Below are 72,089 nucleotides of genomic sequence, written 5' to 3' on the forward strand. Positions count from 1 at the left end.
CATCCTCCGCAGGGTCTGGTAAAACTCGGAACCCCTGCAACTATAGACACGGCTCGGAACGAATCTTCGTCATTCTCTTTCCATCCTCTTTTCACCGCGCGAAACTCCCCATACCCCCGGCCGGCCCCCCAAAGCCCCTCAGGCGTCGCATTCTCGCGGTGTTCTGGGAAGTTGGACTAACGAACAGAGAACCGATACGAGCTTCCCCCAAACGTACGTGTTTATTGCTCGAGCGAACATTTCCTGCCTGTCACCTTATAATGGGCCGCAGAGGGCGCTACGAGCCATCCCAGCCAATCCAGCTCTGAGTGTCACCTTACCCTCTGTAGTGTGCTATGCGAAGCTCAAGGTCATGTGATTCTCTCTCAGCCCTCGATTGGCGAAGACGGTCTCTAGCATCCGCTACGGTCCACTGTGCGGTGGAACGGAGCGTGGTATGAGGATGGGGAAGCGAGGCGCCCGGGGATCCTCTGCCGAGGGGGTGGCACCAGGCACTTGGATGAGAGGGGAAAACAGGAGGGCGCTATCGGAGTGGTTCCGAAAAGACCGGTCGTGGGCCGAGTGCGTTGCGGTTTTCGGGGCGCGGCGAAGACGCGCTGAAATTCACGCGCCTCTGGTTAGCAGTACGGAGTGCTGCATTGTATATACAGGCACACGTGCACCCCTAACATCATCGCTGGAACTCCAGCGGGTCCCCCACTGGGTCTCCCGATCCAGTGACTTTAGCGAAATCAAGGCCACCCCGGGCCTCTTTCGAAGTGCACCCCATCGCTCCTCCCTTCCCCAGCCGACAGTGAAAAGGGGGGGGGGGGGGGCTCGAATATATTTTGGGGCGGGGGTTCGAACCCCGAAACCCTCCCCCTGGGTACGGCCCTGACTATCACCATGGTACCCTCTGTAAGCTGGCAGCAGCGTTATAACGGCAAAGATAAGTTAATTATTTCGAAATTGGGTTCTAGGGGAGTAGGCAAAAAGTATAAAAAAATAAGGGGTCGCATTCTAAATTATGACTGAGCAATACCTCTACAGGCAGTAACAAAGTGCTCAATATGTCCACTTTTTACTAGCAACGTCACTTCTTGCTGTGGTGTACAAGACAGTGCTGCTTCCTGCATACAGATACTGCTGCGCTTGTACAGACATGAATCGCGGGAACGCTCCCGGCCGTGCAATCGTCACACCTCCCTTTTCAGCTCATCATACCGTCGTTGGCAATTTATTTCGGGGCAATTAGGCTGCTCGCAATGTGGTACGAAAGAGTGCCCAAATTAATTTCCGCATCCAGATGACCACCTCGTTAAACCTTTTTGGACTCACTGACTATCTACAACTAAGAGTATTCAACATTAATTCGATTAATGTTTCATAAAACGCCAATCAACTTTTCAGAAAAAAATCCGCAGCTTTTTGCCATAGTGTGTGAAGAACTGACATCGATAGCTCTTCTCTTATTGCGCGTAATTAGTAACACAACCGTTATTTATACGTGCCCGCTCTCGAATCATCCGATAAAAGAGAGCACAGACTCGTGGTCACTGAAGTACATACGAAAGGGAACATACTACACACATCAAGGGGTGTCCAAACAGGACACTACAAAAAGCACGACTCCGACAAATAGTAAAAATTGAAGCGGACGCGCCCGCTTCAATTTTCACGATTTGTCGGAGTCGTGCGTTTTGTAGTGTCCTGTTTGGACACCCCCTCAGTCAACGAACCTGCCTAAGCCAAATTCGAAACAGGAACCGTTCAGCTGTCGTTGTAACTATTACTTTAATGGCCGGATGTTCTGCTCCAGCCCAAGGCAGGCACCGATTCCGCGGCACCACCAGGCGCTCGGGAGCTTCCGCCATCTTTCGGCCGAGGGGTGAACTACGTCACGGAGTTTTCTACCTAGTACCACTGGTATGGTGTACTAGAATACTGGGCAGCGTAGCGAGCGCGGGCGGAAGGGGGTTCTTTCAGCGATGACCGGATCGGTGGCCGCGAGAGGACGCAACGTGTTGTAGGCGTGCTGCCGGAGTGCGGAGCGCAGGCAGGGGTAGCGCTTGGCTGGCTTGGCGTTCCGCACGGGTTCGATTGTTTCGTATTGTTTGGCTAACTCTTTACGGTATTCTTTATTTCTGCTGTTTCACATAATATTTATCGCACTAATTCGTTGGCAAATGCTTTGCCCGAGACCTGCATCTTCGGGCAGGGCGCCACAGTACACATCGCGACACTGCTAGCGCAAACACGACTTTGGCGCTTTTTCGCATTTACTTCGAAAGAGTATTAGCGAGGACGAAATTTTATCACCTGCATTATAGACCCGGATGAGCTTTTTCCACGGCAATTAGAACTTTGCTGAGATCCTTTGGTTTCTCATAGAAAAACCGGCGATCGCTTGTTCGCGCTAACAATGTTGCGTTCTGAATAGGCGGGAAATCCATCCCTCCGGGAAACGTTCGGAAAGTCTCTCATAAAGACGTCCCAAACGTGTGTAATCCCCTAGATAACGTAGGATAAGCATGCCGATGGCATGATACCTAAACAAATGTGTGCTTTTGTGACCATAGAATTTCGCTGTCACTGCAGTTGTGATCAATCAATTCCGTGGTTGAAGCGCACTACCGTAATGAATTGTTTCAACGTTTGGGAAAACAAAATGGGGCTTATAAAACGGATTATATCGTCTACTTCCGTAGGCTGCATGGTAAGCTATAGAGGTGCCACTGTTGTCTTTCGCAACTACTTCCACGGGCTTTCGAAGGAATCTCCAGCACTAGCCTTTATCGTATTTGCTGTTACTACGTAGGGTCTTCGAACAGGACTGTGCGAATAGTTAGAAAAATGTATCCACTCACCAACTCTGGTGGTAACCAGAGTGGATGAATTCTTATTTATCCACTGAGCACCAGCTTTCGATATGTGTGGGCACCAGGGCACACATATAAATTTTTAATTATACACTGGGTGCCAGCGCACAGATGAAATTAATAAGGTGCACCCAGGGATTCCGGAGGCGATGGTACTTGCTTTTCCCAAGATTCGGAATTAAAAACAGCGCGAAAAGACGAAGAGAGACAAAGAAGTGACACGGACGTGGTGCTGACTTACAACTGAGTTTATTGAACGCGAAATCGCAATATATATTTGCGGTGTCACGAACAAAAGAGAAGAAAGAATTCAGCCCATGTGATGCATCACCAATAAAAATAAAACAATGATAAAAAATACATATATATGCAAAAAAAAAAAATGCACCATGACACAGCCCTACAGAGGACGTGCTAAGAAACGAGCAAGTCAGGGAACCAGAAAATTCTGGTTCCCTAATTTCATGTGTACGCAGTCCTTCTGTGGCCCTATCAGGCAAAGAGGTGAATTTTCTGGTTCCCTGACTTGCTCGTTTCTTAGCACGTACTCTGTAGGGCTGTGACATGGCGCATTAAATTGTTTTTGTATATATATATGTATTTTTTATAATTGTTTTATTTTTATTGGTGATGCATCACATGGGCTGAATTCTTTCTTCTCTTTTGTTCGTGACACCGCAAATATATATTGCGATTTGGCGTTCAATAAAATCAGTTGGAAGCCAGCGCTAAGTCCGTGTCACTTCTTTGTCTGGTGCTCGTGTTTTTAATTCCGAAGTATGTACCAACTCGCCCAAGCCTCAACTTTAGCATCGTTCTTTTCCCAAGAGCTCGGGAGAGGGGGGCTCCTGAGCTCCCCCTATGGCGTTTTGTACCTCTACATTCTCCAACGTGAGGTCATGATCTTGATGAGCTTCGACATCTTCAGGATAAATGACTCAGTATCTTGCGCTGGGACACAAGACCTTTCAATTTTCTTGCGGTAAAAAAATAGGCCTCTTAGCACCTCCTCATTGAAGAGACGGAGTGCTGGGCCAACCCTCATCTTTTTAAAGCCGTTAGGAAAACAAAATAATTTTCTGATGTGAGGCCATAACCCTTAACGTCCCATTTTCAGTCACTTCTCCAAGCCTTTCTAATGCAGTCAGCGTGCACAGGACCCTTTGGTGTGTCCAAACCAGTGTCTATAAAACCGATTTAGCAGATACTTTACAGAGCGCGAAAAGTCCAAAAAAAAAAAAGAGCGTAGAGGACGACTGTTATGACTGCCTGCATTACATGAAGCATAGTCTCTCTGCCACTCCTTTTAACGTTGCGGGACCACGACTGACGCCGATCGATCTCGAGAGGGGCACGAAAAAAGGAACGGGCTCGGGACCCAGGAATTGAGGTTAGGGAGGGGGTTAGGGAGGGGGGGAGGGGGGGGGCATTGAAAATATAAGAGTCGTTGTGAATTAAGGGGGTGCCTTCGGAAAAACAAGGGGGGGAGTACACACCCCGTAGGGGGGTGTGGTGAAATCACTGCCCCGGCACAGAACACGTCCCGTCTCTCTTGTCCCGCCGTTTTTCCCTCATTGCACGCGTTGTCTACATCCCACTGAACGGCACCGATCACAATCCACTTCACTCAACGACTAAAAAAAAAAAAACTGCAGCAAATCAAGGCGACAACGCGAACCACGCGATCACAAGTAGTAAGAAAACGCGGCAATCCGAGCGGGAAGGAGTACGCCTGTTACCCGCAGCGCCCCCTGCCGTCCTTGCGCGCCGTCATCGCTGCGCCGACCTCCTGCCTCCGTTGCTTCTCGGCATGGAAGACACACTGCCCAGTTCTAGTATACCATACCACTGGTACAACACCGCCGAGAATGCAGCTGGGAAGTCTCTATAGCTAAGGCCCCTGTATACTATACTTACTGCAAGTCAGAGCGGCTGATGGCCAAAAAGGGAAATTTCGGAAAGGCCATGGTCATCGAGCGATTAGACACGAGCGCTGCGTTACAGTTCGGAACGGCGTTCGAGCTCGAGATCGGGACCAAAGATCTCGGCCGCGGACCGTCCACATAAGATGGCAAACAGAAAGAGAGGAAACGTGGCAGTAGTTACAAGAGAATGTTCTTCTCAGGATCCAGGAAGACGGGACGACTTTGGATACGCTCCGCGGCGAGCATAACGATTGGGCAATGAAGTTTTATTCGACATGTGGTGCCATGTTGTGCGGGATATTAGCCACTCTGAAACTGCCCGCGGTCGCAATCATTGAACTCGATCCCGAGCTCGAATCTCTAACTGCCTTGCCGACCCCTGATACAGTGCTCGTGTACAATAGTTCGGTGACTAGGTTTTCCTCAAAGTTTTTCATTTTGGCTACCAGCCGCGCTGACTAGCAGACGACCGAGCGCCAAACATCTTCGGTCCGCCACGAGCTCAAAAAGGCTCACGTCTCCTCGTTCCACTCCTTCATAGGAAGAAAGGCGTAACCGTCGTCGAGATTGTGTGAGTGGCTGTCAATCGGCAAGGGAGTTTCTGGACTGTACAGAAATAGTGTTTTCGATTTCTTTTTCAGCAAATAGTTTTAGTTTTGTGCATATATCCGTTATTCTGACTGCTCAGTGCCTCCATCGATTTCTTGTACCAACACCGGGCGAACGTCGAAAATATATATAGCAACAAGACGTAGCATCAAACTCGCATCGCGGTAGGAACCAGCTGAAGATAGATACCTGTCTCTCGCCTGTAAATCGCTCATCTGCAATTCAAATGGCATATTCTTATAGCTTCTATGCTAGGTGAGGGCCTATCGGGGCGCGGATGACCGAAAGTTCGAAAGATGTTGAAGCAAAAAAAGAAAAGAAAAAGAAAAACTAATATATATCGTGCCAAAGTTCCTAATACAAATGCCTAGTGATAAAATTTAACCGAAAAAAAAAACATGAATTGCATAGAAAAGTAATAGCAGAGAAAATGCAAGACAGGATCGATGCAATAGGCAGCGGGTTTACGTCCAAGCATCCGCGCAGTAGCGGCTAGAAGCGAGGCGCGAAGGAAGAATAGACAGGTTGCAGAAAACACCAATCTCTGTAGCGTCTGTCGCAGTGTTCCCACGGTGAACTCTATAGAGCGCTGCTGCGCCGTGATAAGACATTCAAAAATGAATGTCCGAAACTTAAGTTGTGTCACTCAACCGCACCAAGCCCCCTGATGTGCCTAGCGCAGGGTTGGTATAGAATTTCTCTTTTGCCACCATACTGCAAGCATCGGACGCCTCATTAAGATACTCGCTACAGTCACGGACAGCTCAAGAAACGCCGAGTATGGCTTAAAATGTTCACGCTTGAAGCTTCGTTCCTCGACTGTCATTAGCGCCTAATGCCACAATATCACCTTACACTGTCAATGATTATAATAGGGGAAACACGTAACGGCCCCCAGGGTAGCTCGAGACCAGTCAGATTTCAAACCACATAGATAGCGTAAACAGACCGGTTCAAGGTCAACTACCCCTTCAGTTCTGATATAGGCATGTCTCGTAATTATGACCACCTCTATTCCCTGAAAAATAAACAAAAAACAAGAAAAACGTTTATATTGCGAGTTGTTTAAAATAACGATAAAAGAAATATGTGCGAACGAGTATTTCACTAATTCGTCCCCGAAAATGTTGTCCGTACAGCGGGGGTACCTATATTAAAGGGAACCATATTAAAGATATATCAGTGTGTATCCTTTCTTTCGTCCTTATTTTTTTGGCGAATGGACCGGACCAGGCGGATTTTTTCGGTCGCTCACCAGTCACCTAGCTGTGTTTGGAGATTTATGTTTGTCCCTTGTCCCTCTTGTTCGCCTTCTCCAGGGATTATTTTCATCATTATTGTTCAGCTCGCTTGCCCCTTTGCATTTAATTGCATTATAAGGATACATCTCTCGCTTACCCTGGAAAGGGTGCTTCTCCTGATACAGCGGTGCGCTGAGGAAAAGCAGCGCTGGCAGGCAACTGCTTGCCCGTGTTTCTCCGATCTAATGATACCTAACCAAGAACCAAAGTACCCAACCAAATTCTAATTGTTTCAAACTCTTTTTTTGATCCAGTCGGTATTTAGACACACCAGACGCATGGCATGCAACGCTGGGACATTCCAGTATTTCATGTCTGTGCGTGGCGTCAGGGCAGGGCTTGTCAGCGTAGCCGCGCGCATTTCTGCAGTGCACGGCAGCTCCGTGGGAAAGCGCACTCAACGTCTGCTAAAGCGGCATGCCACTCAAAAATACATTGTAATCGGTTACTATATAGCCCAATAAACCTTTCACCAAATCATCCAAGCACCAAGAAAAATGCTGGGAGCGGTTACGCACACAAGGCAGGAGCTCACCTTGTCCGAATAAAAGATTCAAAGTAAATAATCAAATGAAGGTGTTGACGAACACATGTCTGAGTACTACTGGGTTTGAGTTATCAATTTATAGTAGCTATTCCTGCAGACGCCATCACGTGCAGCGCGTGAAACTACACTCGCAGCATGATCCTTGGTGCTTGCTCAATATGGAGCGAAATGTCTATTCCAGTCACTGAGTTCAGGCATTTCAACTGAAATTTACACGCAAATGCAAATTAAATTCCAATGCAGGAGGCACCACCACCATAAGTAAATGCAATTTATTAAAATGAGCACAAAGAAACACAGATGTCTGATTTCTCAGAATATGGATTAAAGCACCAATTAAAATTACTACCAACTACTACCATTTCCCATAGGCGAAATAAGTGGACAAACATCACACCACTGAAAGGTAAAGAGACAAAGTACAAAACAATGACTAGTTGAACTAGTGACTCAATATTATTAACAAGGTAAGTAGAATTAATGAGGCTAGACACTTGATGAGACTGCCAAATATCTCCGAGGGCGAAATGTTACGCTCGGTAAGAGGCGCAGTGGAAGCTTGTGCCGAAGACCCAAATATAAAAATATCACAAGCTCATTCATCCAACAGAACATCTGCGGGCATGCATGCACGTGGTCACTACTGTACCATGCACAAAACAGTGACTCAGCGACCAAAATTTAATGAATACGAGGTTCACCACTGATTCAATAACAGTCACACAAACGATCTTCTCCCAAAAAGAAGATAAATTAAGAAAAACTAACATAGAACATGTTCAGAGAACAAATGCAGACATCTCCAGGTTTCCTTCGATTCCTTTTTTCTATCGTTTTTACAGCTTGGATGTCCTCTTCTAAATACTCAAAGTTGTTGCCAGTTTAACCCAGACAAGGAGGTCAGATGTGCGCAGGCATGGTTAGAAATAAGTTGCATGCTAAACATAGCCTAGCTTTGTGAAAAGAAGTGTTCTTATATGCTCTGCCCTTTTATGAACATGCAGCTCCTGTGCGCAAGAGCCCAGAAATTCAGTAGAACTAGATTTCTGTAACACACCCCAGGTTACTAAGAGATTAATACCCGGACCCTGGAGTGCGTTGAATAGATTTTCTAAGCAGGTATACTATCACAGGCTTCGGAAAACAAAGTTAGCAGTCTGCTGGCACATTTATAAGGAAAACAAGGCCCATCAGATTGGAGCATACACTCCACTTTCTGTATCTTCAACATGAATTGGTAGAGTTTGTTTAGGTCAACTAAAATAATCTATTCTAGTAGCCTTCGAAAAACAGCAGATGCTAAATATTTAAAAAATAAAAGCATGAAATTCAACATCCATTGACACCAATAAAACAGAAAACAGTGAAGTGGTTGATATCGCCACCTATACGTGGACCAGTAGTAGCAACAGCCTTCAGTACATCAATGGGAGCCATCTAATGGCACCACTGCCAAAGAAAAAAAGGGGCAAGTTCGAACATGTTTTCACATAGTGAAGAAACTTGTTACTATCAGGTATTCATCAGCTTAGACTTAAAACGATTAATTCTGTCTTTAGAGATCAAAGCATTCAGCTATTTACAAATACAATTAGTCTTGGATGCTGCAGTGTCAATTTGTGCAGCGCTTCATCTGAAAAGACACATCTGGGCTGCGAACATAACCCAGACACAAGGTGTAAGGCAGCAAATGGAGCAGGTTTTATTAATTGCCATCTTGGCATTGATTACCTTCAGATCTGTTTGGACTTGGAAGAAAATGTGTGTAGTGTGTATGTGTTGCGACGCATAACGCATTACGATACCATTATGCAACTTTCATCTGTAATGCTCAGAGAAAAAGGTGGTACATAATGGGTTTACCAAGAGAGTATTTAGGACTTATTTCGTGCAGTGGCTAGGTAGTTCGCAATTCAAGTTTCCTTTTTTTTCAGACAACACACAGTGTAACACACCTGCCATAAAGGTGTCGGGAGGAATGCGAATCCTGAAACACTCCCTCTATGATTGATAAACAAACCTCATGGGAAGCCCCGGAATGACAAATGTTGAGATGAATTTCTCAGGGTCAACAGACAAATTCTCTATGCGAAATGGCACCTGCTGAATTCGGGGTTCAGACAAGGTTCCTTTTTGAGCCCTTCCTACCCCTTACTATTGCTTCTCTGTTTTGTTTGGAGTACCTGAAATTTTCATGTGACTCGGACAGTTTCAGCACAACCTAACCTTCGAGTTTCATAACTTTGTTATAATTCAACATATTTTTTCAAAGCAAGCTTCATTAAAAACGATGCAGCTTTGGCCATTTTGTGGAAGTCTAGAAAGTTCTATTTCAACAGAAGTTTGGACTCCTCGAGCTAATAAAACCTTAATTGGAATGCCTTCTTGACCTCCTTTTATAATGCCCAAAAATAAATGTGTTAAGAATTATAATATTAGATGAAAATTAAATTAAAAAATTGAATTGTGAATAAAGTGAAGTTTGTTGAGTTAAGGTCTGAAGTAGGTATGCTGCACACCTGGCGAAGTTTGAGTTTGACAAGGTTCGACTTCTTCGAAATCAGTGCAAACTCTGAAAACAAAGTTCAACTGAAGCACGACTAGTGTGCACATAAGTAAAAAGTTAGAATGAGGTGATGCCACCTGGAATGGGAGGGGTGCAATATTTTTTGGGTATACTGTTTCACTGCTTCACATTAATAAACCAACAAAAACAATTAAAAGTTTGTATGTTTGTATTTTTGAGCATAAGCATTGGAAACCATTCAATGCTTAAAGCAAACTACTGTATAACTTTCCAAAAATACAAAAGTTTTGAGTAGAAGTAGAGCAACATTTTAAGTTAAAAGTTTGAAGGTTTGTCGAACAAGTCAAACCACAGGTTTGCCAAAACAATTTGCAACATTCCTGGCCTGAAGGGTACAATAAAGGAGGTAGTTTCAAACCGCCAACTCATTCAACTTCCGTACCACAATTTGTGAGACGTGTGGGCATGCACTGTCGTGCAGGAGGATTGGACCCTTTCGGGTGACCAGTGTCGGCTGCATATTGAGTGCACTCCTCTCAGGTGTTCACAGCATGATTCTGCAGCAATTCTTCTCCCAGGCGGCAGGAAGGAAAAATAGATAATTCCAACGATACACCCCCCAAAAGTGATCAGTCCTCTTTATGTTCAATTTGGGCTTAGGGAAGCTCGCCAGGCAAAGAAAGTTTCCCGTTATAATAAATAATTAATTTTTCATCATGACAGAAAATGGCAGAGGAACGAGTTGTAGCTGAGACTTCCAATTGTGTTGGTTGACTGACTGGACTATTATGACACAAAAACACCCAAGGCCGAACCATCTTAGTAGCTTTGTGTTGCACAAATTCCATGACCTCACTATGTGCGATCTGTCTGACTGTGTGGGACCCAAGCTTCTTGATTTTCACCATCAATAATTTATAAACTTTCATCACATTGGTAAAGACATGTTGGTTCAAATGAAGTTTATTTTAATTATGTTAAATTATAACAGTTATGAAACTTTGGAAATTAGTCAAAACTTGAAGGATTACATGACATGACCAGTTCTAGCTCTAATTGAAAGAAATATGCATTACTGTTAAGTGAGCCATCCATATATAACAAGTCAGCTAAGTTGCTACTGTGAGGCATAGAAAAATGCAATTTAATTAAATCAATATTAACTCCACTTTATATCATTAGTACAGTCAGCAGAATTCCAAGAATGAATTACTTGACTTGTGTAAGGTTGCCTGTAATAGACTAGAAACCCACTTCGACCAGTATAATGACTGGTGCAGACACAAAGTTTGCAGAATACTAATTTGTCATCTTTCTCCCCAAAATCAATCACTTCAGAATTCGTTTGTTACAAAGTCAAGCCAATAAAATGATGTTAAATGACACCAGCAAAAACATTGGTAGAGGCAAATATTTCGTGAGACATCTCCATTAGCTCAACTTTATAATAGTTAGAATAAATGCACCGGGCATGTGACATCTCTTAATGAGAGATAGTAGTCTGCAGCCCACTAATACCTCTGTAGTCGGCCTCAAATATTTTGTGCTACGTTGTCAAGGCTAGCATAGTTTCTGCAGTGCGCTCAATGCTACCTGTGCGAGCGGATGCAAATGAGCTGCAAGGCAAAGTCACGTGTTCGTGACTTTGCCTTGCAGCTCATTGGCTACCCTAGTTTCTACAGCTCACTGTGGAAACTAGGGTAGCCAATGACAACATAGTATGACACAGCTACTGCCAAGTATACTGAAAGGTTCACTAGGTAGTATCAGCTCTAAGTATCTATACACCAACTCATAAGTAGCCTCGAACATCAATAAGTCAACGCTGCCTGTAAAGCCAAGCAAATGGCAAAACGAGGCAGGTGTTACAAAGAGTTCAGACAAATAACACGTATGAACACGAAATCGATCCCGGAAAACAAAACGTCAGCTCGTGATCCACGACAATGAGACACAGTTGCCCAAGCTGCTGCCACAATTTCACCCGAGTCGAATGGCAGATTGGCCCGAAAGACTAGGTATTTGCACTCGGGCAACGCAGCACAACCCCAGCCAGAAAACAACGAAGTGTCCACAGTGCCAAGCCGACGACGGACAGACACGAGATGTCAGACCCACCGCCGCAGCTACTTGCAGTTGGGCGGGATGATCTCCTTCCACCATGTGTCGGGGAACATGTACTTCAGCACCTCGATTCCCTCGTGTGGTGCTGCCACCTTCGTTCCGAGGAACGGGACTACGTTCATCGGCACCGCAATCAGCTCGGCCGGAAAGCAGTGGAGGATGTGGCACGCGGTGGGCGGGATCAACCTGTTCTTCCAGCCCACCTTGCGCACCTTCCGAACGACCTTGTCCTCCTCAAACACGTGGAGGTACGCCTCGCAAGCATCGCTTCCGCCCGCAAGTGCCGTCTTGTAGATTCCGTTGGCGGAGTCGTAGTGCGCAAGAACGCCGTTCTGTCGGAACTTGCGAAAGAGCCGACCCTCGTCCACGCCGCTGAGTTCCTCGTTGCGGAGGCAGAGCTCGACACGCTTGGTCCATGGCAGGGGCCCCTCGTGCTTCAGGGAGCCCCAGAGCGCGTAGTAGCAAAGGTAGCCCGTGAGGCCCAGCGAGTCGAGCGAGCTTACCACCCTGGGAAAGAGGGACGTCAGGCATTGGGGCGTCTCGGCGGTACGCCCGCAGCCGCTCGTGTCTTCGGACTTGAGGACGTAGTTGAGGGTGAGGAGGAGTGCGCCAGCCAGGACGACGAAGGCAAGTGCCCTCTTGCGACGGAAGTGGGGGAACTTCATTTCGGTTTATGGAGCTTCAAGTTCCTGTTAAGCAAAAGCAGAGAAAAACATTTTTTTGAGTAGGGCTTTTGAGCCGGGTGCAATGGTGGTGCATCGTAAATGCACGCTGCGTGACACCAAGAAGCAACAAGATGGCTAATTGGGCTAGTCGGTTTGTGCTTGTTTGTATCAAAGGGACTCGGAAAAACGGGACAAGAAAGACAGGACAGCACAAAACATTCTCTGTGCTGTTTTGTCTTATCCCCGTTTTTCTGAGGCACTTTCATCCGAACGAGCGCTGCGAAGGCCTGCTCACACACTTGCGTTTGCTTACGACCTAGTTCTTTGAGATCTCTTAAGACTAGAGTAGTGTAACAGTATATGCTCCTTGCGGAGCAGAGTATTGCAACAGTGCTCCCAGGTCAGCCATGTTGGGTCCAGGGCCGCACAGCGGGGAAACGACCCTTGCTTCTGCAGGAGACCCAGAGGTGCAGATGGCATGGCTGTGAGGTCGTGTGCTGCGGCGTGCGGAGCAAAAAAGATATAATGCGGCGCTGCACCACGTGCGTGCTGCCATCCCGTCATTTGTTTCCCATTTCTATTTATGCCTTCGGTAGATCATAGTAGCCGACAAAAATGGTGTCTTTTCGCAAACCATAGCTGCGTGTTGTTGTCTGGTCCAAGGTGCCCGGATGCGCCGGCCACGTATCACTCCGTGAACGCTGCAGGAACAAGCAACGCGACAGTCCTCTGTGCCGTTTGCTTCTCAGACTTCGGAAACGTGTTTTGAAATGTCGCTCACGTCATAAAATTATACTGTACCCGGTGGCTATACACAATATTTAATGGCCAAGGAACCTTCCAGTTCATTCGATTCTAGTGTAGGATGTATATTTCGCAAATGCAAAGCGAGAAACATGCTCTGCCTGAAATTCGGCACCTGCAAGGTCACTTTTCTGCATGAACGTTGAATTCAGGTCGGCGCAGGTGACCGCTTCTCCACCAATATGAAGTTGGTGGCGAAAGGAATAGAATGTGATAGTCTGGCTCTGCAAGCAGAGCCTATGCTGAGTGCAAGTTTGTCTGTTTCTTGCACAGGCGTTGCAATGATGTTAGAACGCCAAGCTTTTATTGGATGATTAAAAATGAATAGTGGGTAAACCTTAGGGCCTCTAGCATTGAGGTCTACCCCCTATGCTTCCAATCAAAAGCCAATTAAGAATTCGGCGTCGTTTTGACGCCACCACAACCCTCAGCGCAAGAAGCAGACGACTTGCTCTTCAAATACAGTTACCCTAGACGAGAGAACACACTGGCGCCATTTATGAGGTGATCCTGGAACTGCTTTTCACTAGAGTAAAGATTTCGCGATATTTTCGAGATCAAACGCATGTACAATCTCTGAGAAATGGTCGTTCATAACATTGTCAAACGATTTTTGGGCCAAAAAAGAAAGTGTAATGAGTGAAAAAAAAGAAAAGGAAGAAGAAATATACATAAATGCCAAGTGCAGTGATGGAAGCAGCCTTTGACCTTTGACCTTTTGTAGGAGGTTCTGTAGCAGGCAAAATATTGGTTTTGAGCAGCCATTGACGCTTTTGGAGTAGATGCCAACGTCTGTTAGCACATCACACGAGAATGAAAAAGAGATAGCTACAATAGTGATCAAGGGCTTCTCTTTTATACTCGAGCATATTTCTTATTACCGTTTGTCATAAGAATATAGTGAAAAAGGAACAGTCTTCCTAAATAACGCTCTAGTCAGAGTAGGTTTCATTTACAATGGGCATTAAAAAATGCTTGAAAAGTTCATCAGAGTGCAACATTTCATAGGGATAAATCCTCTCTCCCCTTTTCATTTTACACTCGGCAGTTTGTTGACCGTAACTATAATTTCCGTAAAATGCCAGTAAGAAACAGCATGTCCGCTAACACGTCTACCAATAAAATGCGTCCCGCAAGTTTAGTGAACCTACCAAACTCAAGACTAATACCAAAAACTGCAAAAACAACCACAAAAAAAAAAAAAAAATAAATAAAAACCTACACGTGCTTTAAATATCACACTGCTCTTTAGCAGTGTAGGAACCAGAGTTATGTCAAAGTTCGCTGATCTTTCGATCGGCAGCTGCACGGGAACTAGTGACTAACGTATTTATTCAAATACGTATAGACCCGTGTTTTCTCTCTCTCTGCTCAGTTTTTGTTTTTCTAAATAAGAGATTACCTCACAATCAGGACAAACGAGTTAAACCTGTAATAATCCTGAGCATAATTTCCGTGCCCATCGCGCTAAACCAGGTGTTCCCTCAGGTCAGTCACTGCTCCTAGCACTCTGGTGCAAAGCGGTGAAGCTAGACGCACGCACGCTAGTGAGAGACTGTGAATGTTGACGCCGGCGGCGCAAGTTCCACGGTACCTGCAGCCATAGAACGAAGGCACGTGGCAGACTTGATAATGAAGCGACCTTATCAGGAGCACAAGACCCTGGTTCTGTTTTATCACGGTAGCCGCAACAGACTATCCTACTATTTTGCAAAGTCTTCTTGGGACCCTTAGTTCCTGACATCACCGACATTGTCTCGAAATTTAAACGATCTCAGCGATCAACCAGCCAGCGCGGCTGATGTCCAGAATCAACGGCTCCCTCCGACTGGTAGGTTCACAGCATCAAAGCGCAACATCGTGGCATTCGTCATCTTATTTTTATGAGCTCTTTCATCGGCTAAACCAATCAAGTGCAGCGAATGCTCTGTGACTTGTGCTTTTAGCATATGTGCGTTGGCGGTTGTATGTGTTTGAGTTTTCGACTGTGCTCAAACCTAATACGAAACAAACAATACGGTGTCTAGAGATGCTGTGAAATTGATATTTTTACATTTTCATTTCCTTCTCCTTCTCCAAATATTCGACCAATAATAACAACCTTTTCTATTGCTTTAAAGGGGCCCAGCAAGGACTTTTTTACTGGTTTTTAATTTGCACCCAATCTGAGAGCACTGATTGTAGTAAATTAATGAAACTTTTGTTTTCTCAAATTTCGCTGTATTTTAAAAGTTATAGGAAAATTAAAATTACAAAAACAAGCAAAAAATAACCTCCTTCATGACGTCCTTGGTTGATTGAGGGGCTGTGAACTAGACAAGGTGTAGCGAGCTCAGCAAGCAGTCACGACTGCCGCACTCCGTGTCGACGGCTTGAAAGGGCGCCACTAAAGCATGTTCTGTATAGGCTGTATGAAGTGGGCAGCTAGTGCGGCTCGCATTGCATTTGCTGCCCGATTAAACACGCATTCTGCATGACACTGCATTGGCAACAAACCGCAAACAAACACGGGGTAAAGATCATTCAGAACGGGAGCCACTTCGTGCTGCCATACCGCCAAAAGGCCAAACCGCAAGCGAAAGCTGCTTGCCGCAGGCCTTGGGAACGCTCAAAACCGGTCAGATCCTCCAGTCTGTACGACCGCTGCGCCACCGCGTACATGTGGGACCTTTCTACGCTCGCCGCTCGTTGGCGCTTGATCTCACTACATCTTTCTAGTATGCGCCGCCTTTTCCACCGCTTGGTGGCAGGTATGCCGACGGGTCATTTCTTGTCTCCAGGTCAGGTCAGGTCAGACAACGTTTATTAAGAATGAAATTCAGCTGGCGGTTTACACTACGGTAGGGCCAGAGGGGAGGGGGTTATAAGGATGATGGAAGCTCGTAGGGTTGTAATTGTGGCAGCTACAAGTCTCTGCCGAGGTTGGCCGTCTTCAGAAAGTCGACCAGCGATCGGAGGATGAGGCTGCGTCGTTCTGAGTCTCCTGCCGGGTTTACCCATTCGTCGAGTGTTGAAGGTTTGTCTTCATGGTTGAGCGCTCCCAGGGCATCATTGCGTTCTTGGTCGAGCTTTGAACATTCCCAGACCAAGTGTTGAGTGTCTGCTCTGAGATTCTCTAGGCAGTACTTGCACTGGTCTGGTTTTGGTACAAAGTCCGGATTCTTCTTCTTCTTTTTAGCGTCCGCCCATTTCTTCGTTATTGATGGAGTGACTGCAGCTCCTGCTTGGAGTCTTCTTAGCAGGACGGATTCGTGTCTTCGGAATCCCTTGGGAAGGCTTTCCCGTGCCACGTCTTTGTGCTTGTCGATAGTTTTCTTTAGAGCGATCCTCGCTGCTTTAATTTCCCAAAAAGGGTCGTAAAAGCCGTCAGGTTCGCTCTTTGGAGACTCGATTGGTTGTGACATTTGTGGTGGATTTCGATGGGTTCGAGAGGGCGCGGGGGCTTCGGAGTGGCATTGAAGGCAGCGGAGGAAGGAATGAGTTAACTCTCCTGCTGCCTCGTTGGCTATCTCGTTGCCCTCGATCCCTTCGTGACCCGGGATCCAGCGTACCGAGGCTCGGATGTCGCGCATCCTTAGCTTGATGGCCATAGTCGTAATATTTCGAATCGCCTTGCACGTTTCTTAATGCGTCTTCAGTGAACGGATGGCGTCTTGGGAGTCTGTGAACATGATGATGCTCGTGCCGCATTGGGCTTCTTGTCCTAGTGCATTCAGGGCCTCTTCAATGGCCGTGATCTCAGCCTCTTGCGCTGTTCTGCAGTACGGTGCATGTTTTGTGCAAGTAGTTTTCGTGTTCCCAACGTACCACGCAAGAGCAGCATTTCCTCGTTCACTGAAGGCTGCGTCGGTGTAGCAGACGATGGTATGTGAGGCGTTACATTCGATGATGGCTTTTACTTCCTCGGCGTGCTTCATTGCCTTGTGTCACCGTCTTTCTTTGTTTTTTTCGCCGTTCATTTTTCGTGGTATAGGGGCCGATTGGGCTATGTCGATTCTCTCCCATGGTGGTAGTTGGTCTGGTATGGGTGTATTGTTCTCGAGTTTCCAACCAAGTAGTTTGGCGATTTCTCTGCCTTGCTTGGTGTGTTGCATCTTGACTCTTTGTGCTTGTTCTTGCGTGGAGGCCAATTCTTTCAGCGACGGAAATGGCACGCATTTGTGCAGTTCTATCAGTCTTGTTTGTCTCGGAAGGCCCGAAATACATCTTCTCGCGTCGTTCATCGGGGTTTCGAGACGGGCCCAATGATGCAGTGTCAATCTGTAAAAGCGACAGCCATACATGACTTTCGGTATGAGTGCCGCTTGAACTATCGTTCTGGCAATTCCCTCACCTGCTCCGCCGTGCTTATTTGCTATTCTTCTGATGATCGAGGTGCCGTGTCTCCATGTGTCGCACATTCTTTTGATCCATTTGTCGGGATTAAGTTTGGTGTTGACGTGGATTCCGAGGATGGTGTGTTCGTCACTCTTTTCTATTGTCTGCTCGTCGAATTTTAGAGTGGGGTTGGTGTTGTCTCTTTCTTTACCAAATATCAGGAGTTTAGTCTTCTCTGCTGATGGTTTCATGCCTACTTCTTTTAGGAAGCTCTCTATGATGTGAAGTGCTGCCTGCAGTGTTTCGACCTGTTCCTCTTTCGTGCCTTGTGTCGTCCAGATTGTGATGTCATCTGCGTATATAGTAAAATGGAGTGTCTCTACCTCGTCCAACCTCCAAGCTAGCGGTGCCATCGCTAGATTAAAGAGCGTGGGCACTCCAATGTCATTGCTCTTTGTGCTACTTTGATCTTTGCCCACTTTGATTACGTATCTTCTATTTTTGAGAAATTTCTTGATTAAGTTAAGGGGTCTTCCTAGGATTCCTTGCGTCTCCATGGTCTTGATTATTACGTCGTGTGGTAGCGAATCAAACGCTTTCTTGATGTCTACAGCCACCAACATTCTCGTACTGTGGGCTTCGGGGGTGAATTTCAATACTGTTTCTCTGAGTAGTATTAGACTGTCGTGCGTTCCCAAGTTCTTTCTGAATCCCGTTTGGGCCGGGTGGTATGTACAATTCTTATCCGTAAACCAATCGATCCTAGCAAGTGTCATCCTTTCGACGAGCTTGCACAGTATCGACGTCAGGGATATTGGTCTTGTGTTTTGAGGTTTGTCTGGGACTTTTCCGGGTTTTGGTATGGGTGTGACAAACGACATCTTCCAGTCCTCTGGCATTTCACCTAACTTCCAGATGATGTTGATCTGCTCCAATAGCGCAGCTCTTGCACATTCGGGTAGGTTCTTTAGCATACTGTTGGTTATTTGATCAGGGCCTGGTGCACTTCTAGTCCTGCCGTTTGCTATTGCTGCTTCAAGCTCCCAGACGGTAAAGTCGCAGTTGTAGTGGTGTTGGTCTTCTACTACTGTTGGTGTGTAGATTATTGCGTTCGGCTTGGTTGCAGGTTGAGGGAAGAAAAGTGGGCCCGTTTCTTCAAGTACTTCTTCTAGCGTTTTGTTGCTTCGTAGGGCTATATTAGATGTGATACCCCACTCTTTCTTTTTTCCGAGCATAGAGTTACAAATACTCCCCATTTGTGTTATTGACGTATGCTTGTTAAATGATTCGCATAAGTCGTTCCAATTGTCGATACATAGCTTAATGGCGTAAGATTGTGCTTCCTTTGCAAGCTTGTTTGCCTCAATTAAGTCTTTGCGATTTCTGGATGTTCTATATTTGTCAATGAGTTCCTGTCTGTGTCGCCAGAGTGAGAGAAGGTGTGTGTCAGGATTTGGGCCATCCGCGTTTACTGCTTTCTGAATTGTCGCTTTTACAGATGCTTCTTTCATAGCGTGGGTTAGTTTGTCTATGTTAGTTATGTGGTATTCTTGATTCAAGATTGTTCTGAAATCATCCCAGATGATGGTCTTGCTGTTTCTTTTCAGTTTAAGTTTGCTTCCGAGTTCTAGTGTTATGTGTATTGGGAAATGATCGCTCCCCCATGGGTCATTATTATCGCATTTCCAGGTTATTATAGACTTTTGTGATGCAAGGGTTAAATCGGGTATTGTGTCTTTCTGTTTGGGCCCTTGTCCGAGCCTGGTTTTAATTTCGGGGTCATTCAATAGGGTGAGCCCTGCTTTTCCATATTCATCTTGAATTTTGACGCCTCTCTCATTGGGTTGGTCTTGTCCCCAGTCCGCGTGCCAGGCATTGAAATCTCCCCCAATTACGATGTGGTGCTTGGGATACGTGTTAACAAAGTGTGTTAGCCAGCTGTGCTCGTCGTTCGCGAAAAGTGCTGGTCTGTAGTATACCGATATGAGGATGATTTTGATGTCGTTATCTGTTGTGCGGACTGCTACTATTTCTTGGGTTTGGTTGCACCATTGAGTAGTGTCTAATTGCTCATATGGCAGTGGTTTTCTTAGGTACACCGCTACTTGGGCTCGGACCGTTTCTTTCTTGCCTCTTTTGTGGATGATTGAGGGTGATGTGAAGCTTCTGTATCCTCTAAGACCGATGTTGTCCCCATTTATTTCTTGTAATAGTAGTGCATCTTTAGGTTCTTGTAGCAGTCGTAAATTAAGTTCCGCCCTGCGAACTCGGAGGCCCCGGCAGTTCCATTGGAGAAAATCGAGTGTCTTAGTCTTCCGGGAATCCCTAGATGGTTTGCTCTGCATTGTGGGTCGGGGTGGAGGTATTTTCTATGCTGCATTGTTGTACTTGCGATTTCTGGAACTGCATAAACATGATTTGAAATTGCTGCATCATCTGCTGCATCTGTTGCTGCTGCTGTATTTGTTGCTGAATTTGTTGGTGTAGCATTTGCTGTGTTTGTTGCGTTTGCTGAGCTTGTGTTTCTACGAAGTGCAGCACTTTCTCTTCCCAATTCCCGCTTTGGGTAGCTTGGGTAACCGCACAGATCGGCGGGTTTTCTGACGGTATTGGGTTCTTTGTGAAGGAGGGAATTAGCACCATCGTTTGTTCAACACTCTTTTTGATCGCATCTTGCTTCTTTTTTTCCAGTTCTGTTTGTCTGCGTTGCTTGGCACGTTCTTCTTCTTGTTTGTCTTTTTCAATTTCCACTTTGAGCTGGGCCACACGTCTTTCAAGTTCCTTTAATTGATTTTCTTTGGCTTCGATCGATGTCTTGTTCGTTGAAGACGTTCTCTTGGCCATGTTGGCATTAGCGTTTGGTAGATCCTGTTTGTATGTCGTGCAGTTGGTGCCGGTGGGGCCCTTCTTGGTACTGCCGGTGTTTTCCAGCGGCGGAAACTCTTCGAGGTCTTGTAGGGTGGAGAAGCGGTTTTGGTAAAAGGATGTTCTTCCTCTAACTGTGCCTTGGTTGTGCAGGGCAGTAGCCATCCTCTTCCATGGAGACGCACTTGCCACATTTGTTGCTTTGCTTTTTGTCTGTGTTATTGCCTGTGCTCTTCTTTGTAGCTTTGCGTCCGTGCTTTTTTTGGTCTCGCAGTTGGGGTCGAAGGCTGTATGTCCCGACACATGGCAGTTAGGGCAATACGTATCTTCACATTGTTCTCCTTCTGGGTGAGGTTCACCACAACGCCTACATCTCTGCTCTCTCGTGCAGACAGCTGCCTTATGCCCGATGCCGTGGCATTTCAGGCACAGGACGGCTGTTGGTTTGTACGTATATACTCTGAACAGTCTTCCGCGATGCGTGATCTTCCGAGGAACTCTATTTCCATCGAACGTAAGAAGAAATGTGCCTCTCCTCCCAATGGGTCTTGCATGTAGGACATTGCAGTAGTCAGAGTCTGAGTAGTCGACAATGTCTTGTGCTGTGAACTCTGCATCCACGTCGTGTATTACTCCTCTGGGCATGAGGCCCGTGGTGGATCTGTATGTTTGGACCCCTACCTCCGTGCCGTCACCCAGCGTCAGAGTGCTCATCTGGAGGATGTCTCCTGCGTAAGCCTCACTGTAAACAGTAATGGCTATGGTGTTGTTCCTGTGATTGGGATCGTAGCTAAGTCGGTCTCTGTTGCAAGGAATTGTAAAAAGCTGTTTCAGTTGGTCCATGAGGATCCGCGATGAGATGTTCGATATTCTGGTTTGCGTTGTGGGTTTCACCACAATCACAATCTTTGGTTCGTCAAAGCGCTCAAGGTGGGTTCCCCATTGTGGTTTTTGTTTTTTGTATGTGACTCGCGTCCAACTGTTTGTCGTTTCAGGAGGAGAACTATCGTTGATGTTAGCTATCCTGTTAATCTCGTCGTCGCTGATCTCGAAATTATCGTCCCGGTCCTGACTACGGAATCTTTTCGCCGGAATTATCACCTTTCTTGCGTTGTTCTTGTTGGTTTCTAGCTCCATGCTATTGTTTTCGTCGTTCTCGGTGCACCTTTCGATCGGCGTTGTTTCAGTACTCGCCATGTTCAGAATGCGGGGTGATGGGCAGGCCTAGTTCTGCCTACCCGGGGTCCGGGCCTACGGCGGCCTCTCGAGGTGAGAGTTAAAAGAAAGACTCGCCTACATTTGGTTCTGCTGGAAGTCTTTCGATGGGTCACCGTCCTTAGATAAAAGATTTGGGTCGGGGGACCCAGTTGATGGCAGGAATTTAGTGGTGTTAGCGGAGCTGAAGCGAACGCTGCTGCTCCTCATGCCACTTCGTCGTCCTCCTTCTCTTGTCTCCATACTTTATAAACTGCATTTGTTTCTTTTCTGATCTAAAAAAAAAGTGAACAAAAACTACTTTTATAAATAATTTAAACGGTTTGCACCACTTATGTTTTGTATTTCGACAAAAAAGAAGCTTTTAGCAGCTCTGACCAGTAGTAAGCCCAGGACCTAAGACATCACATATCGCGCGCTTTTGGCACCACGGGTCCATAGGTGGAGGAGGTTTCCGCGTCGTCAGGTTAAAATATGACGCACTGATATTTAGTTACTCTCTCCGTGCTCGCTGGCTTGCCCGAACACCGAGGGACGTGGAAACCGCAAAAAAGGTAGATGCTTAATTACGATTGCAGGGCCCCTTAAGCCTATTTTGACGCAGGTGTGGCGCAAGATGCAGCAGACTTTCGTTCGTGGTGCAATTTGGTGCAAATGGCGCAGCACTTCAATCACTGCAAGTGTTTCATGGTTTGCCGAAAGACAGTGTTGATGTGTTCAATCATTACCAGAGATTTTACATGGTTTTAAAGAACACGGTCATAAGCAGTTGCAAGTGTGTGAACCAGCTTTTAGTGCCAACAACTGATCACCATTTTTGCTTGTTTTTCTCCAAAAACCTAAAAGGCTACCAAAAAATGTTTATAAGCAACACAGTGATGTGATTGGCCTAAACCATTCTGGAGCACCTTTTGGGGCAGCCAAAACAGTGTTTTGGAGCAGCAAATGTGGCCTTTGGAACAACCAAGACAGTGTTTTGGAGCAGCAAAAGTGGATTTTGGAGCAGCCAAGATGGTGTTCCGGAGCAGCAAAAGCGACTTTTGGAGCAGAGAATCTTAGAAAAAAATAAACATATTCGTTTTAGGTGCTGTACAAACAAAGAACACTTTATGCTATGTTCTACTGTGACGTGTTGCGACGGAACTCGCTGCTCGTGTTTTTACTGCTGAGACATCCCACAAGTGTACAGTGCTGTAGGCATTGCCGAGCAATTCCGAGAAACCTCTTGGCACCGTTTTACTCGTTCCCGACGTGCCAGATTTTTGTCAAAAGTAAGCAAACATAAAACAATGGATTGCAAGCGTCCCGGCTGGTGCCTCTGTTGTGCAATCATGTTTGCATGCACGTGAGGGCAACTTCGGCAGGCTTGCAGTTGTGCAAGCTTCGTCACGCAAGCGGAGACAACAGCTGTTCGATCGAAACCGAAACCAGGCCACTCTGCTCCGTTGCCAACTGATTCCCAAAATTGTATGCAAAATGTCCAGCATACGACAAAAAACACTCCAGCAGCACGTGTTTGACAAACCGGCAAACAAGGTATAAACTAAAAAAAAGAAAAGAACCTGAGCACATTGATACAAGACATTGCAAGCCACGGTCAAAAAGTTCTTGGGGCACTTTGTGCAACAACTGAACTTGAGACAAACAAGTGCACTGTGCAGGCTCAGCGTGCAGACATTGTCTTCTTTGTTTTAGCTCTCTTCTTTTCACGAACTTTCTTTCGCTGAAGACTTTTTACATACCGGGATCCCTCTCGAAAGAAAGCCCACCGAGAGAAACCTAGGTTATCAATACTTCGACACAGCAGTCTCCGAGTTAAAGAGGGATTTTTGTAGTAACGTATGATTTAAACAAGAACAGGAATGTTGACGAACAAGCGGCGGTACTTAGTTTCATTTTTGAAAGCGCCATATCTGCCGTGACGTGGCAACACCCGACGTCGCGCGGCCATAGTGACTGCGCGACGTCGTGGAAGGCAGGGACTAACTATAGTTTTCTCACTGCCGTTGCTTTCAGAAGCGAGTGCTTCAGCTCACAATGTAACACCCGCCGCGCAAACACATGGTTTCGTTTCACAGCATGAAGGCATGGCTGGTACCTGGCAAGCTGTTCACCGTTTATCGCAAAAAACAAAGTGTGTAACTTTCACCACCAAATTAAATGTTGATCGCCACGCGTACACAATTGGAGAGAACCAGATTGAAAATGTCCCATCAATCAAATATCTCGGCGTCCACCTTTCAGCTAACCTATCATGGAACCTTCATACTGAGCATATCCTCTGCAAAGCGTCTAAAACTCTAGGATTTCTTAAACGTTCATTGTTCCAGGCTAATAAAGCAACTAAACTTCTTGCGTATACCTCACTCGTAAGATCGCAGTTGGAGTACGCATCCATTATTTGGCACCCTCATCAGATGTATCTAACCAATAATATTGAGTCACTTCAAAATAAAGCCGCCAGGTTCATAGCTAAGGATTACTCCCGTTGTTCAAGTGTGACTAACATAAAACATTCCCTCAACTTTTCGCCACTTCATTGTCGTAGATATATTTCCGCATGTCCTTCTTCCACAAGCTATACCATGGTTCATCTGCTTTCAGAGATTCATACATCCAGCCTCCTCATCATGTCTCATCCCACGTAGACCACCCCTTCAAAGTACGCCCCATTTTTGCTCGCACCAACTTATTCAAAGACTCCCCTCTCCTCCTCGCTGTCTCCGATTGGAACAGCCTACCCAGCGATATTGTGTCGATCACCTCAGCCCAGATGTTTTCAACACCCTATGTATAACGATGTATGTAGTTTTTGCTTATCTAATTTTCACTAAGCATTTTTTTGTCTTTTCTGTTATTCTATGTTGCGCGCCAATGTCATCTTTTTGTCACAAAGTGCACTACCTTTGTCTATGATTGCCCCCCCCCCCCCCCCCCCCCTGTAATGCCCGAGAGGGTTTTTAGGGTAAATAAATAAATAGCGTCGGAGCATCCGCACACAGCCGCGTCTATTGTTGAAAATATTTAAAAAAAGGAAAGAAGACGCGAGACGAGATTTACGAAACGACGAGAGCGCGAAACGCGAGAGGGGTAGGAAAACCATGCAAGACCAGGTGGACAACTGATGCAGGGTACCTTGTGTCGGGTGGCCGCTTGCGCCACAAAAACACGCATGCTCAATGACGGCACTTAGTATAGTTTCCATTTAGAAAGGCGACCGAAGTTGGTTTTTTGGCATAGGCTTGGCACAGATTACCCTTATTTTGGCGAAATGTAGCAGGATGTAGCAGGGTTAGCCCCTTGGCGCAGTTTGGCATAATCGGCGCAGCAATCACATCACTGAATTCTACTATGGTAGCGGAAAGGGCTCGCTTAGGGCACTAAGCCGTTAATTTGGGCACCTGGCAAAGCCCTTTCAAAATAAAATTGAAAACATTTTTGATGTCGTTTGTACTAAAAGTATTGTGCAGTGTACCTAGGTTCATTGAGTATGAAGTGGCGAATGAGTGCGGCTGGTGGCGTTCACTGGGAAAACGATGGCTCTCATAACATAGTTAATGCGACGGCTTGAAGGTGAAGTAGTTGGTTCAGTGCTATATATGGTGCCAGCTGAACATAAAGGAAGGTTACATACAGAGAGAGACACAAAAGCTGTATGTAACCTTCCTTCATGTTCAGCTGGCAATGCTTTTGTTAATGCTTTTATTGTAAAGGACTCGAAAATGATGGCAGAATAAAAAGTGAACACGGCACGGCATAAAAGTGTGCTTCCAATGTAAGGCCTCGAACGTTTTTTACAAATCTGCGAAGAGCGGGAAGTGCAACGTCGACTGCAATTTTTCTTCTCACTGCACCTGCACATATTGTTCATTTGTACCCTCCTTTAGCGGCTTACAGTAATCGAGTTGACAGACCTCCAGCTCTTCCGTTAGAGGAAACATTAGATGTGGAATACAAGCATCTGTATCAGCCTTCCAGGAATTCCAGGTGCATCCACAATCAAACAGCCCAACCAAAAATAAAAGCGGCACATTTTTATTTTTGAAGTATATAGTAGGTGAGAGGTTAAGAACCCAGGGCAAGGGAAAGGAAGGCTGGGATGGAGGAAGCAGATGGAATGTTGGAGAGAAGAGAACCCCCTCTCTCCAGCATTCCATCTGCTGCCTCCTCCCCAGCATTCCTTTCCCTCGCCCTGGGTTCTTACCTGTCACCAACTATAGTACCGCGTAGGGATGATGATGATGATTGGGGTTTAATGGCCCAAGAGCGACTACGGCCATATTGCGCCAAGAAAGTTAATTTAAGGAGCCTTGCATTTACATCTAACTTTACTTATCTATATCAAGTGCAAAAGGCCAATTGCATGTAGGAAACTTAAAACGCGAGCAAATGGTACCAAAGGTCTATCACCAAGCAAAAAATAAGGATGAAATGGAAGGTGGTTTCTGAAAAGTTCTGGAAAATATCTTCGACGTTGATGATCCAAAAATCTACAATTCCACAGGATGTGAAGGACAGTTAACATTTTCCCACACTTTTCACAGAGCTTTACATCTTCACCGCAGAGCAAGTGCAGGTGAGTCAATCGAGAATGACCAATTCTCAAGCGGCATAAAAGAACTTCCGAACGGCGGTCCTTATGGGAGGAACTCTCCCATACTTCTAAGTTGGGCTTAATAATGTGAAGTTTGTTATCTATCTGTGTGTCCCAATCCTGTTGCCATAACTTAATAATTGACTTGTTTAAGGCTGGCTTGAGGTCTTGGTGCGGCAGGCCAAAAGACGTTTCCGTGTAATTTTTTGCAGAAAGTGCAAGATGGTCTGCATTCTCGTTACCGGGAATGCCCACATGACTGGGCACCCAGCAGAAGTTTATAAATTGTCCTAGATGGAAAGCTTTGTTTATGTGAAAACGAACCTGTTGCACAAGAGCGTTCTTGCTGTCTGCTAAAGATGAAATAGCTAAGAGAACACTTTGGGAATCAACAAACAGAACTGCTTTGTTAATGTTATTTTCTAGAATATATTCAATAGCCATCAGGATACCATACAGTTCAGCAGTAAAGATAGTTGCTAGAGGGTTGAGTTGCCTCACTTCACTGAAAGCGAGAGAATAAACTGCACAGCCTACACAATTCAATGTTTTCGAGCCATCAGTGTAAAAGTGGAGATAGTCACTATATTTCTTCTCTAGCTCTGCGAACTCCCGCAAGAGAACAAGACGAGGAACAACCTTTTTGCTGTACTTCGAAAGTGACCAATCACAAGAGATTGGCACCAAATCCCAAGGAGCAATCCTATAGGCCTGTCTCAACAAAGGAGGCTCATCAAAACAAAGGTGAAGCGACCTTGCCATGCTCTCAGCCCGAAGGCTCAAGGGCCGAACAATACTGGGCTTATTCTCAAAAAGGCGCAATGATGCAGAGGTCTGCAGAGCAGAGAATGCAGGGTGGTCTGGATCACTATAAACTTTGTAGGCATAGCAGAGACTAAGATATTGTCTGCGTCGCTCAAGGGACATCTGATGTGTTTCAGCATACAGACTCGGCACGGGCGACGTGCGAAAAGCACCTGTGGCTAGACGCAGGCCAAGGTGATGGATTGGGTCTAACATCTTCAAAGCAGATGGTCGTGCCGACCCATATACCGGTGCACCATAATCCAACCGGGACCGCACTAGAGCGTTATAAATTCGCAGCAGACATCGTCTGTCAGACCCCCAAGTTGTGTGCGACAGCACTTTAAGAATATTGGAAGATCGTAGGCATTTTCGTTTTAGTTCTTTCAAATGGGGTACGAATGTGAGCTTCTTGTCGAATATCACGCCTAGAAACTTGTGCGCCTCCTTAACAGTAATGGTAACGTTATTCAGATGCAAGGTAGGATCCGGTGACAACCCTCGACGCAGCGAAAAAAGAACACATACGGTTTTGTCGGGGGAGAAGCGAAACCCATTTTCGGCTGCCCACTTGCTCATCCTGTTGATTGTCAGTTGCAGTTGACGTTCACAACTATGCAGATTGCAAGAAGAAACTGAAATTTGCACATCATCCACATACAAAGAATAAGATACTGTCGGTGGTATCACCTGAGCCAGGCTATTGATTTTAACTGCAAAAAGTGTGACACTAAGCACCCCTCCCTGAGGGACACCACTTTCTTGAGAAAACACATCTGATAAGGTGGAGCCCAGACGGACTTGGAAAGTATGTCCCATTAAGAAGCTTTGTATGCATCGCAACATGCGACCCCGAACACCGTAAGCATAAAGATCCCGCAGGATCCCATAGCGCCACGTTGTATCGTACGCCTTTTGCAGATCAAAAAACACAGAGAGACAGGCCTGGCGGTGTACAAACGCCTCACGAATAGAGGTTTCAAGGCGGACTAAGTGGTCCAGGGTGGAACGTCCACCTCTAAAACCACACTGATTAATGTCAAGCACATTCTCACTCTCCAAGAAATGAATGAGACGTCGGTTAATCATTCTTTCGTAGGTTTTTCCCAAGCAACTTGTGAGAGCAATGGGTCGGTAGCTAGTTGGTTGAGAAGCATCTTTCCCAGGCTTCAGAAGAGCGATTACATGAGCTCTTTTCCAAACCTCGGGGAATGCAGAGCGATGCCACAATGAGTTATAAAAGGTCAACAAACTGCCTAGAGAATCAGGTGACAGGTGCCTTAACATCTCATAATGAACATTATCTGGTCCAGGAGCAGACTGTTTCTTTACACTAAGAGCCACTTTGAGCTCAGAGAGTGTAAAAGGCCTGTTGTACGGAGCGTCACGAGCACCAGACAAAATGATTGGTTGTTTCTCTGCTGTCGAACGGAACTTTTTAAAGGCTTCACTGCAGTTGCGTAAACTAGAAACATCCTGAAAATGTTTCCCAAGAACATTCGCTTGATCTTTCAGAGATGTTGAAGATGATGCAGGGAAGAGAGGAGTTCTGAAAGGTAAGTAGTCGCCCCTAATCTTTCTAAGCCGATCCCACGCTTCTTTTGTAGATACAAAACTACTCAAGGATGTCAAATACTTTCTCCAGGAGCTTCCCTTCGCCTGGCGTCTTGTCCAGCGAGCTTTAGCTCTCGTTTTCTTAAACTCAAGTAAGTTACTAGAAGTTGGATATCTACGAAAGACGCACCAAGCTTTGTTCTGGGACTTTCGTGTTGTTTTACAGTCATCATTCCACCATGGCTTGCATCTCTTAGGAAGACGACCAGACGTTTGAGGGATACTCCGTGTGGCAGCATGTATTATAACCTCTGTGACATACAGCGTTGCTTCATCTGGATTCATGTTTGAAATTATAGAAGAATCAATCAGTGCCTCTAATTGAAAAATGGACCAATCTGCCTTATCTAGTTTCCATCGGGGCATTCGTGTTAACAGAGTCGGAAGAGAGACAGTACTCTCTAAAACAATCGGGAAGTGATCGCTCCCAAAGGGATTATTAAAAACCTTCCATGAAAAGCATGGAAGTAATGAAGGTGAAGTAATAGAAAGGTCAATAGATGTAAATGAGTTGTGAGCAGAACTAAAAAAAGTAGGCTCTCTCCCGTTAAAAATACACAAGTTAGATGATAATAAAAACCGCTCAATTACTCGGCCTCGAGAATCGAGGCGAGTACTACCCCACATGGGGTGATGGGCATTAAAATCTCCTAAAATTAAGAAGGGTTGAGGAAGCTGTCCTACAAGACCCTGAAGTTCGTGAAGTTGCAATGGAACGTTTGGTGGCAAATAAATGGACACAATTGTAATGAGGCGGTCTAAAAGAAGGCGTACCGCTACAGCTTCGAGCGGTGTGCAGAGAGGGACCTCAGAGCAGGCAACCCCGCTCTGCACCACCACTGCTACGCCACCAGAACTGGAGCTCAGACGATCTTTGCGGAACACTTGATAACGTCGTAAAATCTGTGTATGATGTGTTTGAAGATGAGTTTCTTGTAAAGAGAGGGCAATAGGCCGAAGATCATCCATAAAATAGTTAACGTCATCAATATTGGGTAAAAGACCACGACAGTTCCACTGCATAAAATGCAAATTCTTCATTTATCTAAAAAGGTGAAGTGTAAAATTAAAAAGAGAGAGGCAATGAAGAAATTGAGAGTATGAAATTAATGGTTATTTGGGAGGGACCACTGGTTTTTTCCCTTTAGACTTCAAAGTCTGCCACTCCATGTCACCCTCGTCGGATGCAGGAGTGGGTGACTCAGCGGTATCATCCATCGCCTCTATTTCTGGAGGCGAGCCTTTACCTGAAGGTTTTGGCTGGCTCGTTGTGCGGGGTGGCTTGCCCCGGCCACGACCAGCCGAAGAGGCACCGGAGGTGCTGGGCAGAGTGTCTTTCAACTCTGCCTCCTCCGGCCCCTTGGGTACTGGGGGAGCGGCACGAGGGTTGTGCCGCTCTTTCGAAGAGGAGGTCCTCTCTGAGGAGGTCGGGCGGGAGTTTCGCCCCCTCTCCCCGGGAGAAGACCGCGAAGTGCGGACAGGTGCGGCATTTGCCGGCCTGTCTAGAACCAGCGAACCAGCATGTGCACTCCCTCCATGAAGAGGGGGGCACTGCTGCCCCGGCTGGGGGGTTGGGGCCCTGAGGGCTGCCTCCAGAACCTCAGGTGAGACCTGGGTAGCCCTAGACTCCGAGCGTGGCACAAGACCCCTCCGTGCCACGCCGGCGTACGATCCCTTCGACAAGAAGGAATACCTTTTCTTCGCTTCGCTATAGCTGATATTTTCTTTGGCTTTAATGGCAATGATTTCCTTCTCTTGCTTCCATATGGGACAGCCACGATAGTAGGTAGGGTGTGGTCCATCGCAATTAACGCAGTGGGCCACATTCTCGCAATTGTCAGAGATGTGATCCTGACTGCCACACTTTGCACAAGTCGCCTTCCCTCGACAGCTGCGTGTTCCGTGACCAAAACGCTGGCAACGGAAACACCGCTGGGGGTTGGGGACAAAAGGGCGGATGTGGCAGTTCAGGTATCCAGCCTTGATTGTTTGTGGCAGTGTGTGTCGTTCAAATGTAAGGATGACGTGTTTTGAAGGGATTTCTTCACCATCTTTTTTGAACATAATCCGTTTTACGGCGACAACGCCGGCACCTTGGAGTCCCTCGAGGAGTTCTTCCTCACTAGTGTGAAGGAAGTCGTCTTCAGAGAGGACTCCTCGGATGGTGTTCAGTGTGCGGTGAGGGCTCACCGACACTTTTACATCAAGTATGGTGTTCAGCTTGAGGAGCGCTTCACTTTGCTTTTTATTATTTATCTCAACAAGGAGGTCTCCTGAGTAGAGTTTTTTAGCCTTGTAGGAAAACCCTACAAGGTGTTCAAGTACTTTGGCGACGACAAATGGTGAAAGCTTTGAAACAGGTTTCTGTTCATCGAGAGAATGAACAACGAAAAACTTCGTGAAGTTTTCTACCTCTGGTTCTTTTTCAATAGTCTTGTGTTCAGGGCAGCGCCTTTTAACGGCTTGCCCCGAACGGGGTTTGGAAGAGAGGGGCGCCATAAGAGGGCAAGGAGTGTTCGGAATCTGTGGCGCGCCGCCCACCACGGAGCCCAACGAGGGAATAGGTAACACCCCATAACAAATATGGCTTTGCTGGAAGCATTACTCTATTAGCGCTACCCAGAAACTATAACCAAGTGTGGATCTGGACGAGAGTATCTGTCACCACCCAAGGTTAGCCCTTGCCGCCAAAGGAGTTGAAAAAGGAAAGAAGGGAAATGAGAAGAGTGAAAAGAAGAAGAAGACAAGGGTGAAAGAAAGGAGGGGATAGTAGAAGTGGCGACTAGGCTGAATCATCCTGGTCGGGCCAAGCCAGGACTCCCGTCTACGGGAAGCGGGGGCCGAAGTGGTGTATTGCCTCGCCCGGGGGGCCCCGAAGGGTCCAAACCTACCCCGGGCTCGGCTCAACCACCAGGATGCCCTTTTCCCCGGACACGGGAAAGCCACGCACAGCCAGACGTGGGCGGGCGAACCCGCATGGCTCGGGGTCCGTGGAGACGCCACTCTCCAAACACCTGCTTTCACAGGTGCCCCCTGCAGGGACCGCGTAGGGAGCCTTCATGTCAGCGCTTGAGGTATAAGTAGGGAGCAAGGCTCCCTAGTACCGCCTCAAGGGCATTGGTCCGGAGATCTGTGCTGGTGATTTAGAATTCCACTCGCAGATCTCGAGCGCTCCAAAACCGCTCCATTTAGAAAGCGCATATTCCGCTCGCAGACCTGGCTCGACTTGGTCATCTTCCGCTTGTAGATCTCCGGCAGCTCCCACTCCGTCAAGTGCCTCCAACTCGGCCGAACTTGGTCCGCAGGATTTAAGAGATGTACATAGAACATTACAGAGCGCGCTACATCATTTACTCTCCCTCGGTGGTGGCGCAGGCGCAACGAGGTCGGTGGGCCGACTGGGCCGACCGGCGACCGGCTGCACCCTCGACGGAGTGGAGTCCGTCTAGCTGGATCTGCTCAGACGCATCGGTTGTTTACGCGGGATTGTGAAGGCTCGAACGCTTCTACCTCGCTTAGAAAAGGGGTGGAAAGCCGGGACAGGAATGTGAAAAATTGGAAGCGCTGACATCTGTGATCAAGAAAGGAAGAACGAGAAAAAAAACGGCAGAAAATCGGAAGGAGGCAGATGCAAGGTTAGGCCTGTTCATTTTGCTGCCATTGATTGTTTACTTTTTTTACACTGCATGCCGCGGGCGTTATCTCGTGCAATAAAGCAAGAACAGATTAGGCAACGACCATGCCAGTGATGGTTTGTTACCTCTGTGTTTATTAAAGTTGTACCAGCAATCTGAACTCCACCGATGGCAATTGCTCTGCGCGCCCTGCTGCTTCGAGGCGGCAGAAAGGTATGTGACGGTGCCGAATGCGGACGTCTTCCTTGTTATTCGTGACATGGGCTCCGTAACACGTCCAATTTCGCCTGGCCTGTGTCGTGTGTTATTTCTGCAGCTAAACAGTGACAGATGTCACTGGTCGTTGGAAAGATCAGTCGGCTGAGGCGTTGGTGGGCTGTCAAGTTTGAGCAGTGGCCATTTTGAACGTCCGAGGAGGGAGCAGGGGGGGGGGGGGGGGGGGCGTTAAAAAGGCGTGTCTATCTTCCGCTCGTCGATTCGGAGCGGGTCCCATGGAGCGGAATTACGCCTCCCTCGCGGATTTTGAAAAGTGCTCCGAATCTACGAGTGGAATTCACCAAGAGTCATACACTGTAACCAAAACCAACCATGCCGTCAAGTCACCGGAACTACTGTACACTTTTTATAACGTAGCAACAAATGGAAGGCCCGCTTCGAACGGGGCAACTTTTCCAACAATTTTGGGGCTGCTGGCGGGTTATTCCCTAGCTTTACCTAGATCGACACGAACTGCAAAGATCGGGTGCGGCTCGAAACGGACGAGCAACTCGGAGATGTCTGAAGCGGCAGCAGCCAATCAGGAATGCAATATTCTCACGTGACAACCTTGTGGTGGTGATGATGACTGTAGAGGAAACATACTCCAAGGCAGACAGCCGGTAATGAACCGGATCGCCCCGGTGTATCCCTGAAGGATAGGAATGCAAGGAACGGATCGTCGCCCTTTCGCAGTAGGTCCTTGACAGTCTGGATCGTGCGTTCGACTTCCCCGTTGGACTACGGGTAGTGCAGGCCACTTGTTGTGTGCACGAAACCATAGTCCCGCGCAGAGTTGGCAAACTCAGCAGCTGCAAGCTGCGGGCCGTTGTCGCTGCGAACGACCTCTGGAATGCCAAAACGCGCAAGCACGCTCTTCACAGCAGTGATCGCCGAGTAACATGTAGTGCTCTTGAGTGTGATAACTTCAAGGTACCGCGAAAAGTAGTCAACAATAAACAAAAAGTCTTGACCATTGAAATGAAACAAATTATTCCCAGCTGTTGCCAGGGGAGTTCAAGGGAAGGTAATGAGATGAGAGGTTCAGCACGCTGAATCCTTGTAGTAGCGCACCGTTCGCAGTCCTCCACCATAGACTTGATCTGCTTACTCACACCAGCCCACCACACCGAGTCACGCGCTCGAGTGCGACAACGATTCATGCCTTGGTGACCCTCGTGGATGAACCCAAGAACCTCACCCTGAAGTGATGCTGGGACGACTAGGCGACTGCCCTTGAGGAGCAACCCGTCGCACACCGTGAACTCGCCCCTATGTTTCCAGTACTTGAGGAGATTCACCGCCACCTTGGGTTTCACAGGTCAGCCTTGCTTGCAGTACTTCAAGAGAATGATGCACGCGCCGCCTGAAGATTGTTCTTGACGCAACCTGTCAAGTCTCGCTGGTGACTTGTCCTGGATGCCCTGGACCACGCTCTCGACAAACAGCCAACGGCACCGACTGCTGGTGATGCCTGCTCCAACGGCACCCTGGACAAAGTGTCAGCCGTAGCCAACAACTTGTCAGGAACGCGAAGAACCTTGAACTGGTACCTCATCAATTTAAGGCGGAGGCGTTGAACCCTTGGTGGGAGCATATCTACGTCCATGCTGCCGAATAAAGATCAAGGGCAGGTGGTCGGTCTCCACCATGAACTGTAGACCTCGGACGTATTCATCAAATCGCTGAACAGTTCAGGTGATCGCCAAAGCCTCCTTCTCTGTCTGGCTGTACCTTTGTTTGGTGGGTGTTAAGGAGTGAGAAGCAAAAGCCACCGCCCGATGCTCTCCCGAAGACTGGTCTTGTAAGAGTACCGCACCGAGTCCGAACGAGCTGGTGTCCGCCAACACGATAGTAGGTAGCGCTGGGTGGTACCTGGCCATGCAGACCTCCGTAGAGAGCATCCTTTTCAGGTTCAGGAAGGCAGCCTGTTGACCTGGGCCCCAGGTCCAGGCACTGTTCTTGCTCAGCAAGGCACGAAGAGGAGCAGTCGTGTCCGACAGGTGTGGTAAGAACCTGCCAACGTGGTTCACCATCCCGAGAAGCCTCCGGATCGCACCAACGTCCACCAGTGTTTCCATTCTTCCATTCCTTGAACCACTTCACACTTCTTAAAGGGCGACTCCGGTCCATACTTTCGATTTTCGGATTATGACTGTTTTTAGCGCATCAGCGTCCATGAATTGCAAGGTATAATTTTTTTCTCGTTATTGTGCGTAGTTTTAAAGATATCGATGCCTCAAAGTTTTGTGTGAGGCGCGGCCAACAAAACCGAAACTAGCCGCTTGAGGCCCCGGCAACGATGGAAATCAGCCGCTATGTGAACATGACGTCAGGATTGTTCTCGCTCAACGAGTATACGTAGGCCGAGCGGCACCTACCTTTGTTGCGCTAGCCGTCTAAAGATAGAAAATGAGTTGATTTTGTTTTAATTCTGTGTACGTGGTAGTATCCGGCATATGTAGCAAGAGTCAGTGCATATACCCAAAAGCTAGCGACTGGAAAACCCGTGAACTCGTTCGGTGCTCTACTCGGCGGCCGCCGCCGTGCGTGCGCTATGCCGTATACTCGTCCCTTGTATACTCAAAAGCTAGCGACTGGAAAACGAGTGAACTCGTTCGGTTTCGTATGTCGCCGTGCGTGCAGTCTTCCGTACTCGTCGCTAGGCTTAAATTGTCATCGGGGCTCCGCGGATGGAGCGGCGTTGCTCTACGCCGCGCTGCCAGTGACGTACAGTACTGGGGGCCCTCTCGCTTTCGCGCTGCGGGTCAATCCCAGACACAAAGTTTTGAGGCTCTCCGGTGTGGGCCGTGGTGCCCGAACACACGTGTGCTAGGCTGTACACGTCAGTTTTTTCGTTCTTTTTTCCTCTGGCACTTAAAAGCCGAAGTCCAAAGTCCACTCGTCGAACAGCGTTCACCCACACCTTCTCCAATTTCCGGTCCAATGGAAACTTGTGCAAACGCACCTCCGGGTTGTGCAGCGGGTTGTTTGAGCAGCCCACAGCGCTACAAGTTGTACTTGGCATCTTTCTAGGAACAGCTGGGCAGTCTTGGGAAGCACCGAGTTGCTCGCTAAAACGAGTCTTGGAGTCCTCACAAGCAAATAAACAAAAGGCTATACCAAAGCTACACGGGCTACAGATAAAAGCAACGGCTAAACACGCCAATCCCAAGCCGAAGTAGCGGTGGTAGTGGCTCAAAGAAGCGCACTCCGCTCAACGCCCGAACCGGAGGAAAAAAAGAGAATGATATTGACGTCACGGCCCAATGTTGCTTTAGCAATCGGCAACCCGCTGGCCGCCCGCTAAGAAGCAGCTGCTCACGGTGGGTCGCATTTTTATTATCGGCATTACTTGAGAATGCGGCGTTCCCCGGACGTAATATTTCGGCTGGGGTCATATTTTGTGTCACTACAGCGCTACCAGTAATTTATTTCATTTTGAGTGTTGGCCGGAGTTGCCCTTTAAAGTCTTGCGAGATGCCATGCTTGTTGACGACAACCCCCAAAAAGTCGACAGTTGTCACGCCAAATTTGCACTTTCCCTGTTGAGCGTCAGGCCTGCCTTGCTCAAGCGCTGCAACACCTTTGTCAGGCACTGGTCATGCTCCACACGGTCTTGACCGAGCACAAGGATATCGTCAATCATGTTGACGGCGCCAGTCTGCCCTTCTAAAATGTTGGCCATCACATGCTGGAAATACTCGGGCGCTGAGGTGATGCCAAAAGGCAGACGGTGAAAGCAGTAACGCCCGAAAGGAGTTATGAAGGTCTTCATCTCTTGACAACCCTCCGTCAACTTGACTTGGTGAAAGCTTGACATCGCGTCGAGCTTCGAGAACACCCGTGCGTCCCTGAGAAGACCCAAAACTTGGTCAACCGTGGGCAGGATGTGGCGTTCCCGGAGGACGACCTTGTTCAACTTTGTAAGGTCAACACACAGTTGATACCCTTTAGCTGATTTCAGAACCACCACAAGTCCTGCACACCATGGCGTCAAATGACAACCTGACGAATGACGTCCTTGCTTTCCATCTTGTCCAACTCAGACTTGACCACATCTCGCAGTGGAATTGGGATCCGCCTTGCGACAGGCAACGAAAATGAAACAGCTAGACGAATTGTGTATTTGCCAGGAAGCTCACCGAGGCCTTGAAACAGCTCAGATAGAACGACCACCCCGGCTCGTTGCAGAGGAACTTCTGGGATGTGGTCCACGAACTTCACGATTCCCAGGGCTTGAATTGCAGGGAAACCCAAAAGAGGCACAGTCTGGGAACGGACGACGTAAAACTCCTGCGTCACACACTTGACCTTCCACAACAAACTGGCCGTGAAAGTCCCCAAAACCTCCAGTGGATGCCCGCCCGGTCCAGTCAGCTCTCCGCCCGGTTGCTGAAGATGCGCTGGGATCCCCGAGAACGTGCTTGGTACGACGGACACCTCGGCATTGCTGTCCACTTTAAAGTTCAGGGCCAGTCCGTTGACCTTGACCACGACGAACTTGCTTCTGGTACCGTCCGTTGCGCTGACAGTCGCGAGTTCTACCGACGACAACTTCCCTTTCCTTGCCCGGCAGACTGCAGCAAAGTGCCCTTTCTTGTGACACAGTTTGCAAGCTGCTCTGTTGGCGGGACACTCTGAACGTGAATGGGAAGACTGTCCACAGTAGATGCATAAGGAGGTTACCGACCCGCCCGTCGCTTGTGCTTGCGCTTGTCTCGGTGGGCGGTGCTTTTTCACCTTAGCCGCATCTATGTTTAACGCAGTGGTCCTCAATGCGGCTGAGTCACGAAGTTTTCGTTCCGCTTCGGAATCTTCATGCTGACGCACCTGAACAAAAGCTCCTTCTAGCGTCGATTTTGTGTTTCGGCAGAGTCGGTGCGATAACTTAGTATCAAGCAAACCAATGATGAAGCGATCCCTTATCAGACAGTCCTCAACTTCGGGTGGGCGGTAGTTGCACCGCTTCGCCAAGTTACAAAGAGGCATGTAAAATGCGTCCGCTGACTCACCGGGCTGCTGAGTGCGTCTGAGGAACCGTGCACTTTCGTACAGCTCGTTCACGGGATGCACAAAGTAGCTGTCAAACTTTTCCTTGACCTTGGCGTAGTCGCCGAGCTCGTCCTCTTCGAGTGCGAGTGAAGTCAAGATGGTTCGTGCTTGAGGTCCCATGCAGTAGAGCAAAGTTTCTGTGCGCACTTCGTTTTTTGCCACGTAGAGACCCGATGCGAACCAATAGTCCTCGAAGCGTTCTACCCATTGCGGCCACTGACCTGCATTCTTGAAGTTGAACTGCTGAGGTGGCTGCACAACGAAGCTGGGGGGTGCGGCCGCCATCGGTTTCCCGACTCGCTGCTGCTGGTCATTGCGTAGCGCAAACTCACGAGCTGCCGCTGTCGAGACCGCCTCGGCGAATCAGCGTAGACGAGTGGTTCTGCGGGCTGCCGCCACTTCTGACACCATGTAGAGGAAACATGCTCCAAGGCAGGCAGCCGGTAGGGAACTGAAGCGACTTGCTTGATTCCTTTATTTACACATCAAACTTAACAACACGTGGCGCCATCTAGGTGAGTATGTTAGTACAGGTCACTAGCGCAACACCAAAATGACAACCAAAGACTTGGTTCCGGTTTGAAATGGATCGTTTTTGGAAATAAACTGTTTCAGAAAGATGAGTTAGTATTCTCAATGCAATTTAAAGATATAAAAACATGTTTTAACATGTAACTGCGGGTCGAATAGTGCAAGAAAAATAAAATTTCATGATGTCGACGGCAAGTCGTAGCAATTCGGTTGCTGCCTGTGAACGCGGGCGGCTCGTGTTGCTGGTGTTGCCACGTCAAGTTGCTGTTCGAAATGGCCCCGTCTGAAGCGGGCCTAAGGAGTAGGTAAATATAGCTGTAATTACGATCCGCAAAGACGTATGCCGAAATATTCATTTCGATCCGTGATTGGTCTATCGCAAGCGACGTTGCCAACCGATTGTAGTTGTTGAGTTGATTGCCACGCGGAATACCGATCAGTGTTGCATAGTTGCCACTCCGGAGTTGGAATGATTCCGGAATCATTCCAATTTTTTGCGACCCCGGAATGGAATGGGAATGGAATGGCGGCAGCGTTGAGGGGAATGGAATGGGAATGGAATTAGATGCCTTTTTTTGGAATGGAATGGGAATGGAATGGGCCCGTTCTTCCTTTTTTTTTTTTTTTTTGGTGTTTACGGTTAGCGAATTTGAGCCAGTCAGCGAGCCAGTTGCTCAGAAATAAAATGAGCGGGCGGGAAACAGCTAACCCACGTGGAGCTCTAACAGACTTATACGCAAAAAATGCAATAAAAAAAAGAAGCTTCAAAGCAAAGAGCAGAGGGGGGAGGGAAGGGGGGGTGGGGGGGTGGCGGTGGCGCCTTTCGCGCAGGCGACGGGCTTTACTGGCGTTACACGAGAGCGAGCGAAACAAGAAACCAAGCACCAAGCAAAAGAAACGAAGGCATGGAGAATACACGCACGCACAGACAGATCTGAGAGCGGGGGACGACTCATAACCCGCAGAGCTCTGATAACTCGTTGACTCGCGCGCCGCCGAAAGATGATCAGTTGTTGTTTTCTTATAGTTCGAGGAGCGTTGTTTAGCAGGCGGCCAAACCTGCTGCCTTCCATGTTCAATCGCGCGCACTCCTTTGAAGTGCGAACTGTGGGTTCGCTTCGGCAATAAAACAAAGCAAGATTCACTTTTCTCTTTTCCTCTTGCGCTTTGCTCCGACACTTGTTTTTTTTTTTTTTTATTCTGCATTTTTACGTGTAAGTCCGCCTTTTACTTGGTCTTTGTTCCGATGCTTGTTTTCTGTGTTATATGTTTTACATTCAAGTGGATTACGGTTACAGGCAAGCTAGCGGATTCCCGCTCATTTCCTTTGAATTTAGACACTGCCTACTTTGTTTCACCTTGTGAGGGACCGCTGCGGACGCTACGAGTCACCCCAGGCAATCCAGCACCGTGAGGGGGACAACACGCACGGCGCGTTGCTGCGCCCCAGGGTCACGCGACACTCAGAAGGCACTGGATTGGTTTCGATGGCTCTCGTGCTGTCTGTTACGGTCCATCGTAAGGTGAAGTAGATTGTCGTCACCGCTCTTTTCGCGTGACCGAACTGACTAGACCTGCAGAAAGACTGTTTCGTGACATGGCCTCTCGTGCTGCGCCGTAGAGGTTGCACTTTGTCAGAGGATGTGTTCCTGCCACTGTGCATGGAGTCGCTTCGAGCAGCGTACTAGCCGTATTGCTGTGCAGGTATTTTAAGAATATAGTACTTAATATAGCTTATTTCTGCGCCACGCATGAACTGGATATTTTTATGGTCTTATCAAACAAACACGCTGGCCGCGTATGTCCTAAAAGACAAATGCAAAAAAAGTTTGCCAAAAAAAAATTAGTGGATTTACGTTTTGCTGTTTGTTGCGAGCCGTACGTGGTCGAAAGACTGATGTTTTAAACAAGCATCGACATATCAAAAGGCTTTCTCGATGTTTGCAGTACAATCTAAACAAACACTTTGTGCCACCAGTGCTCCACTTAGTAAAATCAGTGTTTTTTTAGGCATTTTGCATTTTGTTGCAATTGTTTATGCGTTTGATATTGTCAGCTCTAACTATTTTTACGTTTAGGAATTAGAGGAATGTAATGGAACGATTCAGCCATTCCAGGAGTGGGAATGGGCCCAGTGTCCCCATTCCTAGGAGTTGAAAGGAATTGAATTATCGCAAGCTCTAATTCCCCGGAATGGAATTGGAATGGAATGGGGGTGCCCATTCCGCAACACTGATACCGATCACTGTTGTCACAGTGATTGCGTCATCACTGTCGTTTCAATTGCTGCGAATGCGAGAAATGCAAACGCCCAAACCAGCATCTATTTTGTTTTCTACACAAGAATTACACTAACTTCAATTTCCTTATTTCTGAAGTGCAGACTGAAGTTACGATAAAGCAACACGATCTTGCTGATAATATTTGAGGCGGCTATAGTTTAATGAGGACAGACGAAACACTACTTCCAGGTTCTCATTACCACACAAATGCTTCAATGTCTTCTGTAGAAATTAGGTAAAATTGGTAACGACACGAAAGGAACGGACCTTTCAAAAGTAAACAACGTAGTCAGTTGCGATTCTTACCTGATAAGCGTGGAAGACAAATTACACCGTATGGGGCTCCGCTAACGTGTTAAGCAAACATCACTGCGTTCGTATGGGCCGGTGGACCAACTCTTGCCTTTCGTAGACATTTTTTCCGACTGGCTAGCTCTGTTATCACGTCTAATTTACCACCATACGACGTCGTACAAGCCCGAAAAGCATACGACCAGTATAAGTTTCTGCCATTTTTAAAATGCCGATGACACTCCGGATCCTCCGGCTGACGCGAGTTGGAGTGGTATAGCAATGTATCGTTCATAGCTAAAACCAGCGAAATAGGGTGGTTTCGCTTTCTGTTCCTAAGTCGCGATTGTTGCAGCTGGCAGCAGCTACTCCCGTTCGCGTCGGAAATCCTTCGCAATATATATTATTATTTTTTTCCATATTTTTCCATAGAAACAAATCATTTTTCAGACTTTGAAACGCTAATAGATATTATATACAGCGTGTCCATGAAACATATCTACTCAGTTTTGTTTCGCCAGAAAAATAAACTACGTATCGCCGAAAGCTTGATCTCCGCCGATGCCGAGTGCATCGGCAACAGTTGGCGTCGCGACCGCTTGCGTCATCTCTTGTCGTTTCCCGTTTCCATAGGAGCTAAGCCTTTTTCTCTCTTTACGTTTTCCTCAGTCAGGTTCACTCTTTGCAAATTTTCCAAAAAAAAAACAAAAAAAAAAACATCATATGTGGGCAACGCTGCGCAAAGTCGTAGCGCGATAGGTTAAAAGCCGAATTTTGCGGTCGATTTAAAGAGCCTGGCTGTTACTTGGGACACCCGGTAGTAGGCTGGATCGCGGATCGGGAGCCCGTCGGTGTCGCCACCGGCAGAAACGCACAAAAGTAAGAACATTGAAGCATGTACGCTGTGCTCGGAGGGGAGTATTTTATGGTGTTATGCGATCCTTATGTCGGCTGTTTGGAGATTGAATCGGTATTTGCCAAACGTTCGGTCGCCGATTAAAAAAAATCAAAAGTACCTGAGCACCTACGGCTGAGCTGGCAAGATTGCTCTCGTAGTGAAGTAAACAAAGGAACTTGTCGCCAATAAGACCGTTCTCGGGGAAGCCCAGAAGTTGTTGAACGACAAAAAAGTTCCATCTCGACAGCGGCTTTCTGGGAGTGAGCGAATTCCGCGGTAGAGACTTCAAGCTTGTCGTCTGCTAAACGGGCCGAGGCCGCGGTCCGCTATCCAGCCTACTACAATAGAGACAAATTTAAAATTTTTCTCTTCACGTTGCAACTCATACTCCTGTCGTTGCGCCATTTAAGTTTTTTTTTTTTTTTTTTGCATTCAATACAGTTGTTTTTGTAGCTCTTTGTTATTAATCAGTACACCAGAAAGACTGGCATTCTGATGACACTGCCTGATGCCAAGTGTAAACAGTGTGCATAAAAAAGAAAAAAAAAAGATTATTATTTAGTTTTGTTAAGTGGCTAACAGTGAGACAATAAGATCGGATGTCAGTAACAGTGTGCAACTGCACTCCGCCAGGAAATAAACAGCAGTCGAAAATGAAAACTCATCAGCTGTTGCTGCGGCAATCTCTCCAGGATAAGCTGGGGAAGCAAGGGCCAGTAGGGCGCTGCTCAGACCTTGCTCGGGCAGCCATGGGACAACACACACTTCTACAATGAATAAATGAACAGCGACAACAGTGGTTGTAGGCGTGCCCTTGTCGACCTTGGACTACTTCCAAAACCGACGCGCCCCATCGCGGCGAAATACCACGCAATGCACTCTGGGAACTAGTTGGCCACTCAGTTTCGGTTTCGACTGGGCAGCTTCATCTCATGCTATCACGCCGCGACCGAACGCGCTGCTTGCGTTTTCGGTTATCTGACTTTTCACGAACGTACAATACACTTATTCTCGAGCGATACGAAACGAAGACCGGGGCACTTTCCTTGGTTCCCGAAACACCGGATATTGTGCGTGCGTATGCGAACGTAGTAAGTCGTGGCTTAGTCACCTCACCCCTCGAGTGCATGTTTGAGCTCAATTTCAATAATCCCGTCTCGTACCAGTGAACTAGAACTGAAATTTGCTCATATGGAGCCTTACACGTATTTCGTTTGCCAAACGTCCGCTTCTTGTTACTTCATTGGGCGAAAAGCAAGCCGCATCCTCACAGGGTATCAAAGTTAAGCCCAGCGTTTACGCATGAACTTTTAGGGAAATGCAATAAATTCGACCTCACTACTGCACAAAAGTTACTATGATGTCTTCCTCGTGTCATCATATATCTCCCACTCGAATTTTATGCTGATAGAAGATTAACTTTTCGCAAACGCTGAGATCGGCTAGCTACGACGGAGGCCCTAAAAGCGTCCCCTACTCGTCGCTAAGCCTTTTTGCACGAGCTTTTACTGACGCCCAAGATCTGTGCCTGAACGGTGTGTCTGAAATTATCTCGGCATACTCAGGCAGGAAGAAAACAAACACATAACAAATATTATGGCCATTAGCAACCGTCAAATGCGCTTTGAATTCGTTCGAGCACTTGTGTGAAAAATGTCGCACCGTGCGCCGGACGGGCGTGAACCCCTATGCGGTGCGCATAGGGGTTCATGCCCGTCCGGCGCACTTGCGGCGAACGGTGCGACATTCTTCACACAAGTGCTCGACTTTTGCTTTCTTAAAACGGTCTGTATGTGCGAACGTGCCTATATGATTGCAGGATAACTCTGTGCGCATACGCGATGTTGAATATTAGTGGAAAGCAAGCGGGTGGGGAGTTCACTTCGTGCAGTGCTGCGGGTCAGTACAGATAAGAGATAAGAAGAGCTTTTCAATGGCGCCTCCGAGGTTTACCTCGCATACTCAGGCATATTAAGAAAAACAGTAATTGCAAAAGGTAATATTTCGTCTATGGACGCACAAAACAAACAAACTTCCTGATCAACAACACTAATGTAAAGGCGCGAGCTCGATGTATGCGTACTAATTGGTTGCTACAGCTTGTTGATTCGTACACAAGCAAGATCCCCGAGCTTCGCAGCGTCGAGATTCCCAGCACTGGCTCGTCCACATACCTCGATTGAAACGCTAACAGGAAGGCTCACGTACAAAAATACAACAAACATATGTTAAGACGAGCTATACGTCTCAGGCTTGTACTAAAGCTTCGAGGTCTGGCAATTTAGGTTAGTTTAGAGACCTCAAATGACGCTCTCGGGACCAGAAAACGATCTCTTGTCGACGTGTCGATCGAAACCGAAACCATGCCACCCTCCTCCCTGGCCAACTAGTTCCCAGAGTGCAACGCGCGCCGTGTTGCATGCAGGGCTTTATGGAAGTCGTCTATTGTGCTGAACTTACCAGCAGCTGGGGTTGCCGTACCAGGCTGCTCTGGGGAAGCTGGAAAAGTTAGGTTCTGTACATCCACGCTTGGAACTTGCTGGGGGGCCTCAGGAGGACAAACTCGCCTAGAATTGACAAAGACGGCACTAGTGGTAGGTGAGCCTCAGTTGATCTGGAAAGAGTATCGGACTGCCAAACTGATCAACAGCTGCGGTCACTGCGGCAGATTGCCCCGAGGGAAAAGCTCCGCTCGGACATTGCTGGGGGCCCTCGGGAGGACATACACTCCTAAAATGGACAGAGATATGGCACTAGTGGTAGGTGTGCCTCGGTCGACCACAAACAGTGTCGGAATGCCAAACTAAAGAGCAGCTTCAGTTGCTGCAGCAGCCTGTTTTGGGGATGTTTGAGTGCTGTGGGCATTGCCTTGTGGTGTACTATTCAGGTTTTGCTGGGTACGCCTTGGGGACTTTAGGGAGCCAACTAAAACAAGTAAATGGAACTGCATTTTGTAAATGAGGCATCCAAAATCAACAGTTTGAGCATCGAATTTGTATTGTAAAACTGATGCGACGTGTCCAACTGAACAAAAAATATATGGTTTTTGAGATGTTGTACATACCATTTATATTTCCAGTTCTCTTGCAGTGGTGGTTTACTCCCTTGGTTTAAGGTAACCAAAAAAGAAATGTTGGGGAGAGCATCTTTCCTCAATTTTTGCTCTCCTTTGTTTTGCATAATTAGAGTTTGGAATAGGTCGATACTGAAGTGGTCCTGTAATAGACTGAAGAGATCGAATTTTTGGTCGAGAGCCCATCATGTAACGTCACCTCAAACGCCCGGCACTGCAGATCCTAGGTTAGCCCGCCAAAGACCTAAACGGGAAGTGTGCGCTGTCAAAGCTGCTGGCGCGAGTGTGGGGTTGATCTCAAATGTTTTATTTTCTGGCATTTTCGTTTCAATAAAACTGCGAGCGAAGGAGACCCTATTGACGCTACGAGAGCGAACGCAGTTTGAGCGGGCTAGCACACACGCTCGTCCAGTAAGAGCATCGTCAGAGAGAGAACATACTCGTGCTTGTCCCTCTGACCAACTCATGTTTACAAACAAACCGGAGCGCGGCCTCTAGCGGACGCCACCGACGCCGCGCATGCGCGATGGGGGTGTGGGCAAGAATCTCGCAGCGCCCATAAACAAACCATTGGAATGGGACGTTGTCGGCGTCGATTTGAGTCCCCGCGCTCTTTTTTGCGTTGGAATTGTTGAATCTACGTCTTCCTGGCAATGTCTGACTACTTGAGCCGCCTCGGCGAAATTAACGAGGCTCGTTACACCACAAAACTCGGCGTGAATAATGTAACATGCCGCGATTCATTCCGCGTGGACGCCGCAAAATGGACGCTAAAGCCTGATTTGCATGTTGAGGTTCTGCTCGGTATTTTCAGTCATGACGTCGCTCGGGCTGCAAAAGCCTGAACCGTAGCTGAAATGTCGACGTCGATACTGAACATCGCAAGCAGAATCGGACCGAGTGAATCAGGCATAACAAGTCGGTGATGGCCACTTGTAACAATTATCAACATCTCCTTATATCTACTGCTTACACCGAGCCTACTTACCCGAAGCAATCTTCAAACTTAAACGTCTTCTGAAGTCTGCACTTCTTATCGCAATTACCGGGTCAACGTTTGGTCTACGGGCCGCTGTCGTTTGAAAAATCAGACGACAAGCAGAAACGTTTGCGAGAGCAGACGACAGCTCGAATGATGAAGCGGCCGTTTGAACGAGATGACGCACTGAACGTAGTCCGCAGGTGGTCCGTGCAACTTGACGGTTTACCCGTGTTCATGTTGGAACAAAACAAATAAATCTGACGGTCGCAAATATCTGTGAATTCAATCCAAACCGCTTTCAGTCCAAGCAACCGTAGTCCGACGGTGTCTGTTTTTTCTTTTTCACGGCCCCTGTTTACGTTCTCGGACGAACCGAGCAGGCATCAAACGAAAACTGACCTTCAAACCTTTCCCGACTCTCTTGGTAAAGCCCCAGTCGCGGCGTTTTGACGAGAAGGTAGGTTTTTGTCCGGTTTCTTCCAAAGTAACACAGGAATGCACGTGCCCCATGGCGGCTTCCGCCCACAGCCCCGACCGGAAGTGCGCCCGACGCGCCACCACCGCGCCGTGACGTAACAGAGATGAGTTCGTGTCCACATGCTCGGGGCCGCAGCCGCGGCAGCGTTGCAAGCTATGTGTGCGAAACAGTATGGTACGCGAGCACGCACGCAACACTTGACGAGAGCGCGTACTCCGCACGCACCCGTAATTGGGAGCGACGCCGATGCACGGTGGAAGAAACATTTAGGTGATGACTCTGTCCGACGCCGCACCACATTATGTTCGGCGCACCGAGCACTTCACTCGCACGGGGATAGATGCCGCCCAAGTAACGGGTGCCTCCCAAACCGACCGCTCCGGTTCTTTCTCCCAGCGGTGGTCCTGCATTACCTCGCTCGCCACTTCTTGTTGTACCCACAGTGGAAGAAACACATTTAGGTGACGACTCTCTGTCCGACGCGTTACTTGGGGGACATCTATCCCCGTGCGTCATGTCACGTCACGGGGTGATGTCGCCCAAGTAACGTGATAGATGTCGCCCAAGTAACGTACCGCGTGTGGTATTCTGCGGCGACGAATATCCATCTGTTTGCTTGCGTGGATGGTGGGAAAGAAGTTCAAAGAACCAAGTAGATCCATTCCGATCTGCTGGAACGGTGCGGTCAAGGGAGCAATCGGCTGCAGGAGACCTGCCGGCTTCATCGTCGGTTTCTTCCGTCGCTGACACTCGTGGCACGATCGCGTGTAGAGGTGAACGGTCTTCAGGAGCTTGGGCCAGTAGTCCTTTCACGAATTCGAGCCAGCGTACGGCTGTAACCAGGGTGTCCGGACGTCAGGTCGTCGTGGCAGGCTTGGAAGATCTCCTGTCTAAGGTTAGTAGGGAATACCAGCAGCCATGGCGAGCAGTGGTCTCCGAAGTTCTCCTTGTAAAGTACACCTAGTCGGAGGACGAAGTTCGGCAGGGCTCTCTAGAAGACACGGGGGATAGCACCCCCTCGTCCTTCGAGGTGCTCGATTTGCGCGCTAAACTCAGGATCGTCTCTTGGACGTCGTGCCATGTCCTCGGTGTTCACTGCGCCTGGGAAGCACTCGTTGTCATCATCATCGTTGCTACCGGGAGATGTCTCGACAGGGGCTCTGGACAGGCAGTCGGCATCACTGTGCTTGCGGCCTGACTTGTAGACCACAGTCATGTCGAACTCCTGCAGTCGGAGACTTCACCGAGCGAGGCGTCCAGTAGGGTCCTTTATTTTCGCAAGCCAGCAGAGCGAGTGATAGCCCGTGACTACGCGGAACGGGCTCCCGTACAAGTACGGGCGAAACTTCGTGATTGCCCAGACGACCGCAAGACATTCCTTTTCAGTCGTGGAGTAATTTATCTTTACTTTGGACAGGGACCGACTCGCGTAGGCGATAACTCGCTCGGTGCCTCCTCGCCCTTGAACCAGTATCGCGCCAAGTCCTGCGTTACTTGCGTCCGTATGAATCTCGGTTTCCGCATCTTGGTCGAAGTGTCAAAGAACCGGAGGGGTCTGGAGTTGTCGGTTCAGTCCGTCGAATGCCTGCTGTTGCTCCTCGGCCGATTCGAACTTCTGGGCGTCCTTTGTGCGGTTTGTGAGTGATGCGGAAATCCTAGCGAAATCGATAGTACGCACATAGTCCAAGGAATCTTCGCACGGCCTTCTTGTCTGTCGCGCTGGAAATGCCGAGACGGCGCGAATGTTTTCTGGGTCTGGGCAGATGCCATCGTTGCTAACCACGTGGCCTAGGAACTTCAGTTCCTCATAGGCGAACCGACACTTCGATGGCTTCAGAGTGAGGCCGGCAGTTTGTATGGCTTGGAGAACAGCGCGGAGTCGTCGCAAGTGCTCTTTGAAGTCGCGGGAAAGCACTACGACGTCGTCAAGGTAGACGAGACAGCTCTGCCATTTCAGCCCAGCCAGTATGGTGTCCATGACGCCCTGGAAAGTTGCTGGTGCCGGGCATAGTCCAAAGGGCATCACCTTGAACTCGTATACTCCATATGGCTTGACGAAAGCTGTCTTCTCTGGGCCCCGTTCGTCGACTTCGATCTGCCGCTGTTCAGGTCCATCGATGAAAGATATCGAGAGTGGCGCAGCCGGTCTAGCGTGTCGTCTATGCGGGGGAGTGGGTGGACGTCTTTCTTCGTCACCGCGTTCAGCTGCCGGTAGTCCACGCAGAACCTAAGCGTTCCGTTTTTCTTCTTAACCAGTGCGACTGGAGAGGCCCACGGACTTCCTGAAGGCTGGACTATTTCGTCGTTCAGCATTTCTTTCACTTGCTCCTGGATGACCTCCCTTTCTTTTACGGAGACTCGGTGTGGCGATCGATGTACAGGGAGCACGTCGCCCTCGGTAATGACGCGATGCTTCGCAACGGGGGTTTGGTACACCTTCGACGACGTCGCAAAGCAGTCGCTGTATTCGGCGAGGAGGTCACTCAGCTATCGTTTTGGGCCCGGAAGCTTAGGATCAATGTCGAGCTGCGCTGGCGACGTACGATCGTGCTGAGGCGGCGATGATTCTTCCCTAAACGCGGCGATTGCGGCAGAGTTTCGGAGTCCCTTGACATGGCCCACAGCGGCACCTTTAGTGAAATGTTGCGTTTCTTGTTTGAAGTTCGTTGCAAGGACCATAGTGCGCCCATCCTGAAATTGGACTACTGCTCTTGCGACGCCTATTCCTCTTCCAAGGAGCAATTGAAGGTTCCCTTCCAGAACAACTTCGCCGCAGGTAGCTCCATCGGTCACGACGGATACGACAACACTTGATCGCGGCGGCAGGTTCACGTGGTCGGCAGCGACTTGGACGGCGGCTGACGCAGAGTGGGGTTTCTCTAAAGGCGGTATACCGCCTTCAAAGAAACCCCAAGTTTACTCGACGTACTTCTAGTATACTATAAGGCAGGGAGTGTAATAGAATAATACAAAAAGTAGAGTAGTGGTATATGGCATGCGGGAGTCGTTCCATGATCCAAGTATACTTGCCAAGTATGTTCCAACTACTAGCCTACTCCAAGTACGCCCTAAGCAAGCGCTGACACTTCAAGTATAATTTAGGCGCGCCATTAGTATTGTTTAGGATTATAGAAGTAGCGCACTCCCGGTAAGCAATTGTTAAGTTCCACACAAGGCTGGCGTTCCACTAATTTTGACTAAGTCCTGGCAAATTTTTAGCGGATCAAACGGGTTTAAGTGAAACGCTTGTTTTTTCTATCTATAATTAATTTCTTTTTGTTAGATGGAACACGTGCATTTAAAGCAGGCTGATCACCTGTTCCGCATAAATTTGTTCCAGTTATATACTAAAAATATCTTCCACTTAAACTTTCCGCAATATTGTTTTTTTTTAAAATTAATTTGCGACTTTGTTTCACTTATGTGGTGATCGAATTGCGGAGAAACACACCAGAAAAGAGGGAAGCGTTAGTTTTTCAAAATTTACCACTTTCTTAAAGACTTGAGACTGATGTACGGCTCTCTCCGCTGTCTAAAACGGTATAAGCTTGTGCTTTCCACTTTAAGCGCAAAAGTTTTCAATTGAAAATTGCACAAGTTTTATATCGCCTGCTGTACGTGCGCAAATCGTCGTCATAACATATTAAAATATATACAGGTTTTTTTTTTTTTATTCTTACAGATTTGTTTAAAGAAAACTGTGAAAGCTACACTAATGCGGTTTGTGCAGGTGGATTATCCGGTCAGGCGGACATTATGGGGGTGGCTAATCTCTGCGATAAGTCGGCTAATTAATTAAAATTTGTTAATTAACTTTTTAATTAGTGAAAATAGACATATGATTTCAATTAGAAACTTGTGGAGCATCATCGAAAACCACTGAATCAACTATTTTTAGAAGGATAAAACGCCGGGGCAGCATTTTACGGCGTTGTAAAAACGCTCCATTTGGACGCGTTTCTAGATTTCGGTTTGTTATCGGAGCGCTTCACCACGCCCGCGGTCCTGCTCCCCAGTGGCTGAGACGCGCAACACACGTGCGCCCTACTTCCCTCCATTCTACGAGGGAGGCGAGGAGGTAGCTTCGCGCCGCGACCACCGGGGGGGCAGGACCGCGGGCGTAAAGATGCGCTCCGATAAGAAACCGAAATCCAGAAACGCGTCCAAATGAGGCATTTTTACAGAACGCCGTAAAATGCTGCCCCGGCGTTGTATCCTTCGAAAAATAGTTGATTTAGTAGTTTTCGATGATGCTCTACAAGTTTCTATTTGGAAATAGATGTATATTTTCACTAATTAAAAAGTTAATTAACAAATTTTAATTAATTAGCCGACTTATCGCAAAGACTAGCCACCCCCATAATGTCCGCCTGGCCGTGTAAACCACCTGCACAAACCGCATTAGTGTAGCTTTCACAGTTTTTTTTAAACAAATCTGTAAGAATAAAAAAAAAAAACACCCTGTATATATATATATATATATATATATATATATATATATATATATATATATATATATATATATATATATATATATATATTATTTGAAATGGTCGTAGCAGACTTTCAAACTGTACATAATGTAATTGAACTGACCAATAGATGCCTTTTAACGACTTGTGTATTTAAGAGTAACAGAATGTGAATGGGGGTGCAGCCAGCATAGGTAGCAGAAGTTGAAAGCAGGAATATGCTGAGTAAAATTCTGCAATGACTGGTGTACACCCGCCTTCGATTTGAAGGTGAATGCCGGGCCGTCGCCTGCTCCACACTATGAGCGCCATGACGTGGTGGCCGCGGTGGCTTGCGCGTCTATCACACGCTTCGCTGAGGATAAACGCTTGGGTCAAACGCTGTTCTCAGCTCAGCTGGTACTCCGGGCAGGATCGGGGAGGAGCCTCTCAGACGTTATCAGATGGGGGCTGGGGGCACCCTGTGAATCGATAAACTTTCTTCAAATATGATATGATTTCTTTCGGCTCGTCCAAACACCAGACACGTAGCCAGGGGTGTGGTTTGAAGGGTCCGGACCTCCTCTTACCCCTTTCCCCATCTATGGTGTTTTGTGATATGTGACCCCACAAGGGTATTTGGGAGACATGACAGATCGTCTCTTATCACACTAGTGCAACTGGGAAGCAGACATGTTACTTCTGTGGAAGAAGGCAAGGAAAAAAACGTTTCGTGTTCACTTATTCCTATTTCTCACGTGCATAGTAAGCAATTTTGTCATCTGCAACATTGAATGTATTTTAACTGCACCACTATATTCTGAAAAAATGTCTTCGAAAATGTGTTCAGTGCTCCTTTAATTGTTATTTCTTATAAGGATTATAAGCCTCTGAACTGTCTCATTGCCGCAATGCTGAGAGCAAGGTTCTTCATGGCTTTCTCGAATCAGTGTCTCATCTGAGACTGAGTGAAAGAAAGCCTGTCAAGCCTGAAGCTCACGGGTGCCTGCAGGTTCAAACCGAGTCTTCCACTTCGCACTTGTGCTAGCTCGGTTGTGCATTCTTTCATCGAGACTCAGCTGAGACGTTTGTTTCAGCAAGCCGGCCATGATATCCCCCAAGAGAAATGAGTGTTCAAGATATATATTGTTTGATAACCCCTGGTCTGGAATTTACCTTTTGCACCTTGTCCTATGCAGCAACTTCATAAAGTACAAATAGATGTTTAAAGAATCATTGCCTATTGCTTTGTGCTCATTGTAGGTTTATTACCTGATTGGCCTGAAAGGGGAAACTGTTTGTCCTCCTCAATGTGGAGGCTTACGGGGTCACTTTTGGGAACATCAGTGGAACAGTGACACGAGGTTGTGTAAAGTATAAGCTTCCTAGTTTATTTGAAGTATATTATCAGAGCAGCTTTAAGAATGTTCTTTCTTTTCAGCTCACATCATGGGCAAGTTCAACGGTGAAAATGTTATAACCGTGGGGTCCTTCCTGTAGCGAAAGTGTAACAACGCAGCCTTGCAGAGGAAACGAAGCCGTGCGGAGTGAAGCTTTTTTTGTTATTTAAATGGCACTAAAATGTCCCTTTCAATCATATAAAATGGTTGACTCTTGTGCTACTACTGCCAAAATTGGCAGTTAACACTATAGTCAGATACAACTTAAGAGCAGGGCGAGGAAACCAAGGCTGGTGAGGAGGACGCCGATGGAACGTAGGGAGGACGAAAGGTTTCCCTTTCCGTTCTGCAGCGTCCAGCCTGTTTCCTCCTTGCCAGCCTTCATTTCCCTCGCCCTGGTCTTAAGTTGTATCTGACTATGCTACAGAAATTGGCATTTAACCTTACCAAAACAATCAATACATCCAGCAGTCTCTTTACGTCGTGCGGCCACGGGCACCTTCACCTCGGGCAGTGGCCGCGCTTAGTTTTCCCGGCGAGACGAGGGCGACAGGCTCTCACGACGGGGTCGGTGCATCGGCGAAGCTGGGCGTTGTGGCGACGGCGACCGGGGCACACATTCTTAAAAAAAAGGGTATGGATAGTCCTCCCTTAGGGTAGGAACGGTCTTGTAACCTATGTTCCTTTAGAAAGGGAGAAACTTTCGTCCCTGAAGCAGGGGAGCAACTAGTTCCTCCGTTGCCTGCATCTCATTATGGCGGCCCTGAATCGAGCAAATCGAGCTCAATAAGGCTTAACGAGGACGCTACGTCTCCTGTACGGGACGAGAGGAGCGGCGAATAAAAGCGTAACACGAGCTTTCCGCGAACTGTGTTTATTTCCGAAGCCAGGTTCCCCCCACAGGTACAGAAAGTTGCGTTTCGAACGCAGTTACTCAGTCTTCTCGTCGACAGCACTGCGATGTTAAACGGAGACAACCGATACCCAGTTACTTCGCGCACTTTGCGTCTTACCTTTGGTGTTCCTCGAGTCACAATTCCTTCGTCAACCGCACATCACGGAGAAGGGCAAACTCAATCCGCGAAACCAAAAGCCGCTCTAGAAAGAACGAACTCAAGCCGCTGTTTATCGCGTAGCGTGAAAGAAGGTTAAATCACAGTTTATCATACACAGTTCGCCCACTGTAGAATAAGCCTGTGGTAATCGCAAACCACGTGATCGAGGGCCTTGTGCAAATAAAAGTACATTGTAGAACTAAACTCAATATATAATATTTCTACAATATAAATCATATTGATAACCAAATAATTCAAAAAGAGCGAAAGTTCCTCGAACACTTATTTAAACTCGTAAAAGCGCCCTCTCACCATAGATGGGGTAACTAACCACATTTTATGTTTCGTTTTTATTGTTTTGCTTTTCAAGATGGCAGCCCCCATGGCATTTTGTTTACCCGCTTCTCGCGTCCGCTTGCGTTGCGTTTTCACTTTATTGTGACGTGCGCACCACTGGACGACAATCACAGGTAATTTATTTACACAAGAGTTATTTCAAGCAGGCAACTGTTTATTTTCGCTCTACATAGTACAATTTATACGAAAACGTTACAAACAGCACATGCAATATGCGGTTGCTGACGGGTATTAGCGAACAGACACGGTAGTACAAATAGTTTGAATGTTAGCCTTCAAGCTACGTGCATAAAAAAAAAAAAAGGATAAAGCTAAGATCAATAAACATAGTCTAAACAGGTAGAGGTAAAGTCGCGGTAAAAGCATTTCCAAACAGCTACTCATAAACCACGCAAAAAAAAAAAGAAATGCACAGACGCGACATTGTTTTACATAACGAGTGCGATTACAAACCACTTGCTTTAACAGTAACTACAGGCTAATGTGGTCAAGAATAAAGCTGTGTTTGGAGGTGCATTTGACCTGCCCGTCCTTTTCTCCCTCAAGATGAATGTTCGACACACCTGGGGGGCTATGTTCGACATATGTTTCGTTTCTCCTAAAAAGAAACGGAAGTGATGGAAGTGACGATGTTGCGTTCGACTGGTTAGAGGCTCAAATGATGAAAGTTCCCTCTTTCGTCATTTGAGCCTCTAACCAATCAGACGCGATATCGTCACTTCCATCGTTTCCGTTTCTTCTTAGGAGAAACAAGACATTTGTCGAACACAGCCCCATTGGTCAGTTTTCTATAAGATATGTTGGTAGTCAATTTCTTCAGCACAATGTTTAGATGTTAGGTTTGACGACAGCGCGCCTTCACAACTCTCCGTCTCCTGATCTGCCTAACGGGGCTACTGGCCCTTCGATAGAAATTTCACCTATCATCGACAAACCGTTAGCACCTAGAATGCCACTTTCTGACTGCAGCATCACCATCGAACATTGTCGTCCATGGAAGCAACCTCCTGACTGAGCATTCTTCACTCGTCACCCTCGCCAACAACCTCACCTAATCCCGCTATTGCTGATCACTGTACCTTCAAACTCCGGCTCACGTCCCACCTGCCCTGCTGTTCCCTGTCTGTGTTCGACAATGTCGCCACTGTCCAATGCGACATTTGTGATTTGCGGTTCCACCAGAAATGTGAAGATGTATCTCTCACTTTGTATAGACGCCTCTCCTCATTATCAACTGAGTGGCTCTGTGCGGCGTGCCAGCTCCCACCCCCTGGCCGATGACCTCTTTCCATCCCCTAAGCAGCACGGAGCCCCTGCGTACCCCACCATCATCGCCAGCTCTACCAAGTAGTTCTCCGACCCGCCTCCGGCGGGCGACAACATCGGCAGCGTTCACCGTTCGCACGACAACTCCGCGTTTGGCATCGTTGTCGTGCAAAAAGTGCGCGATTGGAGTCTACAGACTCCAATCACATTTGGTTTTGCAACGTTTGCTTCCTAAAGAACAACCTTCCTGATTTTAAAGCACTGAAGTAATCTTTCCCGAATACAATATTCGCTGTGCGCGAGACATGGCTGGACGCCTGTCTTCGGTGGGTAATTAATGGGCAATTAATCAATCTCGCACAATTCTCTTTATTCCAGCAAGGCCGTCCCTCCTTGGGGGCGGAGGCGTCCGTCCTCGCCATGCCAAAACACCTGCCCTGCCAACATCTCGACCACCTCGCCCCTCCGGGTGTAAAAGCCATCTTTGTCGAGGTATTTTGCAAACACGGAAAGCTTCTTCTGGTGTCTACCTACTGCCCATTCTCCCTCCGTGAACAATCGTACGCCCTCCTCCAAGAGAGCCTACAGCGCGTCGACCCCAGCAAGTTCTCTGCACTGTTCATCTGATCCACTCGATGACACGCTGTTAGACGTGTTGGAAATTGCTCGCTTCACCCAATTTCATGACGCCCCATTCTACATTTCTCAAAACAGCAACGCTACATGCCTCGACCTCGTCCGCACCAATAATCCCACCTTAACCTACCGCTGCGCAGTGAAATCCAGCCTACAAGGCAGTGATCGCAGTGCTCTCCTCACCAATATCCATTGCTCAGCCCCTTAGCGAGGTCATCAAGCCAAAAAGTTCCAGGAGTTCTAAAAAAACGATTCCCCTCATCTCAATCGCCTCATCCACCTCGCTCCCTGGTTCATCGTGTTTGATCACCCGTCGGCTGACGAGGCCGACGACCTCTCGCTTAACATATCAGCAATTCAGCACAAATGTGTTCACCCTAAGGATCAACAGGAGGCACGGCAGCTTTTCATGGATGACAAAGGAGTTTGCAGTCTTAATCAGATGTAAACACTGGCTATTCAAAAAAGCGCCTCTAAATCCCACTCATCTCAACCAAGCCCACCAGGCACATACCGAAGTCAAGCATCACATCCATATTTCCCATAACGATTACCGACAGCAACTAGGAGCAAAAGCAACTTGCCAGCCCAAACTCTTGTGCATGTTTTCACTATAAAAAAAAAAAATGTTCCATGCGCCGGTCTTCACACATCACGGCAGGCCCTATTCTAATCTTGACGACATAGCAGAGCTCTTCTCTTACCACTTTTCTCGGGCTGCAGCAATACCCAACCCTACTGCACCTAACTTTTGTCCCACCCAACCCATAACTCTGCCAGTCAAGGCCACATCAGCAACCACACTCTCTTCCATAGTCATTCTTCAAAGTGAAACCTACGAAGCCTTTGCTTGTGTCAACTCCTCTCAACGCCCTGGGCCAGACAGCTTCCACCCCGCATTGCTTAAATCCTGTGCTGGCCGCATCTCCCCCGTCCTCACTCGTCTCTTCAACGATTTTCTCTCCCGCAGCTCTGTTCCCAAATCCTGGAAAATTGTGTCAGTAACGCCTCTCAAAAAGGGACACGGTGCCCCCTCAAGTCTGACATCCACTCATACCGACCAATCTCCATAACCTCCATCGTTTGCCAAACAATGGAGAGAGTAATTAACAAGCGACTCATAGCCCACCTTGAGCTGTCGAACTTCCCTAGCCCCCGCCAATACGGCTTCCACCCCGGCAGGAGCTGCGAATCGGCCCTTACAGCTTTCACCCATGCACTCAGCACCAGCCTTGACAACCGAACTCAGTGCGAGATCGTCCAATTAGACTTCAGAAAGGCTTTTAACAGCGCAAGAAGCTTGTTCCTATCCAAACTCCAACAGATGCGAATCTCCTGTATGTGGAATTAAAAATTTACTTTTTCACAGCACCAACTTATTCTTCAAGGGCTCTTTTCATGATTTAGCACAAACTGGAAACACTACTAACAGGTAGGGTGTTCACTGAGCTAGGTTATGTGTGCCAATGCGTGTCAAAGGGGCTTTGAGAAAACTAATTGAAGAACACTTTGTCCAAGCTCAAGAGAAAAAGTCTTGTTCTTGACCACTGGCTAACACAACGTGATGGCGGCAACTGGTTATTGTTATTTTCTTCCGGTGACTTCAGAACGTGGTCTACTGCCACGACAACCAGCTGTGGTTGTCGTGCTGATGGGAACAGTTCCAGTATTCAGGAGCTTGAAGTTCCAATTGCCAGAACTGCTTTGCTCCACAGCTTGCATGCCAAGCGCTAAGACCACTCGTACAAAGCAGGAATTTATCCAAGTCGTCCTCACAGTTTGCAACCTGGTTCGCAGGTTGCAACTGCATAATGTTTTCCTTCTCAAGTGTCTCATAGATGCCGGAAATCACTATGCGTCAGCGGTATCCCAGAAACTCCCTTTCAGACTAATGACTTGAAAGGGGTTTTCAAGACAGCCCTCCCTGAGACGGATGAGGGAGAGCCCTCCCAGCCACTGTTTTTTCCCAGATATGCAGAACTGCTGCTACTGCACTTACCCAACTATTTACGCATTTTGTCATATGACGAGTTGCAGATTATTGTCAAGTGATCACTTGTGGCTGCGACATTCATAATTGCAGAAGAGATCATAGAATAGATGTCAGAACCGTCATGTGGAGTGTTATACCGCAATGTCAATTTCGGTGGCCACATTACAGCTATACTCTGTTTCAGCCTAATTTTACGAAGAAAAAACACTGCCGCCCTTTGGAGCTAATCAGAGCAACAAAGCAAGTTTTGTGAGAGCTCTCCATGGGAGGAGTATACTCCCACAATATGTTGTGCCGTCCCTCAGCCAAATGTTCCGGTTGTCTCTTTGGTGCCGTAGCTTGGGTAACGCCCTGTAAGCTGTAGAAGGATGAATCAACCTAGTTCCAGTAACAGTTCACCTCACGTACGACTATGACCAGAAAATGCTCATGCCACCCAAGGATGAAGGGCAACAAATTTCCCAGCATACGGTCTCCGATGTTCTTCTTGTGGTCCAGATGATGAGCTGCCTCTTGAGTTTTCTCACTTTATCCACCTGGTTACGGATGGTCCTTGTCTCTGGTGTCCGGCCCTTGCAGCTTGCCCCCACACGTTTGTCGCCCTCGTGGTATTCTCTTTGATTCTCCGAGGAACCATCGTACTGGAACAAGAAAGTAACAGCATACAGTGAATGGATGAAGTGAGACACGCCTTATACTCAAAGGCAGATCCAGAACTCCGTTTTGGGGGGTTGGGAGGGGGGGTAGAAAATGTATAAGGATACTATTCTCCCATTCTTTTGTGTGCACCGGGGGGTCCACCCATGTCAAATTGCCCTCCGAGAAGGGGGGAGGGGGGCGGCCGCCCCCGTCGCCCCCCCCCCTTGGATCTCCCCCTTGGATCCGTCCCTGCTTATACTTCTGAATTAGATAAGTACTGTGGGTCTTACTGCGCATGAAGTGCCAAGCGGAGATAAATTATGTCTGGATCGAGCTTGACGTTGTTGGGGTTTCGACGCATGCTGAACGACAGGTGCCAGATGCTGCCATACCCACAGGGTATCCTGAGGAGAGAGAGAAGACAGGTGTGAGTCCGGGAAACTGGCATGTTTGAGCAACACTTCTTTTAGAGGTGCCTTTCCGTTAATTTGCTTCAAGGGACATCCATCGAACTAGTTAATTCAGAATTATGTTCAATGTACCCAGCCAACTTGCTTAGCCTGTTTGCAAATATATAACAATTGGTAAATACACTTTTTATAATGTTGCGTTTTAGAGCGCAGCTCTTAGGTGCCCGTTTCCGGCTTGAGCGGCGTCGGCGTCGCCGTCGCCGTCGGCGTAACCGCGCGGTGCATTATGGGTAAATTTCCCCCCTAAATCTAGCGGAAAAATTTCCCCGCTAAATTTAGCGGAAAAATTTCCCCGCTAAATCTAGCGGAAAAATTTCCCCGCTAAATCTAGCAGAAAAATTTCCCCGCTAAATCTAGCGGAAAAATTTCCCCGCTAAATCTAGCGGAATATTTTCCCCGCTAAATGTAGCGGAAAAATTTCCCCGCTAAATATAGCGGAAAAATTTCCCCGCTAAATCTAGCGGAATATTTTCCCCGCTAAATCTAGCGGAAAAATTTCCCCGCTGAATCTAGCGGAAAAATTTCCCCGCTAAATCTAGCGGAATATTTTCCCCGCTAGATTTAGCGGAAAAATTTCCTCGCTAAATCTAGCAGAAAAATTTCCCCGCTAAATCTAGCGGAAAAATTTCCCCGCTAAATCTAGCGGAAAAATTTCACCGCTAAATCTAGCGGGAAAATTTCCCCGCTAAATCTAGCGGAAAAATTTCCCCGCTAAATCTAGCATAATAATTTCCCCGCTAAATCTAGTGGAAAAATTTCCCCGCTAAATCTAGCGGAATAATTTCCCCGCTATATCTAGCGGAAAAATTTCCCCGCTAAATCTAGCGGAATAATTTCCCTGCTAAATCTAGCGGAAAAATTTCCCCGCTAAATTCAGCGGAAAAATTTCCCCGCTAAATCTAGCGGAAACACTTCCCCGCTAAATCTAGCGAAAAAATTTCCCCGCTAAATCTAGCGGAAAAATTTCTCTTCAGGTCAGGTGACGCCCCGAGGTCACGTGACCCCCCCTTGACCTTGGCGAGGGGGTCATGTGACCCCTCCAAGGTCACGTGACCACCCCTCCCCCCCGATAACACGTAAACCTCAGTACCCTTCCCTCCTCCTCCTCAAGAGCTGCGCTCTAATTCGGCGGTACAGGGAGTTGTAAACGGCTTTCCTTTTTTTTTGTTTTTTATATGTTATACTATGATGCCAACTTCTCTTTTATGATTTTACAGATTAGCAAATCCCAGGTTCGGTCCTGATCTACGTCATTTGCCACGATATTTATATTTTTCCAGTAAAGTCGTGTGCAAGCTTCGATACGTGGAGCTTGCGCGTGAACAAGCAATACATTACGTTTGACCGTTTTACAAGTCACGTCATACGACTAAGAAATTAACCGAGTCACATACACTGCGTTGGAGAAAAGACGATCGTGCCATGCCTGACGCGAAGGACAGCACGAGCATTTTAAAATGTTTGCACTCACCAGCAACGAACTTGAAGCGGAATCCCGGATTCTCGAAGGACGAAGTGAGTCCCCGGCTTTTTGGCTTCTTGCCCGAGCAGGCCAATTTAGAACACATTCATAGCGTGATTCTGTAACTCACGTGACATTAAAACACCAAGCGAGGATCCAACCGAAAGGGAAATGTACTAAAAAGAGAAATCCGCCGAATAGCAACACCGACAACGCCGACAACGCTACCGGCGATGTTTAAAAACATGGCTTCGGTTAGGGCAATGAACTTTTAAAGCTAACGGTGCTAACGGTGCTAACGGTAACTGCTCGATTTTTTCTTTCCATATTGGTTTATCATTATAGCCTAGCTTATTATGTTTTCTAAGAATATTAACATTAACGCACTCAATTTAGATAATTGCGATTCTCTTTTACCCTGTTTTTTTGTTTGTTTTTGTTTTACACCTTCAGGTGTCGCCATCCGGCTTGAGGAGCGCTGTGTATGCGCGATTACCGGAAGTGGCCTTAAGTGGGACCACTGGTTATGGTTAAATCGCGAGCTACCAGATGACGGGGTCAAGCAGAGTAATTGCAAGTAGCTAGGCTAGGTGGCGCTAAGTACCACCCAATTCATGTTTTACAAAAAATAATATGATTTCCTCAGGCCACTATTGCGTTTGGGGATTCTACTATGAACACAATACGCTTATTGGAAGCATCAGGTGAACATACATTGAGCACTTACACGGTACAGTCGTCCTCAATATGAGCGTGAACACGCCGCCGTTGACCGATTGGTACTGCCAGCTCCAGCTAGCGGCGCTTCCACGAGTCACTGCGAGAATAAGCGCCTGCGCAGAAAGGACGGATGGGCTGTTACGAGAACGCACGCCACCCCCTTTTGCATGTCAGTTTCGATAAGGCCAGTGAGTGCTGCTTTATATATTTATAAAAAGTTGCGCGGTCAGCGTAGATTGGACCCTCCACGCGCGCACCGTTTTTCTGATCTCGCTTCGTGCGCTATCTTTTCGTTAACGCGGAACTGTTTTTTTTTCTAAGGAGGCGCGCATGTATTTTTTTGACGGACAAGCATGATGGCGCGGTTTTGACGCTGTCTGATTGGTCCGATTAGCTCGTTGCATCGGCTGCGTCTGAATTTAAGGTGAAACGAGGTATAGATAAAACGTCTTCACTGATACCAACTTGAAGACATAATCATAACGCCCCCGATTCCTATTTCCTTGTCAAACAGATTTGTTTTATACCATCAAGAGTGACTATGCCGACACGCGCAAGCTACACCGCAGGATTTGTCGTTTAAAAAGCGCAGTCCGTGGCCGATTGCTTATCACAACCAGCGCTTCCAACTATCAATAAAACAAAACAGACGGGCCGCGGACGGTTTTAAGATTGCAGAACGGGGGTGATACACGCTATCGCAACAGCGCATCCGTCTTTCTGCGCAGGCGCTTATTCTCGTAGTGACTTGTGGAAGCGCTGCTAGCTGGAGCTGGCAGTACCAATCGGTCGACGGCGGCGTGTTCACGCTCATATTGAGGACGACTGTACACACAAATATCAACACAACGGAACACCACATTCACCCGAACACTACACCCGCGCCCTGCGTTTCCGTCTTTTATACTGGTCGTTTTGAACGGACGGAATTTTTCGGTGACTGAATAAGCAATAAAAAGTATTCCCAGCATGTTGATTTTTTCCCAGCAATGTCATACCTCTAAGAGTAGTTTGAATGACTCAGGGGATGAATCTCTTATTAAGAAGCAAACGCTCGATTATGCCGTAATTATTTGAAAGCCAATAAATCAAGCCGCTCCAACGCGGTTCGAAGCCATGAGTTTGTTTCCCCGCACGGCACGTCGTAGCCTGTATTTCTATTGTCGTGTTTGTTTTTCTATTTGTGATGTTCGCGCAAAGCTGCAATTGCCGTCTTGAATTAATCTCTGTAGAGCGGATATTCACTCAGCTGGAAGTGATGCTTCACGGGCTGAGAAATCGCTTTTCGATCAACTTGAATGCAGTCAAAGCCGCGACTTGCGGCAGGTGTTAAGTGTACGGAGCTATAGACGTCGGTCTTTCTTGGCGCAGCTCCTTCTGAACGGACGTGCGCCCGACCTTCCTGGCGTCGGGAATACTGCGGCGCTGGAGGTTCACGTCGGGGAGGCGCCATGTACGGACGGCGGGCTGCTGTGGTGCTCGTCGGAGCATTGCGGCGTAGCTTAGAGCGGGCTCCCGTGCTGCTACGGTGGCAGGAGCCTCCGGTTGGATTGCCCGCTGAACTTCTTCGCGGACAGCTTCGGCTAACGACAGCGAAGCCGGCTGGTTGGCAGCAGGCGGAAGCTTCCTGAGCTCTTCTCAGACGACGTCGCGAATTCTCTCGCGAATTCCAGTCAGGCTGGAGCCGTGGTCGAATCCTAATGGCTAGGGGGCAGCTACACCGGGGTGCCGCTGGTAGAGGGTTGTCCTTTTAAGTAGGGCACGCTCCATGTTCGTCGCCTCGGGGACGAATTCTTGAACGGTCGTCGGTGGGTTGCGTACGAGTCCACCGAAGCTATCGTCATCCACACCACGCATCAGAATACGCAGCTTCTTGTCATCGGTGGCCTGAGGGTCGGCGCGGGGGCTCAGGCGCAGCACGTCTTCCACAAAGCTTGTGACGCTCTCATTGGTGCCCTGGGTCCTCGGTTGCAGCAGATCTTCGGCCCTCTCTCTTCGGTGCTGACTGGGGAACATACGCGTCAGCACGGTCTTGCAAAGGCTCCACGAAATCAAGGAAGCTTCGTGGTTTTCGAACCAGCGCCTTGCAGTTACTTCATATGAGAAATAGAGGTTGTGCAGGCGTTGCTTGTCGGTCCACTCATTTTGGCGGGCAACGTGTTCGTACTGGTCGATCCAGTCTTCGACGCCTTCGTATTGTTCACCGTAGAATGGAGCAGCCGTCCGTGGTGCGACAGGCAGGTGAACGACGGCGGCGGCGGTCGGGGTCTGCGACGACTGGTGGTTCATCTTCGGCCTCGTTCGCTGCTTGGTCTTGGTTGGGAGACGTCCGCATTCCGGGTGTAGGCCTTGGGTGCGGCGACTTAATCGGGTCTCGGTAGTGTCTTCGTTAGGTCGTCGTGGGCTTGCTGTCGGACTTGCACTGCGGGCCCTGGGAGTGGTACGCTGCAGGGACATGAGGTACCCCGTATTTCCACCAGGATTTCACGAATGACGAGGTGACGAAACACAGAATAACTGAGGAAGCTGAAAGGATTAATGGGGCGAACTTGTGCCCAAAACAAAAAGTGAACGAAAGATAACAACAGAGCGTCGCGGGCGTCGAAGTCGGCGTAACAGCAGGATCGAACGCTGGGGCGAGACTGACTCCGGCCCGCCACGCGGAGCAATTTTTGTACAAGCGTTGGTTTCTGGAACATTCGGCCTAAAACGTTCGGCGCGTAGAACATTCGTAACTCTACGACACAAGAAAGTTCTCAAAGTTGCGAGAACGACAAGTAGATAGAATAAACAAAAAAAAAAAACATTCGGCTACCTGGAATCGAACACAGATGTTCCGCGCGACAATCAAGCGCGCTAACCCTTCGGTCACGCACGCTCTCGCTCGGTGACGCGCTGGGCAATAAGGTCAGGACATTGTGTTCTGTCTTGGCATGGCGCTATAACAGGCAACTGAGCCTGCGCTACTGCACCACCATATGTACATACTTTCGTGTAATACAACGTTGAAATTGACGAACGGAGGCTGCAGGTTAATCGCTTCAGTAAACCCAATACAGCATTAGTGTGATTTCGTTTAATTTAATTGATTTACCTTGAGGACCCGTGTCCGGGTAGTACACAAGGGAGGGTAAAACTATGCTTGTTTAAATACAAAAGTAGAAATCACAAAAGAAACAATAATACAAAAAAGAGAAGAAATTATAGAGAGGGAAACATGATCCAAATGCTAAATGGCGATAACAAGTTAACAAATCACTATACAAATTTATAACTCGTTCATTTATCAAAGGAAACATTGAGAAGTTCAGAAAACTTAGAGGTGTTAATTTCTAGTTCAATTTCGTTGGGTAATAACCAGTGCCGGATTAAGGCATTTGGGGGCCCTGGGCTGAGGCTGTTATGAGGCCTCTACCTATGATAATGGTGGTGGTGATGATGGTGGTGGTGGAGGTAACGATGACGACGGGAATATGTATATTTTTGAACTTGTTAAATCTAGGTACGTTTCATCGTATGATTATTGTCGAGCCTTGTTTAGATCCGTAGATTCAATGGAATTCAAGTTTTCCTTGCTGGCATTGAGGTGGATGCGATTGTTTAGAAGCTACTTGGCAAATCATCAACCGCTCTAGCAATTTACAATATAGTAATTTTGAGGTACAAAAATGAAATCAAATAAACATTGCGGAAAATATTAGGATTTGTTGTTCACACCCAGCAACTTAACCACACACAAAAAAACACACAAAAAAAAAACAACATTAAATTGCTTCCGTTTAAAATATTGACTCCGTTCATGAATTTGTTTGACTAGAATTACAGCTAGATTCGTAGAGTACAAGCCCGGGTCAGTTTATACAAATTGGTCACGATATCGACTTGTAGCACAGGTGACCCTTTTGCTAACATGTCGAGTGACATCATTATTCACACATGAATTGAGTTATGCAGCAACCAAAAAGGTAGCTGCAAAATTCCCATTCTAATTTCGCTTCCCCTAAATGGCATGCCTCGCAAATCGACAACTGCCATGAAAATCTAGAGCCCTTATTCTTGTAATTGTTCCAAATTATTGGAAGTGTTTTAACTTCTAACTAGCCCTCTGTTAATTAATTACTGGCGTGAACAGTGAAGGAGGTGACATAGACAAGAAAGAAATTTCGTTGGTTGAAGCAGTCTTCATCGGGATCAAACTACTTGGTAAACACTCTTCTAATAACTGAACCCTCGTTTCGCAAACAAACACAGACTTCCACATTTAAAGCATAGGTGAAACTGCGTGCGATTCTAAGACATTGACCGCTGTCATTCGGGCACATTGGCATTTAAAGAATTTATCATGAGAATCGAGATGTTTTCTTTTTGTATCTACACGCTGTCTTTTTGAATGGGGAAAATGGTTCGCATCAGATTTAGTACTAATCTTGTTCTTTTTAAATGCAGTAACTTAGACCTCGGCGGCCATTTTCTTCTGTGACTCAACGTTAAAAAATAAGAGGTTATACCTCAGAGGTTGGTGAAACCATTGCAGTATTTGTATCAGTCGCTGGAAGGAAGAGTGTTCAGTTGCAGTGACAGACCAGATATCGACTCTATAGCACTTCCTTGCAGTCAGTACCCATCGAAAATTGTTGAGGGGCGTCTTAAGAGCCGGCTCCTGGAAACGCCTTTTTGTTGGTGGCTATAGAGGCGGTGTCCGGAAGATTTACGGGCACCTTTTCGCCTGCTCCAAACTTATCGTTCTGGAATAAACTCCACATAGAGTTTCACGAAAAGGTTTAAAACAACATGTGTGAACCATCTGCGTTGCTTGCTTAACGCTTGCTTAACTTCCTGCCCACAATTGTCCGTAGAACACGCTAAGGGGGCCACAGTACAAAAGAAAGCTCCATAACCGTCCTTCCATCAAGCTTCAATTAAAAAAAAATAATCTAACAAGGGGCATGGGAGGCCGTGTTAAATTTTGTTGTTCTGACACGCTCCTGCACAACGAGCTCACAAACGCCAGCTGATCTAGAGACGGGAACTTTATGGCATCTTTGTTTCCTTGTTGAGGAAAAGAGAACGAGAAGGCCATTGCGCCGGAGGCCCTTCGGAGTGTTTTTTCTGCTTTCTGCCTAAACTTTCGTAAATAATAATAAAAAAACGACTAACATATTTAAATTTTCAGGGGCCAGCATGGGGCCCCCTGACAGCCTGGGGCCCAGGGCTGCAGCCCCCTTAGCCCGTACCTTAATCCGGCCCCGGTAATAACTTCCAACCGCCAATAGCAAGATGTAGAATCGATTTTGCGAAAAACAAGGATGAAGTGTGGATGATTTTTTTTCTCTTTAACACATTGTCAACCCTAGCGGAAATTCGATCTGGGGCGCTGAGAAGGGCCAGTTTCATCTGCGGATTATGATAATATATTCTATGAAGAAGGACAGGTCCGGAGAGCCTTCGACGAGAAGAAAGTGTTTGGAGATCAGCCCGATTACTAAGTGAAGTGATGCTGGTATATGAAGAGTAGTCGGAGTGAATGTACCTTACACCGTGTCACACGGGCAATTCGAATGCCATTTACAACGAAGGACATTTGTGTGATCGACGAATAAGCTCGCAATCTGTCGCGCATGGAATGCGCTACGCCCGGAGTGCCACGCGCCGATTGGCCGTCCGCTCAAATGTCATTCGTTGTAAACGGCACTCGAGTTGCCCGTGTGGCACGGGTATTAGTGCTGTGTTTTGAATTTTTTCTAGTTCGTTAGAGAGATAATTTTGAAATGGTGACCAAATCGATTATGCGTATTCTAGTTGGAAATAAACCAGTGTTGTGTAGGCTGGCTAGCCTTCCGATTTCGGGAGAACAGAGTTTGAGGTTACGTTATAAATATCTAAGTGTGCGGTTAGCTTTTAGGACAACTTCGTTAACATGGTTATTCCATGCGAGATCGCTGGTGAGGTAAAGCACTAGGTACTTACATGATGGGAAGTTGCCAATTTTATTGATACCCAGTTGGTCAGAAATATTAGAGGCGGTGGTACGGCAAGTGAATGTTAGTAACTTGCACTCTTCCATGTTTAGGCTCATTTGCCAATTCTTATACCACTGTTCAATTATATTGAGGTCCTTTGGAAGTGTTTTATGGTAATATGGTGTTTTGCTGGCTCTGTAAATGATGCAGTCGTCTGCGAAGAGACACACGGGTAATGATAGAAGCTTAATGGGCCTAGTATTCTTCCGTGTGGGACGCCTGAGGTGACGAAGAACCTGGATGGCATTTTGTATGTATCGATGACTGCATAATGCGTGCGCTTTGTGAGGTACTTTCTGATCCAGTCTATTATGTTTGGAGAAAGTTTAAGTTTGATGAGGCATTGACGAGGTACCCTATCAAACGCTTTTTAGAAATCGATGAATATTGCGTCAGTTTGGAGTTTGTTATCTAGGTTAGAAAAGAGGTCATGTATAAAGTGTAACAGCTGGGTTTCACAGGAAAACGCTTCGCGGGACCTATGATGGTTCGAACATAGCAAGTTATTAGATTCCAAGAAGTTATTGACGTTTGAATGTATGATGTGCTCGAGAAGCTTGCAAGGAACACTGATGATTGATATGGGGCGATAGTTGGCTATTTGGCTCCGGTGCCCCGTTTTGTGAATTGGCAGCATTTGTTCCACATTCCAGTCGTCCGGCAGCCTCCCCGAATGTAATGACTTTTCAAATATTTTGCACAAGTAATGAGATACTGTTCGCTTTGTATTTTTCAAAATCTTTCAGTTTATCAAATCATCACCAGCGCTAGAAGAAAATTTTTAGATTTTGAATTACTTTCACAGTGACGGGATATAAAATATTGATCGGGTTCATTGGCGCATGGTCTTACGTGTTCAGGTTAGGTATGGCATCAAGATTAACTTGTGTGAATACTTAACTAAAATGTGTTAAGCTATTTTGCGCTTTCTTCATCTTAAAATTTCCCACCGTCGTCATCAACGAACGCCAAAGCGTTCGCAGGTGTAGAGTTTATAATTTTCCAAAATTTTTTTGGGTCGTTTGAAAGAATATTTTTTAAATCGTGTTCGAAAAACTTTAATTTTGCTTGTGCGATCGCATTTTTATGTACATTTGCAGGACTGGAATATTTATCCTAAAGGTGATAACTTTCCTTTCTTAGAAAGTCATTTCTTGTTGTTAATACGACTAATTGCTTTCGTGAACCATAGATCCACGTTATCTGATCGAATTCACTCGTGGTACGTAGGAATTGGCAAGTGAAGTGATGAAGAATATTTTTATTGCCAGACGCGTCAAAAAAAAAAAAAAAACTGGTAGGGGGTAATGATTGATGGCAAAATAATTCCTTGGAACTAAACTGACGCCTTGCAAGTAACGCCCCCCCCCTCCCCCCCCCCTTTTTTCTTTCTGACCGAAAAGCCTTTAAATTATTAAGCGCGGCGCGATCCGAATGCGTCTTGTGCTTTCCTGCTTGTCTACTTTGATTTAGCAGCAGGCTTGAAACAACGACGATAAATTAACGCTCGCCCATGGTGTCCACGTTTTGAGCATCGTCATTTATCAGGGGGCTTAGGTTGCTGTGCGAGAGGAGGGCCCCGAGGAAACATTTAAAGACGCCAATACGGCGAGCAAGTATTCCCAAAAGCGTCTTCGGCACATCTGTGCGCAAGGAGGGGCACGCCAATCAAAGGGTAACGTAGAGAGCAAGCAGAGAACGGGCCTTGACGAGGCAGCCAAGCGCACGCCGTGAATGGTTGAGGCAATGCCACCTAGATTGACGAAGGCCTCTCCAATACCTCCTCGCATCGCGTGACGTCAACCAATTGGTGTAATTTTTCTCCCGTGTGTTAACTCTTGAAAGGTATTTTTTCTTCATCTTTTATGACTAAGACTACTTGTACATTGTCTAGCAACAAACATTGTGTGGCAGACGACCAATATTTTCTGCCGTAAAATGTAAGCTCCCTCCTAGGACAAGACTACAGCAGCTCTCTGAAATCTTTTCCCCTTAACGTTTGATCAGCGCGAAATAAATCGGACGAAATCCACTTGCTTTTTGATCATTTTAAATCTAGTTCTGATGTAATTAGGTTATCTGAGTCTTGGTTCTCCAAGCCTAGTGATGTTATAAAACTATCGTCGTACAATACTTACTTCCTAAACTGCACTACTGGTCGGGAAGGGGGAGTGGCCCTATTGCCTAAAGAGACCCATTTCGGGTAAATTTCTCACTGATTATAGCTGTGTTCAGAAAGATTACGAGTCCTTTTCTTTATTGATCGGTCAGAACATTATCGCTGTTTGTTATCGCCCCGCCGGGCGGAAACCTTCCACCTTTACTTACTTAGAGTCATAGGCGTAGACTATGGGGGGGGGGGGGGGCAACGGAGCTCGTGCCCCTGCTTGTGAAATCCGGGGGGGGGGGGGGGGGCAGAGCCCCCTCCGGGCCCGGGCCATGATCCTTACCGAGACGCTGTTTACGTGCCATGTAACGAACTTCTAGTAGTGGCATGTAAACAAAATAATGCGCACGTTGCTTTTATTGACAAAATACATGGGAAATGGAATTCCAGCGTGTTTTCGTTAGCTTCAATCCCCAGTTCTGGCGAAAAAATAACGCGCAGCACCCCCCCCCCCCCCCTCCCCCGGAAGAACTCAGCCTGCACCCCCCCCCCCCCCCCCCCCGCGAAAATGGAAAGTCTGCGCCGCTTCTTAGAGTCTTTTCTTGATTTTGCCAATGGTAATAAATACAACGTAATCTTGGAAGGTGACTTCAACATAAATATGCTGCTCGAATCGTCAAGTGAAAGAGATATGAATGATTTAATTAAAGCAAGGATCACTGCAAGGATCACTGCCAAGTCATCGACTTTACTTGACTTATTTATTACGAATTTTGACGAGTCGCAAACTCGATCCGGCGTGGTAGTAACTCACATCAGTGATAATTTAGGTATTGTTTTGAGTATAAAAACAAAAAAACAACAACAACGAATATTAAATAATCGAATGAAACCGACACGGCTGCCAACGTATCAGAATATTACGTCGGACAATCTAAAACGATTTTAGACAAAAAACTTTCTAATTTTGATTGGAGCGATATTCTTCTCGAGACAGACGCAGAAATGGTACGTTTTGTTTTTTAGCGTATTTCAAAAGCTCTATGTAAGTTGTTTACCACGTAAAAAAAAAAATAACTATTCCAGAAAAGCACGTAAACCATGGATTACGAAAAAATTACTAGCGAAAATACGCACAAAAAAACGCGCTATATCAAAAATTTATGAACACGAAAGATATCGATAAACTCAGTGCCTTTAAACGTTATTGAAACCAACTCAACAAAAAACACCGTAATACTAGATCAAAATATTTTTGTGACTTCTTTCTAGCATGTGGAAATAGAACCGATATGATATGGAAAAAACTTAGTACCGTGTTCAAATGTATGGACGGTCTAAAGCACGAGAAAATATTCCCTACAATGGTCAGTACCTAACCGGAAAGGAACTGGCGAACAGGTTAAGTGAATGTTTTGTCAACTTAAGTAATGAAATCCCCGAGGATGATGCCTGGAAGTATATACAGTTTAGAAAGTTTTCGTCGTTCTTTCTTATCCCGGTTTCTGACCACAGAGGAAACGTCTACATTTCATTCATTGAATAACAGTGAAAGCTGCGACCCCGATGCTGTACAGATAAGGCCCGTTAAATACGTTATCTCCGCTTGGTTAACACATATCTTCAATCTTTGCTTTCAAAACGGCATATTTCCAAAACGAATGCAGTTCGCAAGAGTATCTCTCATAAATAAAAAGGGCGATAAAAACGATCTTGATAATTATAGACCGATTTCAATTTCGCCAGTGTTCTCTAAATAACTAGAAAACATGCTGCTCCTTCGAAAGTCTATATTTGCAGATAGTCATAACTTAATCACCCCATCTAAGTTCGGTTTCCGAAAATAACGATCTACTGAACTCGCTCTTTTTACCAAAAAGAACACATTCTTAAAAGTTTTGAAAAGAAGAAACTAATTCTCGGCTTATTTATTGGCTTCAGGATCACAACCTTATAATTAAAAAAAAAACTCGAAACTTGTGGTCATGAGGGCCAGGTTTCACTTCTTATTCGATCTTACTTGTCTTTTCGTCAGCAGTATGTCGACACCACTGGTTAATTGTCCGACGTAAAGCCAATTTAATCAGGTGTTCCTCAAGGAAGCATTTTGGGTCCTTTTTTATTAAATTTTTATGTAAATGATATCGTAAACATAAGCAATTCAATGAAATTTATTATCTTCGCAGACGACACGAGCATGCTGTTTAATGGAGATAGCCCCACAGAACTCATTGAAAACGCAAACGTCACGCTGGAAAGGCTAAATACATAGAGTAGGTATGATAGGTTAAACATAAATGTGAATAAGACTAAGGCTGTTTTGTTTCGTCCGAAGGGTAAAATTGTTAACATAGACGAGGATATTATGTTTAATTCTTTTAAAATTTAAGTGGTGCCGGCATTGAAAACTTTAGGCGTCTTTTTTTCAGAGAACATTTCAAGGGATGCTCATGTAAATTATGTTATATCAAAACTGTCTAGCATTGTTGGCCTGGCGTATCGTCAGAAACATGTTTTGCATTTCAGAATAAGGTGCTATTATGTAACTCGCTATTTTACTCACAAATTAATTACGGCCATTTAATTTGGGGGACAAGCACTAATACAAATCTACAAAATATATCTTAATTAAAAAAAATATACTCCAAAGCATTTGCTATGTTTCACCGGAATTTCCAACGGAAAAATTATTTAGCCAACTAGATGTATTAAAATGTTTTAACTTGCATCGATATCGCCCATATGTTGCATATAAAGCTGAAATGATTATGAACGCACGACACCTTGTGAGATTACCTGACTTAAAAGGGAGAGCATATGCCTATCCAACGAGAGACACAGGACGTTGGGAAGTCCAATTTTTTAGAACTAATTACGGCCTCCAAACCGCAGCGTTTACTCTCCCAACCATCCTCAACTTTTGTTTGTGCACAACACATAGAGCTTGAAAATATATCTGCAGATAACCTAAGGAACATAATAATTCTTAGCCAAACTGATCAAATTTGAGTACAATGTTCATATGTTCATTTTTCGCTTTATCTATACTATCGCTACTGTGACTTTTCTGTTTTGATCGTCTTGTTAATGTGTCATATAATTTTTCTGCGAGCTTTTTTTCCGATGCTGTCACACTTCTGGGCGCTCGGGGCCAGTCAAGTTGTTTTAACAGCTTTTTTTTCTTCCAAGCTCCCACCAACACTGTATCTCATTGTTGGAAGTAAAGCTATTATTATTATTAATAATGTGTCTGGCTTCTCCGGT

At 46.9% G+C, this 72,089-nt stretch overlaps 1 protein-coding gene across 2 annotated transcripts; it reads right to left on the reverse strand.

The window, feature by feature from the left end:
• Window positions 1–7,493: 7,493 nt before the first annotated feature.
• On the reverse strand, window positions 7,494–44,271 carry LOC8030198. Of its 2 annotated transcripts, none has more exons than XM_040209484.3 (2): window positions 44,177–44,271; window positions 7,494–12,580 (listed from the first exon to the last, which is right to left on the reverse strand). In XM_040209484.3, exon 2 carries the CDS (start codon window positions 12,554–12,556, stop codon window positions 11,894–11,896), a length of 663 nt encoding a protein of 220 aa, XP_040065418.2. In that variant the 5' UTR covers window positions 12,557–12,580; window positions 44,177–44,271; the 3' UTR covers window positions 7,494–11,893. The 2 variants fall into 2 exon arrangements, with proteins under 2 accessions (XP_040065418.2, XP_040065417.2); XM_040209483.3 differs by lacking the exon at window positions 44,177–44,271 and adding an exon at window positions 40,834–41,069.
• Between the last annotated feature and the right edge of the window lie 27,818 nt (window positions 44,272–72,089).

The sequence above is a fragment of the Ixodes scapularis genome, unplaced genomic scaffold, assembly GCF_016920785.2.
Source record: "Ixodes scapularis isolate PalLabHiFi unplaced genomic scaffold, ASM1692078v2 PGA_scaffold2__306_contigs__length_199485367, whole genome shotgun sequence".
Taxonomy (NCBI): domain Eukaryota; kingdom Metazoa; phylum Arthropoda; class Arachnida; order Ixodida; family Ixodidae; genus Ixodes; species Ixodes scapularis.

Coding starts and splice junctions, on each gene's coding strand:
- LOC8030198 (XM_040209484.3), bottom strand. CDS start 12,556: ATGAAGTTCCCCCACTTCCGTCGCAAGAGGGCACTTGCCTTCGTCGTC.